General features: G+C 48.0%; 1 pseudogene; it reads left to right on the top strand.

Moving 5' to 3' along the window:
* The first annotated feature begins 63,913 nt into the window (after positions 1 to 63,913).
* Positions 63,914 to 71,482, top strand: LOC109765580 (uncharacterized; annotated as a pseudogene).
* Positions 71,483 to 72,089: the final 607 nt, after the last annotated feature.

The following is a 72,089-nucleotide window of genomic DNA, read 5'->3' as shown; positions in this document are numbered from 1 at the left end:
CCTCATCCACTGTACCGGATGAGGATCCGTCGTCGATCTCATCGTCCCGCCGGTTCAGCCACCCCGTCCTACACCTCCAAGGAGCTGCCCCGACGTTCCCCTCATCTTTCGCGCCACCTCCATTCCCACACCGCCGTCTTCACCTGCACCACCGGAAGAGCATCATCATCACCGTTTCCTCGGATGAAGCTGCGGCCTAATCGGCGCCACCAAAGAGGTTGTACACTAATCGCCACATTTTCTTCTTGATTCGATCTCACAGTGCTGCCGGCGCTCGGTCCCGAGCCGACACGGCGTGGCTCCATCCACGGCGGCGTCGCCGGCCACTTCCTCCACGGCATCGCTCCCTCGGCGGCGACGTCCACATCAGTAGGAGCTGCTGCTACTTTAGCTCTCGCTCGCGCTGCTGCTCTACTCTTGCTCTCGGTCCCCTGCCTGGTCTGCTCTTGCTATTGCTCTTGCTCGCGCTGCTGCTCTCGCTCTTGCTCTTGCTTGCGATGCTGCTCCGATTTAGCTACACTTCAGTCGACTGAATCGACTTCTGGGTCAGTCGATTTTTAGGGGGTGGGGGGGGGGGCTCGCCGGGGTGAAGGAAGAACCAGCCGCAGCGGGGAGGGGGGCTCGCCGGAGAGGTACCCCACTATCTATCTTAGGGTTCAGGATGGGGCGGTGGTCGCCGGCGGTGGCGGGGCGGTGGCGTGGGGATTGCCGGAGAAAAAGCTCGGCACGGGGGGCCTAGAGGGATGGCCGGGGCGGCGGCGGACTGGCGGTGGGGAGTGTTTTTGGGGAGGGCGGGGCGGCGCACCACCGGCCGCGGGCGGCGGGGGGCTGCGGTTTGGCCGGTGGTGGCTGGCGGCTCAGGGGGGTGGAGGTTGAAGATGAACCGCAGGCCCTTGATTTCGTATCCAACGGCTGCAAAATCAACTGACCAGAGATGAAAAAGTCAGTCGACCGACGTGTAGCCTCACCTTGCTAGTGCGTTCAGTTTCGACAGCAAAATTCAGTTTCGACGGCAAAATTCAGTTTTGACAGTTAAGTTCAGTTTCGACAATTAAGTTCAGTTTCGACAGTTAAGTTTAGTTTCGATAGTTAAGTTCAGAGATGAGCGTCTGATGTATTTTACATCTAGCACTTTGTGGTTATGTATTTTACGTCATGTATTGGAGATGCTATTAGAATTCCACTCAGGTTAATGTTGTTCGTTGTCTCTCTTGTCCTGCTTCAGCCTCGGCGTCGTACAACTCACCGGAGCTGCTCCAACGACGAAACCCTCCATCACAGCGGAGCAGTACCTCGGGCTCCATCTCTAGATGCCTAAGATCTTCTTCCCCTCCTCCGACAGCAAAGTCAGCCGGAGCATCCTCACCGGCCAACCCAATCACGCTGAGATCAACATGGCTTCGCCAAAGAGGTTGTACACTTGTTGCATCTCTTTTTTACTCTACATGTTATATATATTGTCCACTAAGCACACGGATTTGTTCCTTTAGTGTCTCCTTGAAAGAAAAAACGTAGGAATTTTAATTTTCACTTGTCCTCCTTTCAAATTCCTATTCATGAAGCACAAGACTAAGAGATAGTAGCATAATAGCATTATAACCGTACAATTTCTTGTGGTTTGACTTAATCTCACCATGCTTCTTTGCATCCTGTGATCTTCCAATTGTTGTGAATCAAACACCCAGATTGGCAGAAATCCTGTGTTTTTAAATTCTCTGTTTTGCACATGCATTCCTATCCTATTCCTGTCTATTTCCTATCCCTGCATTGTTGGAATCCTCCAATTCAAACGAGCCCTTACAGAATTACTTCTTTTACAGATTGTTGTCAAAGAAAACCTTGCGTGGTTTGCCCCGCTCCTGCTGCGCCGTCGTCCACCCCAGCTCAGCTGCTCCAACGACAGAAGGGTCCAGCACAGCAGGGATCCGGCCTCCAGACTATCTTTCGCCGCCTCAGATCTTCTTCCCCGTCGCTGGCAGCCATGAAAACTGCATTACCATCATCAACCGAGCAGATGACCTCGAGGACTACACGGGTCCGCAAGAGAGGTCGCACTCTTTCATGTCTGCTTACGTTATGCATCGCTTAATATTACATGCTACTTTATCGTCCTGTTCACCGATTAGACTCTGAGTCAGCTCCAAACTAATGGTCAAACTTGAGTTTTTAAATGGTTGTGGGGTACATATCGGGGCCGCTATCAATAGTATCTATCTACTATCTGGTTAATCTCCGGTGTCTACTATGAGTTTCATGTTGGGTGGGAAACAAACAGCAAAGAAGCCATTATCTGTATTTTTTAACTGAAGCCATTATCTACCTGCTATTATTGGTTTTGGGTCTATCCACAGGTTGCTACCATCACTCTGGATTTCTGATTGCACTCCTTACATAATCTCACTATGTTTTATTCCTATGCATGACAGTTATTGTAAACAATGGAACTGAACATGTAGAGCAAAAGAGACGAGCCTTGCGTGGCAATAAAATTTCATGCAGACGTCGCTCCATGGTAGGCGCAAAGGCAGACCCCCCTCCACGCATTTCGGATTGTAATCGAGAGGAAGATATCTGTTCTGAGGGGGATTCAGAAGGAGAAGACAACTCCTATTTACCCCCTGAGGTCTTCGCTCTAACTTGGCATGCTGATGTTGGTTATATCATGCATATGGTGTCTTGCATTGCTTACTTTATACATCAAATATGTCATCTGCTTAGTTTAGACATCCTTTGTGCGAATGCCATCTGTTTAGTTTATTCATCGTTTATGTGAATTATGCAACGCCATCTTGTTTAGCCAGGCATCATATATGTGAATTTTGTAATGCCATCCTGCTTAGCCAGTCATCTTATATGTAAATTATATCAGGCCATCCTTTTTTTTCATTACATATTACATTTGTCAACAATGTTAGTACATTCAACTGCTCTTCGTGTGCATCAGCCATTTGACACGGTGATGGCAAATTCTGGAGTGAAAACAAGGTCTTCAGAGCAGACTATGCTATCTAACAAAGCACATATCTTGCTGGTTACGGATAGCTCCTCAGAGGAGGATTCAGAGACAGATGACCAGTCCTATCCCCCCCCCCCGAGGTGTATGCTCTAACTTGGCAGGGTTATGTTGCTCATATCGTGTGTATGGTGTCTCGCATTGCTATGTCCTTTGATTAGTTTAGACATGTTTTGTGTGAATGCCACCTGTTCAGTGTCTAATTACCATATATGTGAATTATGCATTGCCATGTTGTTGCAAGACATTATATATGTGAATTATACAATGCTATCTTAATGCAAAGGCATTATATATGTGAATTATGCAATGCCATGCTGTTTAGCCAATCATCATGTATCTGAATTATATCATGCTATCACTTTTTTGTATTACGTGTTCCATTTGTCGACAACGTTTGTATATTCAACTACTCTTCCTGTGCATCAGCCATTTGAAGCGGTGATGGAAGTATCTGGAGTGAAAACAAGGTATTCAGAGCAGACAATGCTACCTGCTGACGCAGACATCTTGATGGTTACAGAGAGCTCCTCAGAGGAGGATTCAGAGACTGATGACCAGTCCTATTTCCCCCCTGAGGTCTATGCTCAAACTTGGCAGGGTTATATTACCCATGCCATGCATGTTGTCTTGCATTGCTTAGTTTTTACATCATATATGGATTGCCATCTGCTTACTTGCTTACTATATAAATCATATATTTGAATTATATCATGCCATCATGTTTACATAGTACATACACATCATCTATCTGAATTATGGCATGGCAACCCATTTAATAAAGACATCATATAGTTATATCATCTCATCCTGTTTAGTGTTTACAGTCATCATATTTTGAATTATGGCATTCTATCCGTGAATGTATGTGAATTATGGCATGCCAACCTATTTAATAAATGCATTATATAGTTATGTCATGTCATCCTGTTTACATAGTCTCATATTTTGAACTATGTCTTTCCATCTTTTTTAGTTAGCCATCATAATGTGAAATTGTGTCATGCTATCCTGTTTAGTTAGCCATCATATATGTGAAATTGTGTCATGCTATCCTGTTTGGTTAGACAACATAAATATGAATTATTTCATGCCCTCTTTTATTCCCCACTATCCATTGCACCTGTCTATCATACAATGTCTATACTTTCAATTACTTTTCATGGTTATCAGCCATTTGAATTGGAGAGTGTGATGGCAGTATCTAAGGGAGTAACAACACGGTCTTCAGAAAAGATAGTGCTACCAGTTGATGCAGATAGAACCACGGTTGTACTTGCCCAAGGACCAGATCCACCACACATAACCCAGACTCTCGCAGATTGTACCCCTACCCAGTTGGACAGAGAACCAGCTACACCCTTCTAACCCCAACCCCAGCAGATAGTAACCCAGTTCCAGTTGACACAGCACCGTCTCCACCACAGAGCACCCAAACACGAGCAGTTAGTAAGGGAACTGCAGTGCCCAAAGCACGAGGACCACCACTCCGAATCCCAGCTCAACGCTTACAGGAGAAGAAGATTTGTTCTCAGGTCAGGTTCTGTAGCTATGGTTCATACTCCTTTGCTCTTGCATTACTGTATTTACTCATACCAACTATTTTCAAATTTGAAGGATGGAATTGAAATTCCAATGGTGCAACAGGTATGTTTTAAACCTATTTCTTTAACTGGTTTGCTGTTGTAACCTGCTCTATGTTGATTTCAGTTTCAATTGAATAAACAGTTATGTTCTCATGTCATGCACATTACAAGTGTTGTTATTGCTCTATAGTTACCCACACTTATGTTCTGTCTATTCTGCTTTGTCTTGAACAAATATTATTCGAACTGTGTCTCTATCTTGATTTGGCAACAAAAACTAGAATGATATAGACCATAAAGTGACCATGGTACATAGATATATGTTTGTTTCATGCTGTTATCCTGTCCACTTTACTACTGAACTCATTTACCAAAATGAGTTTCATATACAACATGGTAAACATGTGATGTGTGTGCTTGTTTCTCTTTTAGAATGTGGACAAAATATTGGAGAATAGTACCGCGTTATCCAATGGTAAAGAAGTAATGCAGATAAGGTTCAAGATAGTGAGACATCCCTGTTGGTCTCCAAGAAAGCTGATAAAAACTATCTTGACGACAGTGAGGGAACCCAAAAGTCCTGTCTTGATGTAGTGTTCGAGTTACTGGCCACTACTGCTGGCACAAGCTCTTCGAACTCGCTGCCTAAAGCAGTTCGTCTTCTTGAGTCTCAACTTCAAGTTGAAAGACATCGATCAGATGTGCTGCGACAGGAAGCTGAAGGACTGAGGAAGTCCCTGCAGAATTCAGATGCATATTTTCTGGTGCAACAACAAGAGCTGGAGGATTTAAGCGCCAAACAAGAGAAAGTTAATAAGCTTGCTAAGCATCTTGCCAGCATTATGGGTACCCAGGATATTGTTTCTTGAGATCTTCTGAAGTGGTTTCAGTTCTGGATTTGTTTTGCTGCGGCGTTTATTTGCGCTGGTCGCCAACTTTGACGACCAGCGTATATGATATGCTGCTTTGTTCCCTATATTTGCACTGGCGGCGAACTTTGATGCCCAGTGGATGTAATATGTGTAATAGCCGTGATAGCCTAGCGTTAGTTGCTTGCTTATTTATTTCCTTGTTGTCTTGTTTATTTGTTTGCTTGTAGTCATTGCAGTTCTTTTTCCGCGGTTAGCTAGTGGCTGCAATAACCTATTTTTTAAAACTAGGCCACAATAACCATGGGCTAATATTTACTGTAGTGACACTGGGCCTCCTACTGGCCGTAGAAACAGTGGGCCTTCTACGGGCCGTAGAAACAATGGGCCTTCTGCGGGCCATATCATCAATGGGCCTTGTACGGGCCGTATGATCGATTGGCCAAACAGACCGCATTATGGCCGTAAACGGGCTAGAGTTGGAATCGTCCGTTCATGGGTCGGCCATAACGGGCCATCGTTAATAGGCCGTATTTGATGATGCTATGAAAATGGCCCAACAGACTAACGGTCCACAAACGGGCTGACTGTAACGACGGGCTGAATTTGGCCCACAAGCAGAAAATGACAGTAACGGGTCGTAAGTAACCGAATGCTGCAAATGAGCCCAAGAATAAATGGGCCCTCAGAAGGCCGAAAGTTAACTTGAGCTGGAAACGGCCCAACGGAATAATGGGCCGTTAATGGGTATAAAGTGATACACTGTTCATTACGGGCCAGTTTCACCACGGGCCATTAATGGGTGTAAAGTAATACACCGTTCATTACGGGCCAGCTTTAGCACGGGCCGCTAATGGGCCAAGAGTTACGAAGGGCCTCATATGGGCCGAAAGACGTCGTGGGCTATACATGGGCCAGAAGTGAAAAAACGGGCTGGAATCATATTGGATGGCCCAGATGACGCTACTGGGCCTAATTCGGATAGGGCCTAACGAGCCTTGGGTTAGCGGGCTATAAATGGGCTATATGCGAACAGGCCGTTAACATGCTTTCCATGGGCCGGTCCGCCAGCTTTTGACCAAGTCAAACGGGTCGGCCTTTTCACAGGAATGGGCCACTGTTGGGCCGTGCCACGTGTCTATGTATCATACACGCCTTCTGTCCAGTGAGTGGATGACATCTGTCCCAACGATGAGCCGACACGTGTTTCCTCTAGGCAATGATGATTTTACATGTGGAAAATCCCCATTGGTCGGGGCTGCTAACGGGTTATCGGATCCAAAACCCGACCCGATATCTTAACGGCATTCCGTTACGGTGGATGCCACGTGTCGGTCACCCTTGACGAAAGCACTTCTGTGACGCGCGATTTATCGTCATGGAAGTGGACACTTCCGTGATGATAATTTTGGTAATGTCATGGAACACTTCTACGACAGCATAGGTATGACTATCTTGATTCTGTCATAAATTTGTCATGGATGTACATGCATGACAAAAAACGCGACCTACTGTGACAAACACGTATCATCACGGAAGTGTATTTTTTTGTAGTGTTGTCCAACAGTTCGTTCCCTGAAAACACAACCAGCACAACTATCTAGGAAGTCCCTAGAAGCATCGGTTAGTCCATTATAGAAGATATCAAGTATTTCATTTTTCTTAAGAGCATGATCAGGCAAAGCATTAAGTAACTGGCAAAGCCTCCCCCAAGCTTGTGGGAGACTCTCTTCTTTAGTTTGCACAAAGTTAAATATTTCCTGTAAGGCAGCTTGTTTCTTATGAGCAGGAAAATATTTTTTAGAGAAGTAATAAATCATATCCTGGGGACTACGCACACAACCAGGAGCAAGAGTATTGTACCAAGCTTTAGCATCACCCTTTAATGAGAAAGGAAATAATTTGAGAATAAAGTAGTAGCGAGTTTTCTCATCATGAGTAAAGAGGGTGGCTATGTCATTCAACTTAGTAAGATGTGCCACAACAATTTCAGTTTCATAACCATGGAAAGGATCAGATTCAACCAAAGTAATTAACTCTGGGTCGACAGAGAATTCATAATCCTTATCATCAATAAAGACAGGTGAAGTAGCAAACTTAGGATCATATTTCATTCTAGCATTCAGATATTTTTCTTTGTACTTGCATATTAATTTCTCTAGATCATCTCTATCCTTACAAGCAAGAATATCTCTAGTTGTCTCCTCATTCAAAACATAACCTTCCGGTACCTTAGGCAATTCATTTCTAGGAAGGCTAGTTCTAGCTGGTGTTTCAAGAGTTTTAATGTCAAGCTCATCATCAGACTCAACAACATCATGTTGTATTACTCTAGCAATTTGTTCATCAAGAAATTCACCAAGTGGCACATCATTATCACGAAGCAAGGTACTAGCATCATCATAATCATTATCCATAGTAGAAGTAGCATCATCAATAACTTGCGACATATTAGAATTGATAGCATGTGGTGGTGTTGCAAATTTACTCATAACAGAAGGTGAATCTAAAGCAGAACTGGATGGCAGTTCCTTACCTCCCCTAGTCTTTGAGGGAAAATCTTAGTCTTTGGATCCTTCAGACTCTTCATAGTGATAATTTGATAATAATCCCAAGTGACTCAACAAATATAGCTATGCTCCCCGGCAACGGCGCCAGAAAAAGGTCTTGATAACCCACAAGTATAGGGGATCACAACAGTTTTCGAGGGTAGAGTATTCAACCCAAATTTATAGATTCGACACAAGGGGAGCCAAAGAATATTTGAAGGTATTAGCAGCTGAGTTGTCAATTCAACCACACCTGGAGATTAATTATCTGCAGCAAGTAATCAGTAGCAAAGTAATATGATAGTTTTGATAGTAGTGACAGCAGTAACGGTAACAGTGATAGCAATAATTTTGTAGCAAGTGCAATAGTAACGATAGCAGTAGTAACTTAGCAAGAACAATATATGATAAATTCGTAGGCATTGGATCGGTGACTTGTTGGATGATATTCATCATGTGACAGTTATAACCTAGGGCGATACGGCACTGGCTCCAGTTCATCGATATAATGTAGGCATGTATTCCGTAAATAGTCATACGTGCTTTATTAAAAGAACTTGCATGACATCTTTTGTCCTACCCTCCCGTGGCAGCGGGGTCCATATTGGAAACTAAGGGATATTAAGGCCTCCTTTTAATAGAGAACCGGAACAAAGCATTAACACATAGTGAATACATGAACTCCTGAAACTACGGTCATCACCGGGAGTGGGCCCGGTTGTTGTCACTCCGGGGTTGCCGGATCATAACACGTAGTAGGTTACTATAACTTGCAAGATCGGATCTAGAACATGGATATAATGATGATAACATAAACGGTTCAGATCTGAGTTCATGGCACCCGGGCCCAAAGTGAAAAGCATTAAGCATAGCAAAGTCATAGCAACATCAATCTAAGAACATAGTGGATACTAGGGATCAAGCCCTAACAAAACTAACTCGATTACATGATGAATCTCATCCAACTCCTCACCGACCAGCGAGCCTACGAAGGAATTACTCACTCCCGGTGGGGAGCATCATGGAATTGATGATGGAGAAGGGTTGGTGATGACGAAGAACAAAGATCCCCCTCTCCGGAGCCCCAAACGGACTCCAGATCTGGCCTCCCGATGAAGAACAGGAGGTGACGGCGGCTCCGTCTCGTGGATCGCGATAATTCTTCCTCCCTGATTTTTTCTGGAAAAATAGGATTTTATAGCATCGGTTTCAGGGTCTGCGGGGCCACTAGGTGGGGACAACCCACCTGGGCGCACCAGGAGAGGGGGGTACGCCCTGATGGGTTGTGCCCACCTAGGGGCCCCTCTCCGGTAGGTCTTGGCTCCATAAATTCTTATATATTATATAAAAATTCCTCGCAAAGTTTTGTTCCATTCCGAGAACTTTTATTTCTGCACAAAAACAACACCATGGTAGTTCTGCTGAAAACAGCGTCAGTCCGGGGTTAGTTTCATTCAAATCGTGCAAATTAGAGTCCAAAACAAGAGGAAAAGTGTCGGGTGGTACGTGCGACATATGCCAACGGGTGGCTTATCATTGTGGGTGCCAATAAGACGTCGCTGGTGCCTGGAAACGGGATGAGGCGAAGACATGCACGCCGGCGGATCTTACCCAGGTTCGGGGCTCTCCGAGGAGATAACACCCCTAGTCCTGCTCTGCGGGGTCTCCGCATGATCACTAGATCAAGAAGGGTAGCTACAATCGCTCCTAGAGCTGTTGGGTTCAAGGGAGAAGAAGAACAAGGCTAGCTCTTGCTTCTCTCTCTCTATCGTGTGTGTGTAATGCTAAGAAGCCAACCCTTTGCATGGGTGCCCCGGGGGGTTTATATAGGCCTACCCCCCGGGGGTACAATTGTAATCCGGCTGGGCACTGGTCCCAGCCGTCGGTGTCTATGCTCGCCGGCTTCTCTGCCGGCTGTTGGGGCCCGCCGACTGGTGGGTCCCGCCGGCTGCCGGCCTCTTGGTCGACAGGCCGGCCCCACCGCCTAGGGTCTTGTCAGCAGCTGCTTACTGTAGCCTCGCCCCTGATGACGAGGGCTTCGTTGAGGTAAGCGTGGCTACAGTGGGCCGCCTCGAGGGCTCTCACTGTAGCCTTACCTCGTCTTGTCTCCTTAATGTGGCACATGCTTCGAGGGAGGGGGTGGCCGGCTTCTGGGGGCCGGCTGCGCCCTTGGCCGACTGGGGGAGGCCGGGCCGCCTTCGCGCCTCTCTCTGGCTGAGGGGGCCCGCCGCCCGTGGGCCGTACTGGCGTCTGCCGTGGGTGACGTCGAGGCTAGCATGGCTACAGTGCCGAGCCGGACGGGAGATGGCCGTCCTGTACGGCGTCCTGTGGCCATGCCTGCCTCGGGCTTCGGGGGTAGTGGGCCGCACTGTGGCCACACCCCGTCTTCTCACCGTTATGTGGCGTAGCTTTGGTGGTTGCGGTCTTGGCCGGCTTCTTGGAGTCGGCGTTCTTCGAGGCCGGCTTCTGGGAAGTCGGCATCCTTTACGGCCGGCTTCCTGGAGTCGGCCACCCCGTGGTTATCCTGGGGGGGGGGTTGCTGAGGCTGGGTCGCCTTCCGTGAGTCGGCTTCAGAGGTAGCCGGCCAGGGAAGGTGGTCCAATGCTTGGAGTGCTTGAAGGCCCAAAGGCCTGATAATTTTTTGGAAGAGCCAGGGGCAGTCGGTTAGGCTACCCGTGGCCATTTAATCCGACAGTAGTCCCCGAAGCTGATTGGGCTTCGAGGTTGGGTAGGAGTTGAGAAGCTCGATCAGCTTCCTATCTTGACAAGTCGGCAGCTGGGAGCCGGCTTTGGTTAGGCGCGCCGCCTTGGTCAAAAACTCTGGAGTCGGAGGGCGGGAGCTCGCCAGTGCGTGCACCGAGCCGCGGGCCGGCCACTTGCCGTCTGCGAACCACGTGGCCTCTCTCGGCCAAAAAGCCTGCCAGCCCACGCGCGCGACGGGACGTCGCCGCAGGGCGGGGGCCCGCCACGTCCACGCCCGGGCCCAGGCGCGGATTCTCTGCAGCCCGAAACCGCCCGCACGTCTCCTTGCGGCAGTTTCGGCGCGCCTTTAGGGCGTAATACTCGCGAGGCGTGGGGGGAGTGGGTGCAGTTAATCCCACGTCCCACCCCACGGCCGGCCTCCCCGGCTTCACCTCGCGAGGCTATAAGTAGGGGGAGAGGGAGAGCGGCAGGCTCTCGCACGCTCCTCCCCTTCCACCATCTTCTTTCTCTTGCCGTTTCTTGCAACAGCGTCTCGCCGCCGCGCTCTTCCACTACTCGTTCCTCCTCCGCCGCGCTCGTTTTCACCATGCCTCCCGCCACGGGCAATATGGCGGGGATTGGGACGGCTCCAACGTCCACGAAGATCACGTCGAATTCCTCCGTAAGACGCGGCGGCTGCCCAGCGCGGACAAGGTGGAGGTCCGTCTCGCGCCGGAGCCGCGGGAGGGCGAGCGGGTGGTATTCCGCTCGCATTTCTTGCGTGGAATCGGCCTGCTCGTGAGCGCCTTCTTCCGCTCTTGGCTCGAGTTCTACCAGCTCCAGCCGCACCACCTCACCCCGAATGCGGTGGTGTGGCTGTCTGCCTTCGTCACCCTATGTGAAGGCTACCTCGGCGTCCTCCCCACCCTTGAGCTCTGGGGGGAGTTCTTCCAGTCCAAGCTGGGCACGCGCTCACGGGGCGTGCCGGCTCAGACTGGCGCCTTCATCGCGGGGCGGAGGGTGGCTGCCGACAACCCCTTCCCCATCATCACGCTGATCCAGTCGGTGAAGCTATGGCAAAAGTCGTATTTCTACGTCAGGAGCATCGCCCCGCAGGGCGACTACGTCAACCTGCCGGCTTACGTAGCCGGCCCACCGGAGGGCAGGCGGCCCCAGTGGTCCTACCGGGCCGTGACTCTGACGCTGGCTGGATCCGCAGCCGTCGCCCGAGTGCGAGCGATGACCCAGTCGGAGGGCTTGACGGGGCCCGACCTGCAGGCCGCCTTCGTCACGTGCCAGGTACTTCCGCTCCAGAGCCGCCCTCATCTGATCTGTCAGATGAGCGGCCAGCTCGATCCGAGCCGGATGTGCAGCAAGGACATGCCGCACGCGGAGGTTGCCTATATGGTGAACTACCTCGCGAACTGCAAACTCTCCGAAGAGTGGCAGTTCGGCAAGGAGCCATATAGCCGAGCCAATCCGCCGCCCATGGTATGTTCTCCTTGTCTCTTCTTTTTTCTCTTAGCTTTGTCGCCGAGTTCCTTTGGCCGACTCTGACTAGTCGGCTTGTCTTCGACAGAGTCCTCTCCTTCTGCCTGCCAGCGGGTCAGATGCGGAGTGCCGATTCGTCCCCGACCGGATGCAGCACGACCTGGAGGACCCCGACATGCGGGCGGCCGCTATGGACGACAACACCGAGCCGGGTGGTGGCCAAGCCGGCGGCGAAGCAGGCGGCTCCGGGCATGGAGTCACCTTCGACGACTGGCCGGACGACGATGAGGCCGAAGTCGTCCCGCGCCGCCGGCCGGCATCTGGACGCGGCGCAGGTTCCTCCGCTGCACCGCCTGCTCGGGGCGGCGGGCAAAAGCGTCGCGCCGCCCAGGGTTTGTTTGGCAGTCGGACGAAGAAGCCCAGGGGCGGGGCAGCGGCGACCAGGCGAGAGGAGGCGGCCGCAAAGGCGGCTCGCTTCCGCAAGACGGTGAAGCAACCACAGACGGTGTCGGCGTAAGTTCGAACTCTTTTGTATACTCTTTTTTCTTTCTTTTCTCTGGTGGTTCCTGAATCCTTGTCTTTTTCTCCAAACAACCAGAGCTCCATTGTCGTTTGAGCGGGCGGCTGCCGCCTCCGTCGTCGAGTCGCCGAGGGGGTCTGGGAGCACCACTCGCCGCGTGGACCCCCCGTGCCGACCTTCAGGAGGCGACAGAACGGAACGCGCGGGAGGCGCGGGAGGAGCGGGAGGCGCGGGAGGCGGAGGCACAGAAGGCGGCCGCCGCCCAGGCGGCGCAGGAGGAGGAGGCGGCGAAGGCGCGCGCCGACGCCGCGGCCAAGGCCCAAGCGGAGGCTGCAGCTGCGGCGACGGTGGAGGGGACCTTGTTGGTCACCCCACTGCGCGTCGCAGCGCCTGGGGCCCCGGAGCCCTCGCCAGAACGAGCCGGCGGCGACCAGCCAGGGCTGGAGAGGGACGACGACGTCGTCATCCTGGAGAGGGCTCCGGTGCCGACCCCGCCGACTGGGGCGGCTCAAGGCGGCCGGCCTAATCTGCCGCCTGTGCAGTCGGCGGGGGGCGAGCCGGCCGCGAGGACTGAGCTGGCGGTCCGGATGCCGCCGAGCCGGCGCGCGGGGAAGGCTGCGTCAGAGCCACAGAAGGCCGCGTCGGAGCCGCAGCCGGCCGCGGGCTCCAGCTCGTCGGCCCAGGATGTGGAGGTGGCCAGTGTTGGAAATATGCCCTAGAGGCAATAATAAATGGTTATTATTATATTTCTTTGTTCATGGTAATTATCTATTGTTCATGCTATAATTGTATTGTCCGGAAATCATAATACATGTGTGAATGCATAGACCACAATGTGTCCCTAGTAAGCCTCTAGTTGACTAGCTCGTTGATCAACAGATAGTCATGGTTTCCTGACTATGGACATTGGATGTCATTGATAACGGGATCACATCATTAGGAGAATGATGTGATGGACAAGACCCAATCCTAAGCATAGCATAAAAGATCGTGTAGTTTCGTTTGCTAGAGCTTTTTCCAATGTCAAGTATCTTTTCCTTAGACCATGAGATCGTGCAACTCCCGGATACCGTAGGAGTGCTTTGGGTGTGCCAAACGTCACAACGTAACTGGGTGACTATAAAGGTGCACTACGGGTATCTCCGAAAGTGTCTGTTGGGTTGGCACGGATCGAGACTGGGATTTGTCACTCCGTGTGACGGAGAGGTATCTCTGGGCCCACTCGGTAATGCATCATCATAATGAGCTCAATGTGACTAAGGCGTTAGTCACGGGATCATGCATTGCGGTACGAGTAAAGAGACTTGCCGGTAACGAGATTGAATAAGGTATTGGGATACCGACGATCGAATCTCGGGCAAGTAACATACCGATTGACAAAGGGAATTGCATACGGGATTGATTGAATCCTCGACACCGTGGTTCATCCGATGAGATCATCGTGGAACATGTGGGAGCCAACATGGGTATCCAGATCCCGCTGTTGGTTATTGACCGGAGAGGCGTCTCAGTCATGTCTACATGTCTCCCGAACCCGTAGGGTCTACACACTTAAGGTTCGGTGACGCTAGGGTTGTAGAGATATATGTATGCGGAAACCCGAAAGTTGTTCGGAGTCCCGGATGAGATCCCGGACGTCACGAGAGGTTCCGGAATGGTCCGGAGGTGAAGAATTATATATAGGAAGTCAAGTTTCGGCCACCGGGAAAGTTTCGGGGGTTACCGGTATTGTACCGGGACCACCGGAAGGGTCCCGGGGGTCCACCGGGTGGGGCCACCTATCCCGGAGGGCCCCATGGGCTGAAGTGGGAAGGGAACCAGCCCCTAGTGGGCTGGGCGCCCCCCCCATGGGCCTCCCCCCATGCGCCTAGGGTTGGGAACCCTAGGGTGGGGGGGCTTCCCACTTGCCTTGGGGGGCAAGGCACCCCCTTCCCCCCTTTGGCCGCGGCCCCCCCTTGAGATCCCATCTCCAGGGCCGGCGCCCCCCCAGGGGGCCTATATAAAGGGGGGAGGGCAGCAACAACACAGCCTTGGGCGCCTCCCTCCTCCCCTGCTACACCTCTCCGTCTCGCAGAAGCTCGGCGAAGCCCTACCGAGACCCGCTACATCCACCACCACGCCGTCGTGCTGCTGGATCTCCATCAACCTCTCCTTCCCCCTTGCTGGATCAAGAAGGAGGAGACGTCGCTGCACCGTACGTGTGTTGAACGCGGAGGTGCCATCCGTTCGGCACTCGGTCATCGGTGATTTGGATCACGGCGAGTACGACTCCGTCATCCACGTTCATTGGAACGCTTCCGCTCGCGATCTACAAGGGTATGTAGATGCACTCCTTTCCCCTCGTTGCTAGTAGACTCCATAGATGCATCTTGGTGAGCGTAGGAAAATTTTAAAATTATGCTACGATTCCCAACAGTGGCATCATGAGCCAGGTCTATGCGTAGTTACTATGCACGAGTAGAACACAAAGCAGTTGTGGGCGTTGAGTTTGCCAATTCTTCTTGCCGCTACTAGTCTTTTCTTGTTTCGGCGGCATTGTAGGATGAAGCGGCCCGGACCGACCTTACACGTACGCTTACGTGAGACAGGTTCCACCGACTGACATGCGCTAGTTGCATAAGGTGGCTAGCGGGTGTCTGTCTCTCCTACTTTAGTCGGAACGGATTCGATGGAAAGGGTCCTTATGAAGGGTAAATAGAAATTGGCAAATCACGTTGTGGTCATACGTAGGTAAGAAAACGTTCTTGCTAGAAACCTACAAACCACGTAAAAACTTGCAACAACAATTAGAGGACGTCTAACTTGTTTTTGCAGCAAGTGCTATGTGATGTGATATGGCCAGAAGATGTGATGAATGATATATGTGATGTATGAGATTGATCATATTCTTGTAATAGGAATCACGACTTGCATGTCGATGAGTATGACAACCGGCAGGAGCCATAGGAGTTGTCTTTATTACTTTGCATGACCTGCGTGCCATTGAATAACGCCATGTAAATTACTTTACTTTGTTGCTAAACGCGTTAGCCATAGAAGTAGAAGTAATCGTTGGCGTGACGACTTCATGAAGACACAATGATGGAGATCATGATGATGGAGATCATGGTGTCATGCCGGTGACGAAGATGATCATGGTGCCCCGAAGATGGAGATCAAAGGAGCATGATGATATTGGCCATATCATGTCACTATTTGATTGCATGTGATGTTTATCATGTTTTTTCATCTTATTTGCTTAGAACGACGGTAGTAAGTAAGATGATCCCTTATAATAATTTCAAGAAAAGTGTTCACCCTAACTGTGCACCGTTGCGAAGGTTCGTTGTTTCGAAGCACCACGTGATGATCGGGTGTGATAGATTCTAACGTTCGAATACAACGGGTGTTGACGAGCCTAGCATGTACAGACATGGCCTCAGAACACACGCAATACACTTAGGTTGACTTGACGAGCCTAACATGTACAGACATGGCCTCGGAACATGGAGGACCGAAAGGTCGAGCATGAGTCGTATAGAAGATACGATCAACATGGAGATGTTCACCGATCTTGACTAGTCCGTCTCACGTGATGATCGGACACGGCCTAGTTGACTCGGATCATGTTTCACTTAGATGACTAGAGGGATGTCTATCTGAGTGGGAGTTCATTAAATAATTTGATTAGATGAACTTAATTATCATGAACTTAGTCTAAAATCTTTACACTATGTCGTGTAGATCAAATGGCCAACGTTGTCCTCAATTTCAACGCGTTCCTAGAGAAAACCAAGCTGAGAGATGATGGCAGCAACTATACGGACTGAGTCCGGAACCTGAGGATCATCCTCATAGTAGCCAAGAAAGATTATGTCTTAGAAGCACCGCTAGGTGATGCACCAATCCCAGAGAACCAAGACGTTATGAACGCTTGGCAGCAGCGTGCTGATGATTACTCCCTCGTTCAGTGCGGCATGCTTTACAGCTTAGAACCGGGTCTCCAAAAGCGTTTTGAGAAACATGGAGCATATGAGATGTTCGAGGAGCTGAAATTGGTTTTCCAAGCTCATGCCCGGGTCGAGAGATATGAAGTCTCCGACAAGTTCTTCAGCTGTAAAATGGAGGAGAATAGTTCTGTTAGTGAGCACATACTCAGAATGTCAGGGTTGCACAACCGCTTGACTCAGCTGGGAGTCAATCTCCCGGATGACGCGGTCATTGACAGAATCCTTCAGTCGCTTCCACCAAGCTTCAAGAGCTTTGTGATGAACTACAATATGCAGGGAGTGGAAAAGACCATTCCTGAGGTATATTCAATGCTGAAATCAGCGGAGGGGAGATCAGAAAAGAACATCAAGTGTTGATGGTGAATAAAACCACTAAGTTCAAGAAGGGCAAGGGTAAGAAGAACTTCAAGAAGGACGGCAAGGGAGTTGCCGCGCCCGGTAAGCCAGTTACTGGGAAGAAGCCAAGGAATGGACCCAAGCCCGAGACTGAGTGCTTTTATTGCAAGGGAAGTGGTCACTGGAAGCGGAACTGCCCCAAATACTTAGCGGACAAGAAGAAGGCCGGCAACACCAAAGGTATATGTGATATACATGTAATTGATGTGTACCTTACCAGTACTCGTAGTAGCTCCTGGGTATTTGATACCGGTGCGGTTGCTCATATTTGTAACTCAAAATAGGAACTACGGAATAAACGGAGACTGGCGAAGGACGAGGTGACGATGCGCGTCGGGAATGGTTCCAAGGTCGATGTGATCGCCGTCGGCACGCTACCTCTGCATCTACCCACGGGATTAGTTTTAAACCTCAATAATTGTTATTTAGTGCCAGCTTTGAGCATGAACATTGTATCTGGATCTCGTTTAATTCGAGATGACTACTCATTTAAATCCGAGAATAATGGTTGTTCTATTTATTTGAGAGATATGTTTTATGGTCATGCCCCGCTGGTCAATGGTTTATTTTTGATGAATCTTGAACGTGATGTTACACATGTTCATAGTATGAATACCAAAAGATGTAAAGTTGATAACGATAGTCCCACATACTTGTGGCACTGCCGCCTTGGTCACATTGGTGTCAAGCGCATGAAGAAGCTCCATGCAGATGGACTTTTGGAGTCTCTTGATTACGAATCATTTCACACATGCGAACCATGCCTCATGGGTAAGATGACCAAGACTCCGTTCTCCGGAACAATGGAGCGAGCAACCAACTTATTGGAAATCATACATACCGATGTGTGCGGTCCAATGAGTGTTGAGGCTCGCGGAGCATATCGTTATGTTCTCACTCTCACTGATGATTTAAGTAGATATGGGTATGTCTACCTAATGAAACACAAGTCTGAAACCTTTGAAAAGTTCAAGGAATTTCAGAGTGAGGTTGAGAATCAACGTGACAGGAGAATAAAATTCTTACGATCAGATCGTGGTGGAGAATATTTAAGTCACGAGTTTGGTGCACACTTAAGGAAATGTGGAATAGTTTCACAACTCACGCCGCCTGGAACACCTCAGAGAAATGGTGTGTCCGAACGTCGTAATCACACTCTATGGGATATGGTGCGATCTATGATGTCTCTTACCGATTTACCGCTCTCATTTTGGGGTTATGCTTTAGAGACTGCCGCATTCACTTTAAATAGGGCTCCGTCGAAACCCGTTGAGACGACACCGTATGAATTATGGTTTGGGAAGAAACCTAAGCTATCGTTTCTAAAAGTTTGGGGATGCGATGCTTATGTCAAGAAACTTCAACCTGAAAAGCTCGAACCCAAGTCGGAAAAATGCGTCTTCATAGGAAACCCTAAGGAAACTATTGGGTATACCTTCTACCTCAGATCCGAAGGCAAGATCTTCGTTGCCAAGAACGGGTCCTTTCTGGAGAAGGAGTTTCTCTCGAAAGAATTGAGTGGGAGGAAAGTGGAACTTGATGAGGTGATAGTCACCCCTTCCGAACCGGAAAGTAGCGCAGCGCGGGAAAATGTTCCTGTGGTGCCTACACCGACTGGGGAGGAAGTTAATGATGATGATCATGAAGCTTCGGATCAAGTTACTGAACTTCATAGGTCCACAAGGACACGTTCCGCACCAGAGTGGTACGGCAACCCTGTCCTGGAAATCATGTTGTTAGACAACGGTGAACCTTCGAACTATGAAGAAGCGATGGCGGGCCCGGATTCCGACAAATGGCTAGAAGCCATGAAATCCGAGATAGGATCCATGTATGAAAACGAAGTATGGACTTTGACTGACTTGCCCGATGATCGGCGAGCCATAGAAAACAAATGGATCTTTAAGAAGAAGACGGACGCGGATGGTAATGTGACCATCTACAAAGCTCGACTTGTCGCTAAGGGTTATCGACAAGTTCATGGGGTTGACTACGATGAGACTTTCTCACCCGTAGCGAAGCTGAAGTCCGTCCGAATCATGTTAGCAATTGCCGCATACTATGATTATGAGATATGGCAGATGGACGTCAAAACGGCATTCCTTAATGGCTTCCTTAAGGAAGAGTTGTATATGATGCAGCCAGAAGGTTTTGTCGATCCTAAGAATGCTAACAAAGTATGCAAGCTCCAGCGCTCAATCTATGGGCTGGTGCAAGCATCTCGGAGTTGGAATATTCGCTTTGATGAGATGATCAAAGCGTTTGGGTTTACACAGACTTATGGAGAAGCCTGTGTTTACAAGAAAGTGAGTGGGAGCTCTGTAGCATTTCTCATATTATATGTGGATGACATACTATTGATGGGAAATGATATAGAATTCTTGGAAAGTATAAAGGCCTATTTGAATAAGTGTTTTTCAATGAAGGACCTTGGAGAAGCTGCTTATATATTAGGCATCAAGATCTATAGAGATAGATCAAGACGCCTCATTGGTCTTTCACAGAGTACATACCTTGACAAGATATTGAAGAAGTTCAGTATGGATCAGTCCAAGAAGGGGTTCTTGCCTGTATTGCAAGGTGTGCAATTGAGCACGGCTCAATGCCCGACCACGGCAGAAGATATAGAAAAGATGAGTGTCATCCCCTATGCCTCGGCCATAGGGTCTATTATGTATGCCATGCTGTGTACCAGACTTGATGTAAACCTTGCCGTAAGTTTGGTAGGAAGGTACCAAAGTAATCCCGGCATGGAACACTGGACAGCGGTCAAGAATATCCTAAAGTACCTGAAAAGGACTAAGGATATGTTTCTCGTTTATGGAGGTGACGAAGAGCTCGTCGTAAAGGGTTACGTCGACGCTAGCTTCGACACAGATCTGGATGACTCGAAGTCACAGACCGGATACGTGTATATTTTGAATGGAGGAGCAGTAAGCTGGTGCAGTTGCAAGCAAAGCGTCGTGGCGGGATCTACATGTGAAGCGGAGTACATGGCAGCCTCTGAGGCAGCACAGGAAGCAGTCTGGATGAAGGAGTTCATTACCGACCTAGGGGTGATTCCCAATGCGTCGGGCCCGATGACTCTCTTCTGTGACAACACTGGAGCTATTGCACTTGCGAAGGAGCCCAGGTTTCACAGGAAGACCAGGCATATCAAGCGTCGCTTCAACTCCATTCGTGAAAGTGTTCAAAATGGAGACATAGATATTTGTAAAGTACATACGGACCTGAATGTAGCAGATCTGTTGACTAAACCTCTCCCTAGGGCAAAACATGATCAACACCAGGACGCAATGGGTGTTCGATTCATCACAATGTAACTAGATTATTGACTCTAGTGCAAGTGGGAGACTGTTGGAAATATGCCCTAGAGGCAATAATAAATGGTTATTATTATATTTCTTTGTTCATGGTAATTGTCTATTGTTCATGCTATAATTGTATTGTCCGGAAATCATAATACATGTGTGAATGCATAGACCACAATGTGTCCCTAGTAAGCCTCTAGTTGACTAGCTCGTTGATCAACAGATAGTCATGGTTTCCTGACTATGGACATTGGATGTCATTGATAACGGGATCACATCATTAGGAGAATGATGTGATGGACAAGACCCAATCCTAAGAATAGCATAAAAGATCGTGTAGTTTCGTTTGCTAGAGCTTTTTCCAAAGTCAAGTATCTTTTCCTTAGACCATGAGATCGTGCAACTCCCGGATACCGTAGGAGTGCTTTGGGTGTTCCAAACGTCACAACGTAACTGGGTGACTATAAAGGTGCACTACGGGTATCTCCGAAAGTGTCTGTTGGGTTGGCACGGATCGAGACTGGGATTTGTCACTCCGTGTGACGGAGAGGTATCTCTGGGCCCACTCGGTAATGCATCATCATAATGAGCTCAATGTGACTAAGGCATTAGTCACGGGATCATGCATTGCGATACGAGTAAAGAGACTTGCCGGTAACGAGATTGAACAAGGTATTGGGATACCGACGATCGAATCTCGGGCAAGTAACATACCGATTGACAAAGGGAATTACATACTGTATTGATTGAATCCTCGACACCGCGGTTCATCCGATGAGATCATCGTGGAACATGTGGGAGCCAACATGGGTATCCAGATCCCGCTGTTGGTTATTGACCGGAGAGGCGTCTCAGTCATGTCTACATGTCTCCCGAACCCGTAGGGTCTACACACTTAAGGTTCGGTGACGCTAGGGTTGTAGAGATATATGTATGCGGAAACCCGAAAGTTGTTCGGAGTCCCGGATGAGACCCAGACGTCACGAGAGGTTCCGGAATGGTCCGGAGGTGAAGAATTATATATAGGAAGTCAAGTTTCTACCACCGGGAAAGTTTCGGGGGTTACCGGTATTGTACCGGGACCACCGGAAGGGTCCCGGGGGTCCACCGGGTGGGGCCACCTATCCCGGAGGGCCCCATGGTCTGAAGTGGGAAGGGAACCAGCCCCTAGTGGGCTGGGCGCCCCCCCATGGGCCTCCCACCATGCGCCTAGGGTTGGGAACCCTAGGGTGGGGGGGGGGCTTCCCACTTGCCTTGGGGGGCAAGGCACCCCCTTCCCCCCTTTGGCCGCGGCCCCCCCTTGAGATCCCATCTCCAGGGCCGGCGCCCCCCCCAGGGGGCCTATATAAAGGGGGGGAGGGAGGGCAGCAACAACACAGCCTTGGGCGCCTCCCTCCTCCCCTGCTACACCTCTCCGTCTCGCAGAAGCTCGGCGAAGCCCTGCCGAGACCCGCTACATCCACCACCACGCCGTCGTGCTGCTGGATCTCCATCAACCTCTCCTTCCCCCTTGCTGGATCAAGAAGGAGGAGACATCGCTGCACCGTATGTGTGTTGAACGCGGAGGTGCCGTCCGTTCGGCACTCGGTCATCGGTGATTTGGATCACGGCGAGTACGACTCCGTCATCCACGTTCATTGGAACGCTTCCGCTCGCGATCTACAAGGGTATGTAGATGCACTCCTTTCCCCTCGTTGCTAGTAGACTCCATAGATGCATCTTGGTGAGCGTAGGAAAATTTTAAAATTATGCTACGATTCCCAACAGCCAGCGCTACCTCGGGGTGGACGCCGGGCGGAGGGACGGCCGTGATGAACGTGGCCGCGCAGGACGTCCGGACCCGGCTCCAGACCCAGGCTACGGCGCTGAGGCAATACACCGACGAGTTCCTTGCGACGCGGGCGGCCATCCGGGTTAGTCTTCTTATCTTGCTTCTTCTTGGTCTTGATTTCTTCCGTGGGGGCGCGTCAGCGCACCCACTGGGTGTAGTCCCCGAGTTCCGAGTCGGCTGCTGAGCAGGCGGCTTGGAACTTCTTAGTGGATTTGGCTTTGCTATTCTTGTTCTTACTTCGATCTTCTGTCTATCTTGCATGACTACCACAATCTTCGTGCGGCCGCCTTCAACTCCCAGGCTTGGGAGCTGACCCAGAAGACCGCCGACCTTACTGAGAGCCGGGGTACGTGCTTTGTTCTTTATCTCACGTGGGGGCGCGTCAGCGCACCCACTGGGTGTAGTCCCCGAGATTCGGGCCGACTGCTGAGCAGTCGGGTCGGATCTTCCTTGACGACTTCCTCTTACTGTTCTTTCTTTTTCTGCCATCTCTGCAGCGGCCAACGCCGGTCTGAGAGCACAGCTGGGAGAGTCTCAGACTGCCCTTCGTGCCAAGGATGCCGAGCTCGCCGCCTTGGTGCAGGAACGCGATCGCCTGGTCAAGAAGTTGGCTGAACAGGAGGATGGCCACAAGGCGGCTCTGAAGGCGGTGCAGGACCGCGAAGCCGCCCTCCAGGCCGAGTACGAGACGGAAGCGGCTGGCTGGGCTGAAGCAAGGCAAACTCTGATCACTGGCTATGGTCAGATCAAAGATCTGGTTGACGGTAAGCCGCCTACTTCTTCGTCCTTTCTTGCCGTCAGCCGTTTTTGGCTCGTTTTCTGACTTGGTGTTCTTCTCTTCTTTCTTTTTGTTTCTTGCACAGAGTACTTCCCTGGCTATTCTACCGCCGCCAACCAGATCATCGAGGCCCGCCGCCAAGCGCGAAGGCAGGCTGGCTTCGAGATTTCGCCAACCGCCGGCCGTTCGCTGGAGGAGCAGCTCTTGGCGATCCAGGCCCGTCTCCAGCCGGCTCACCGACTGCTCCGCCGGCTGCAGCGCGCCGGGGCACAAGTATTGGCCGCCCTCTGGCCCGGCCAAGTGGTTCCTCGCACCCCCAGTCGAACTGCCGACTGGCTGGAGGTGGCAGTCGGCCGCTTCGAAGCCTGGAAGGCCTCGGCGGCTCGGTCCGGCGCCAGGCGGGCGCTGGAGTTCGTCAAGGCCTGGTATCCCGGCCTGAGCCTGGATCAGCTGGCTACCTGGCGGCAGCAAGCCGACACGGAGCTGGAGCCGGCGCGGCCGGCTATCATCCGGCGGGCTTCGGCGATCGCCGACTACACCGACACCAGCGTCTTCGCCCCTGAGGTAGATGACAACGGTGTCGCCCAGCCAGAGGAGTGGTTCGGGCTGAACCCGGCGGACGGTGAAGACTCGGCGGAGGAGATCGACTCCAGCGACGAGGGCGAAGAGGAGGAGGAGGGTGAAGACGCTGAGCCGGCTGGTGGAACAGCCGACCAGCCTTAGCCTGACCGCGCCTCCAGCACCACGTCGCGCGCGAGTGCGTCTCCTGCCACTGGTGGTGACCAAGCCGAGACCCACTAGGCGGCCACTCCTTCAGCCGGCGACGCCGTCTCCACCGACCAGCTCGGCTCCCGCACCGCGCCCTAGTCTAGTCTGCCATCTTTTGTTTTCCTGTCTTGTCACTTTTGGAACAATATTCTGTTAAGTCTGCACAATTCTACCCACTGGGGGTGTATTCGAACTTATGTCCGTAGCCGGCCTGTTGGGGGCTTTATATGTATATATAACTTATGCATGCATTTGGCTTTTCCTCGTACTTTGCTTCTCATCCTTCTGCTGTTTCCTTTGCCGCCCTTCCTTGGTTGCCGCCTCCTGAGTCAAACAGTTGCTCTGCAGTCTGTAGCTGGAGGAGTGCTTGGCCAATTGGGGGGCAAGTACTCTAGCTTTGCTAGACTAGAGCTAAGTGTTTAGGAAGCCGGCCAGCCGGCTGTTCTGACAGCCGGCAAGCGTGGTTGGAGGCCGTCTTTTTGCTATATAAGTTCGTTGGTCCTTAGCCGTTTTTCGTGTGGGCATCCTTTCTGCCTTGCCTCTTGCTAGTCGGACAGTCGGTTCTTCGAGCTGCGACTTTCAACAAGAGAGGACTCGGGAGCCGGCACACTACTTGTCTGACTTCAGGTAGAACTTTTAATATAGCTCAAGGCGGCCAGTCCCCGGGCCGACTAGTCGAACCTGGTGCCCAACAAGAAATCAAATGAAATAATACATTCATGGATATGACACTCGTCATTCATAGATAAATAAAGGCAGTCCCCGAGTACTGTTCGGGGGGCCTGTTGGTTCGTACTTAATACAAAAGGGTGGCATGATACATACTGCTTTCAACTGTAAAATCTTCTCAGGAGGTTTGCGTTCCATGGTCGCTCCGACTCCTTGCCGGAGTCGTCTCTCTTGCGTGCTCTTGGTTTTTGCGCGTCGATCAGGTAGTAGGAGTCGTTGCCTAGTGCCTTGCTGATGACGAAGGGGCCTTCCCAAGGGGCCGCGAGCTTGTGCTGGCCGGCTGTTCGCTGGATCAGCCGGAGCACAAGGTCGCCCTCTTGGAAGGACCTTGGCTTGACCTTACGGTTGTGGTAGCGGCGCAACCCTTGCTGGTAGATGGCGGACCGGCTGAGTGCTAACAGCCGGCCTTCTTCCAGTAGGTCGACGCCGTCTTCTCTTGCTTCCTTGGCCTCCGCCTCCGTGTACATGGTGACCCGAGGCGAGTCGAACTCGATGTCTGTTGGGATGACAGCCTCGGCACCATATACAAGGAAGAATGGAGTAAAGCCGGTTGACTTGTTGGGTGTAGTGCGCAGGCTCCAGAGGACAGCCGGCAGCTCATCGAGCCAGCAGCCGGCCGATCGCTCCAGTGGTACAACCAGTCGGGGCTTGATGCCGGAGAGGATGAGTCCATTTGCTCGCTCGACTTGGCCGTTTGACTGCGGGTGGGCAATGGACGCTAAGTCCAGTCGGATGCCCTGCGTCGCGCAGAAACGTGCCAGTGCTCCTTTGGCGAAGTTCGTGCCGTTGTCGGTGATGATGCTGTGCGGCACGCCGTATCGAGTAGTGATGTCAGTGATGAATGTCACGGCAGTCGGCCCGTTCAGCTTCTTGATCGGCTTTGCTTCGATCCACTTTGTGAACTTGTCCACAGCGACAAGTAGATGCGTCAAGCCGCCGCGGGCTGTCTTGAAAGGGCCCACCATGTCCAGTCCCCAGACGGCAAAAGGCCAGGTGAGGGGAATGGTCTTGAGTGCAGAAGCTGGCAGGTGTTGCTTGGAACTAAAAACTTGGCATCCTCTGCAGTTCTTGACTATCTCTTTAGCATCTTCCAAGGCAGTCGGCCAAAAGAAACCATGGCGGAAAGCCTTGGCCACAAGTGATCTTGAGGCTGCGTGGTGGCCGCATTCGCCTTGGTGGATATCCTTGAGGATTGCCACTCCTTTTTCTGACTCGACACAAAGCTGGAAGACTCCAGTGACGCTGTGCTTCACAAGCTCTCTGTTGATTATTGCATATGCTGCGGCTCGTCGCTGCACTAGTCTTGCTGAGATCTCATCAGCCGGCAGCTCTCTGCTGACTAGGAACTTGAGGATGGGCTGGGCCCATGATGGAGCTGTGACTTCTTCTTCTGTTAGTGTGGCCATCATGACTCGGGTGGGTGGGTTGGGTGGCGTGGAATTGGAGTCGGGCACTGCTTCTTGTGTCGTTGCAGTCCCCGGGCCGACTGCTGCAGTCCCCGGGCCGGGTTCTAAAGTCCCCGGGCCGGGTGCGACTACGGCAGTTCCCGGGCCAGTTGTCGAAGTCCCCGCGCCGCCTGCGGGGTTCCTCCAGTTGGATTCGGCTGCATCTGGCGCAGGCGGTACGAAGATAGAGTCCGACTCTGGAGACGGCTTGATGGACGGCTTGAGGAGGCACTGGAGGGAGACGCCAGTCGGTATGGCTTGTCGGGTGGAGCCGATCCGTGCTAGGGAATCTGCTTGGTCGTTGTCGGCCCTTGGCACGTGAAGGAACTCGCACCCTTTGAAGTATCCGCTGATCTGCTGGACGAGGAATTGATAGCTCGCCATGTTCGCGTCCTTGGCGTCCCAGTCGCCAGACGATTGCTGGACCACCAAGTCTGAGTTGCCGTAACACAGGATCCAGCGTATGCCGAGCTCTTTGGCTAGCCGGAGCCCATGTACGAGCGCCTCGTACTCGGCCACGTTGTTGGAGGCGGCGAAGTGGATCTGCAGTGTGTACTTGAGCTTGTCGCCTTTGGGAGAGGTGAGGACGATGCCGGCTCCCAAGCCGATGCGCATCTTGGAACCGTCAAAGTGCATCCGCCAATGGGTAGAGTCGGGAGCCGGCGGTAGGTACTGGGTCTCGGCCCAGTCGACGAGGAAGTCGGCCAACGCTTGGGACTTGATGGCGGTGCGGGGTTGGTAGAAGATCGTGTAGGGCGCCAGTGCAATAGCCCATTTAGCCACCCGGCCGGATGCATCCCGGCTGCCTATGATCTCGGTGAGCGGGGCGGTGCACACGACCGTGATGGGGTGTTCTTGGAAGTAGGGCTTCAGTTTCTTGGCGGCGAAGTATACCCCATAGCACATCTTCTGGTAGTGCGGGTAGTTCTGCTTTGAGCTGGATAGCACTTCGCTTAGGTAGTACACCGGCCTCTGGACTAGCTGGGCTCGGCCTTCTTCCGGGCGCTGGACCACAACAACAGTACTGACTACTCGGCTAGTCGCGGCGATGTAGAGGAGCATGGTCTCCTTTTCAGTCGGCGCTGCCAGGACAGGCGGAGTGGTCAGCATTTTCTTCAACTCATGGAAGGCTTGGTCGGCTTGGTCATTCCACTCGAAGTGAGTGGACTTCTTCATGAGTCGGTACAGGGGGAGAGCCTTCTCTCCTAGTCGGCTGATAAAACGATTCAGGGAGGCCAAGCAGCCGGTGAACTTCTGCACATCTCGCATTTTGGTAGGAATCTCCATCCTCTCGATGGCCTTGATCTTGACGGGGTTGCACTCGATGCCGCGTTCGGAGACCAGGAAGCCTAGCAGCTGGCCGGCTGGTACTCCGAACACGCACTTCTCGGGGTTGAGCTTGATTTGGAATCGGCGCAAGTTGGCGAATGTTTCTTTGAGATCTTCCAGCTGGGTACCGCGCTTCTCTGTCTTCACCACAATGTCGTCTACATAGACGTGGGCATTTCTGCCGAGTTGTTTCAAGAGGCATTTCTGCATGCAACACTGAAAAGTGGCGCCGACATTTCTCAAGCCGAACGTCATAGTCAGGTAGCAGAAAGCTCCAAATGGTGTGATGAAGGCAGTCTTCAGGCGGTCTGCTAGGTCCAACTTGATCTGATGGTACCCTGAATAGGTGTCCAAAAAAATCAACAGCTCGCATCCGGCTGTGGAGTCTATCACTTGGTCAATCCGTGGCAGAGCAAACGGATCCTTTGGGCAGGCCTTGTTCAGGCTGGTGTAGTCTATACACATACGCCACTTGTTATTCTTCTTCAGAACCAGAACTGGGTTGGCAAGCCATTCTGGAAAGAACACTTCCATGATAAAGCCAGCGGCAAGGAGCCGGGCTATCTCTTCTCCCACGATTCTTCGCTTCTCTTCTGACAGTCGGCGGAGGGGTTGCTTGACCGGCTTCGCGTCGGCGCGGACATGTAATTTGTGCTCGGCGAAATCCTTCGGGACACCCGGCATGTCCTTTGGGGACCATGCAAAAATGTCTCGATTCTCACGGAGGAAGTCGACGAGCTCGCCTTCCTATTTACTGTCAAAGTTCGCACCAATGACAACGAACCTCTCCGGGTTCTCCGGGTCCAGAGGTATCTTCTTTGTCTCTTTGGCAGGCTGGAAGGAGCCCTGCACATCATAATCTTTGGGGTTGGGGGACAGGGCCAGCTGCTTGCCGGCCATGGCCACAACCCGCTCCAACATCTTCTTCTCTTCTGCCACCACGAGGGACTCGGCCAGCCGGCTACTGGCCATGGCACACTCGATGGACTTCTTGTAATCGCCGGCTACCGTGATGATCCCCTTCGAGCTCGGCATCTTCATCTTCAGGTAGGCGTAGTGGGGCACAGCCATGAACTTGGCCAGAGCAGGTCGGCCAAGCAGAGCATGACAGGGGCTCTCCAAATCCAATACCTCGAACCAGATCGCTTCTCGGCGAAAATGATCTTTGTCTCCGAAGAGAACATCCATTTTAATCTTGCCGATTGGGGAGCAAGACAAGCCGGGGACGATACCATGGAACACGGTCCGGCTCGGCATAAGCTGCTTCGCCTTGATGTTCAGCTTCTCCATGGTATCGCGGTACAGTATGTTGATACTGCTTCCGCCGTCTATCAGGACGCGGGAGAATCGGGCAACTTGCCTCTCCGTCGCGAGGGTGACATCCAAGACCATTGCATAGGAGCCAGGGGATGGCATCACCTCTGGGTGGTCGGCCTAGCTCCAGCAAATTGGCTTCTCTGACCAGTGCATGAACTCGGGAGCGCTGGAGGCAACTGCATTGACTTCTTGATGCTGACGGCGCCGACTATGCTTGTCGTCGGCTTGACTGGTGAAGACGACGTAAGCGGCGTGCTCTTCAGGGAATTCGTCTTAGATGGCTCCGACTGCCGGCCGAGCCGCCGGCTGCTGAGGGGCTGGAGGCGGCAGCCCGGGAGGCGGAGGCGGCAATAACCCTTCGCCCTTGGAGATGCGTGTAAGCCAGTGGCATTTTCGGGTCGTGTGGTTGGACGGCTTCGCGCCGCTGTGGAACTTGCAGGGGGCATCGAGAGTCTGCTCGTAGGAGAAAGCCGGCCTGCCACCCTTCTTCTTTGGAGCGGGCCGTTCTTCGGGCTGCTCATCTTCAACGGTGGCCACCTGCCGACTAGTGGAAGTCGGCATGGGGGCCTTGCGCTTGTGATCATTCTGGTAGGGGCGCCGATTGGGGTCACCAGCCGGCGTCTTGGGAGCCGGAGCAATCACCTTCCCCGAGGCGTCTACTCGAAGCTCGGTCTTCATCGAGGAGTCGGCCGTGGCGTACTTGTCCGCGATGACCAGCAACTCGTCGAGGGTAGCTGGCTCGTCGCAGAGGAGTCGGTGCTTGAGGAGGGTGCCCTCTCGGCACCCGGCGGTGAAGTACTCGATGGCCTGAACCTCGTGCACCCCCTCGCAGGAGTTGCGGAGCTCGGCCCACCGCATGAGGTAGTCGCGGGTCGACTCGTTGGGCCCTTGGACGCAGAGGGAAAGCTGGCGAGGCTTGGGAGGCCGCTTGTAGGTGCTGGTGAAGTTGCGGACGAAGACTTCCGTGAAGTCCAGCCAACTGTTGATGCTGTAGGGCTTGAGGCTGTTGAGCCATGTGCGTGCCGTGCCTTGCAGCATGAGGGGGACGTACTTCACGGCGACGCGCCGATTGCCGTTGGCTATGCTGACAGCCGTGGAGTAGTCGATGAGCCAATCTTCCGGCTTCACTGAGCCGTTGTACTTGGGCGTGTCTCTGGGGAGCGAGAACCCTTTGGGGAAGGGCTCGTCGCGGATGCGGGGGCCAAAGCATGGCGGGCCGACATCGTCTTCTTCTTCTAACGCCAAGGATCAAGCAAGGCGGTCGATCTGGTGGCGGGCGCCGTTCTCGCCGACTCCTTCTCGGCGGCCGAGTCGGTCGCCAAGAGACGGGTGTGTGATAGGCGGCGGGGTGAGACGTCTTTCTCTTCGAGGCGGGGGAGGAGGCAGATTTCCTTGGTGCTCCACCGCTCACGGGCGGCCTTCCGCGTCGCGCTCGATGGTGATGCGAGTCTGGCTGCGGCTGGTAGCCGGCTCCTTGTCTTTCTTCTGGCGTGCGCCGCTCGCAGTCGGCGAGCGGGACGTCGCGGCGTGCTCCCGGCGCGGGGGATGACTATCAGCACGGGCGCCGGCTTCGTGCCGTTCCGCAGCCGCGTCGATTAGCTGCTGGATCCGTCTTGTCATGTAAGGCAGCTCATCGGCTCCCAGCCCATTGAGCTCTTCTGCAGCCACCTGAGCGGCTCGCAAATTCTCGAGCGGGGTGGCGTAGACGGGGCGATCTGCCACCAGCATGCTAGCGACGGCCGCGCCGCGTTTCTGGATGAAGCCGGCTCGACTCGGGCCGCTAGGCGGCGGCGTACCGAAGGCGGCGCGGTCGACTTCGCGCTGGTGGGCCTCGGTGAGGCGTCTCATGGAGGCTATCTTCTGGCCTTCCGCGATGAGGGCGAGGCGGCGTGCCTCCAGGGTCTCGGTGTCGGCATCGGCCGGGATGGGGACGGAGAGGTCGTGCATCGCCGCTTGTAGGGCGTCGTGGGCATTCTCGCCCGAGTTGGCGACGTGGCTGATGACCAACACTTCGGTGACAGTGTTGCTGCCGCTGTCAGCTCGAGGGAGAGGATCGTCAAAGACCACCACGTCGGAGGGGTAAGCGTTGAGCGATGCCGTGTCGGAGTCGACGAGCATCGGGTCGGTGGAGCCGACCGACTCCACATCTGTAGCAGGCTCGCTGGAGACGTGAAGCTGGTCGAGGAGGCTGACGAGGCGGCTCTCGGGGTAGTCCGTGCCTGCGTCGGACGCAGGCTCGTCGGAGATGCGAGTCTCGCCGAGAAGATCGGCGAGGCAGCTCGCTGCGCAGGCGTCGTCGACGCCTTGAAGCGCGTCGAGGCAAACGCCATCGGGCGCAGCAGGCTGGCTGCGCTCGCGGGGGAGGAAGAGGTTCCCGTCCAGAACAGGTCTCCGGACGACGGTGCACCTGGCCCCACGGTGGGCGCCAAATGTCGGGTGGTAGGTGCGACATATGCCAACGGGTGGCTTATCATTGTGGGTGCCAATAAGACGTCGCCGGTGCCTGGAAACGGGATGAGGCGAAGACATGCACGCCGGCAGATCTTACCCAGGTTCGGGGCTCTCCGAGGAGATAACACCCCTAGTCCTGCTCTGCGGGGTCTCCGCATGATCACTAGATCAAGAAGGGTAGCTACAATCGCTCCTATTGCTGTTGGGTTCAAGGGAGAAGAAGAACAAGGCTAGCTCTTGCTTCTCTCTCTCTATCGTGTGTGTAATGCTAAGAAGCCAACCCTTTGCATGGGTGCCCCGGGGGGTTTATATAGGCCTACCCCCCGGGGGTACAATTGTAATCCGGCTGGGCACTGGTCCCAGCCGTCGGTGTCTATGCTCGCCAGCTTCTCCGCCGGCTGTTGGGGCCCGCCGACTGGTGGGTCCCGCCGGCTGCCGGCCTCTTGGTCGACAGGCCGGCCCCACCGCCTAGGGTCTTGTCGGCGGCTGCTTACTGTAGCCTCGCCCCTGATGATGAGGGCTTCGTTGAGGTAAGCGTGGCTACAGTGGGCCGCCTCGAGGGCTCTCACTGTAGCCTTACCTCGTCTTGTCTCCTTAATGTGGCACATGCTTCGAGGGAGGGGGTGGCCGGCTTCTGGGGGCCGGCTGCGCCCTTGGCCGACTGGGGGAGGCCGGGCCGCCTTCGCGCCTCTCTCTGGCTGAGGGGGCCCGCCGCCCGTGGGCCGTACTAGCGTCTGCCGTGGGTGACGTCGAGGCTAGCATGGCTACAGTGCCGAGCCGGACGGGAGATGGTCGTCCCGTACGGCGTCCTGTGGCCATGCCTGCCTCGGGCTTCGGGGGTAGTGGGCCGCACTGTGGCCACACCCCGTCTTGTCACCGTTATGTGGCGTAGCTTTGGTGGTTGCGGTCTTGGCGGGCTTCTTGGAGTCGGCGTTCTTCGAGGCCGGCTTCTGGGAAGTCGGCATCCTTTACGGCCAGCTTCCTGGAGTCGGCCACCCCGTGGTTATCCTGGGGGGGGGGAGGTTGCTGAGGCTGGGTCGCCTTCCGTGAGTCGGCTTCAGAGGTAGCCGGCCAGGGAAGGTGGTCCAATGCTTGGAGTGCTTGAAGGCCCAAAGGCCTGATAATTTTTTGGAAGAGCCAGGGGCAGTCGGTTAGGCTACCCGTGGCCATTTACTCCGACAAAAAGCGTGAGAAAAAGTAGATACGTTGGAGACGTATCAATCAACTTTCGTTGGGAGAACATTTTTTTGGGGGGGAGGCCATCATGGCTAGCTTTATTAAATCACAACATAATTACATCGTTTACTAATTCGCTGATAAGAAAACCCAGAGGTTCATCAGTCCAATTATCATCACTCTTATTTCAAAAATTGAATTTAGCTAGCTCATGATCTGCCGAATTAGCATCACGATAACAATGTAAAAAGATGACCTTCCCTATTGAAGTTGTTGTATCAATGCATTATGCAAATATTGCAGTTGCTGCATCCCACCATTGATTTTGCCCCTGGCAATAATTCACCACACTCAAAGAATCAGATTCCGCTTCAATTCTGTTAAATCCCAAATTGTTTGCCAAGTTTAAACCATCTCGCATTGCCATGGCCTCAACTGTCAATACATCAGCTGCCACCGGAATGAATCTACATTGAGCAGCAATAAAATGGCCTTTATCGCCCCGTAGGACAGCACCTGTCGCCCCGGATCCCTCCTCTGCATGGTAAGAAGCATCTACGTTTAATTTGATAAATTTCGGTTTCGGGGTCTTCCATTTATGCTCAGTCATATCCTTGTTCCGACTGACAGACTTCAAAAATTTTGCAATAATCGCCAGAATTGAACTAGTCAATCGAAAAGGAGGAGGACAAGAATCATGATGTGTATGTTGCCATCGCAACCACCACAGATACCAACATCCGGCGGCCAGTACCTCCTTGTAGTTCAAACTTGGCATAATATGCAAAGGTGAATCTGGTTCTAGAAATAAGAACTCCAAGATTGCCAGTCCTGACCGATCCACTTGTATTGCTTGATTCATGCGCTCGAGGAGTCCTAACCCCGCCCATAGCTTTTTTGCCATCTCACACTGAAACAACATATGTCTCATATCCTCTGGAGCATTGTCACAAATCGGACATATGTCATTGATAGGTATATGTCTATTTGCCAGTATAGAGTTTAGCGGGACAATACCACGGAGAGCGCGCCAACAAAAAATCTGAATCCTCGGCACCTGCATCTCCCATAGTTGCTTCCAAATCACTGCTTGCATGGCACTAGTAGACGTCAAATTTCCATTAGAATGACTCCTATATTTGTGTAGCCATTGTTCATGATATGCACTTCTAACTGAAAAAATACTGCTCTTCATGAGATTCCACGCAATAAAGTCATCAAATGCCTGAAAGTTAAGTGGTATCTGAAGGATTCTAGTTGCGTCAACTGGATAAAAAATGTCTCTAATTAACTGTTCATCCCAATGGTTTGTGATCGGGTCAATTAGTTCAACAACTTTAGAGATCACTATATGTCCACGAGGAGTGATAATTTTTCTATCCGGACTGGAGGGGGTCCACGGATAAGTCCAAATATTCAGGTTCTCCCCTGATCCAATACGCCATATGTACCCTCTTTTAAAAGTAGTTAATCCAGCAACAATACTCTGCCAGGTGAATGAGGAACCATTCTTTGGGCCTGCATGTAATAAATCAGTATTTGGAAAGTACTTTGCCTTCAATATGCGAGCACAAACAGATTCAGGGTTAGTTATCATTCTCCAACATTGTTTTGCAAGGAGTGCCAGATTAAAAGAACGGAGATCTCTAAAGCCCATGCCACCATCACACTTGGGAATACAGAGCTTCCACCATGAAACCAGTGCATCTTTCTATTTTCCTCATCATCACCCCACCAATACTGAGCAATAACATCTGTGATATCTTTACAAACACTCTTTGGCAAGCAGAAAACTGACATGGCAAAAACTAGAATAGATTGAGCAACCGCTTTCAGCAAGATTTCCTTACCCCCTGTTGACAATTGCTTCTCCATCCACCCTTTCAACAGTTTCTTAATTTTCTCACAGAAATGTTTAAAGCAATCACTTCTATCCACCCCCACCAATGCCGGTAACCCAAGATACTTATCTGAAAGAGCTTGATTGGTGATATTTAAGTGATGACAAATCTCATCCCTAGTTTGCATATTGGTCTGAAATAAATACTGGATTTCCCCAAACTTACCATCTGCCCTGAATTGTCACAATAGATCTCCAACACTTGTTGTAAGGAAGTTGCATTTAACATATCTGCTCTCATGAGAATCAGAGAATCGTCAGCAAATAAAAGGTGTGAAACTGACGGTGCATCCCTGCACACTCTTATCCCATCAATGCCACCAACTTCTTCTTCATACTGCAACATGCTAGAAAGACCCTCTGCACAGATCAAGAAAAGGTAAGGTGATAGTGGGTCACCCTGTCGAATCCCCCTTGAAGGTGTAAACATATCTGTTTCTTGGGAATTAAACCGAACTTTGTATCTTACTTAACTCACACAAGCCATTATAAGATCAAATCACTGTTCATCAAAGCCCAACTTATGCATCATATTTCTTAAAAAAATCCACTCAACTCTATCGTATGATTTATACATGTCCAACTTCACTGCACATAATCCCGACTGGCTGTTCTTTGTGTTCTTGATTTTATGGATGCACTCATAGGCTACAAGAATATTGTCAGTAATCATTCTACCAGGTACAAAGGCACTTTGGGTGGGTGATATTATATCTGGCAGAATACTTCTAAGCCGAACAGAGAGCATCTTTGAAATAATATTATACAGAACATTGCATCAGCTAATAGGGTGGTACTGCGTAATTAATTCAGGAGAGTTGAAAGCACAAGTGCTCCCTGGGTGATTTTGGTAATTAATGTCAACATATCTCTTGTTGGACTAATATTTTCATCTAGAATATGTCAGATAAGTTCAACATTGGAGTGGCAGGACAAGAGGACGTGGAACCCCTTCAAGATGCTAAGGACAAACATTGGCAAGAACTCAAGAGTCTACGTTTTCATTTTAGTGATCCAAGATCACATTGAGTCCATTGGAAAAGCCAATACTATTAAAAGGGGATGAGGTGTTGCTTAATGGCTTGCTTGCTCAAAATGCTTAGTGATATGCTCCAAAGCCCTCAACCGCTTTCTCACTTCCACATATGTCCTAAACCCAAAGTCAAACTCGGCCCCACCAATTTGATCTATCTGGCGCCACCGAGTTCATTTGACATAGCCACTGCCAGAAACCCTAATCAATTCGGTCTCACCGATATGGATCTCGGCTCACCGAGATGGGATGGCAAACTCTCTGTTTCCCTTCGTAACATTTTGGTCCAACCGAGATGAGCAATCAGTCCCGCCGAGTTTGCAATGCAAAATATTTGTTTCCTTTTTGTAACGCTTCGGTCTCACCGAAATGAGCGATTGGTCCCACTGAGTTTGCCTGGCCAACTCTCTATTTGCTTGTTACTAGAATCGGTCTCACCGAGTTGAAGTAATCGGTCAAACCGAGATCAAGTTATGCCCTAACCCTATCGCATCGGTCCCACCGAGTTGATCATGTCGGTCCCACCGAAAAGCCTAACGTTCACATTTTGAACCACATCGGTCTGACCGAGTTTCACTATTTGGTCCCACCGAGTTTAGTAAATCGTTTGTAACGGCTAGATTTTGTCTGGAGGCTATATATATACCCCTCCACCCATTCTCCATTCGAAGAGATAGCCATTAGAACGTGCCTACACTTCCATCATTCATTTTCTGAGAGAGAACCACCTACTCATGTGTTGAGACCAAGACATTCCAATCCAACCACAAGAATCTTGATCTCTAGCCTTCCCCAAGTTGCTTTCCACTCAAATCATCTTTCCACCATATCCAAATCTGTGAGAGAGAGTTGAGTATTGGGGAGGCTATCATTTGAAGCACAAGAGCAAGGAGTTCATCATCAACACACCATCTACTACCTTTTGGAGAGTGGTGTCTCCTAGATTGGCTAGGTGTCACTTGGGAGCCTCCGTCAAGATTGTGGAGTTGAACTAAGGAGTTTTTAAGGGCAAGGAGATCGCCTACTTCGTGAAGATCTACCAAAGTGAGGCAAGTCCTTCGTGGGCGATGGCCATGGTGGGATAGACAAGGTTGCTTCTTTGTGGACCCTTCATGGGTGGAGCCCTCCGTGGACTCACGCAACCGTTACCCTTCGTGGGTTGAAGTCTCCACCAACGTGGATGTACGATAGCACCACCTATCGGAACCACGCCAAAAATCTCCGTGTCTCCATTTGCGTTTGCACACTCCAATCCCATCCCTTTACTTTCTTGCAACTTGCATGCTTTACTTTCCGCTGCTCATGTACCCTTGCCATGCTTACTTGAAATGTATTGTGAATGTTTAAACTTGTGCTAAAACTCCACCTTAACTTAAAGAACTCAAAAACTTCTACTTTTCTTTCTTGAGGGTCTAATCACCCCCCTCTAGACACCTCTTCTCGATCCTTTCAATTGGTATCAGAGTATTGGTCTCCATTGCTTTGGTTTAATCACCATTGGAGGAATATGGATGAGTCTACGTTGGGGAGTCTTAGACATAGAGTGCCTATACTTGATGGAGAGTTCTTTAACGCTTGGAAAAATGAGATGCTTGAGATTTTCAATGAATATCATTTGAACAAGTACATTACTACCCCTTGTGCGCCCCTTGTTGACCCCTTGCATTCTACCCCTGACGAGGCTCTTGACATGATCCGCAACCTTAGAACTGTCAATCTTATTACTAGAGGTTTGCCTAGAAATTTGATTGTTTGCTTGCCTACTCTTGATTGTGCTTGCACCATATGGAGATTTCTTGAGGAAAGATTTCCAAAGTATTCCTTGCAAAACTTAGATGAGATTCTTCACAAGTCTATTGCTTTGAATAAGATGAGTCCTAATGATCCTAAGTTTGGCGATTATCTATTTGAGCTTCGTGACCTTATGCGTGCCAAAGGAGATGTTGGAATCATTAGTAACATCATTTCTAAAGTCATTAGAATTCATAAAGATGAACATTGTCATGATCATATATCTAATGAATCACTCTCTCTAGGAAATGATCAATCACAAGATGATGTTGAACATGGATACTATGATGAGGATGATGATAGTGACTTTGATCTCGATGAGTCTATGAGACACTTTGGTATTATGGCTAATCTTCGCGGCTACATGGCTGGAGGAAAGCAATGGGTTCTTGATAGTGGATGTACCAATCACATGACCGGAGACAAGGATATGTTCCGTGAGCTTGCTGAAAATGACGGCCCTCTAAAGTATGTCACTTTTGGTGATAACTCAAAGGGTAATGTCGTTGGCCTCGGTAAGGTGGCCATCTCACATGATAGCTCCATACAAAATTTCATGCTTGTTGAATCTCTTGGCTATAATTTACTTTATGTATCTAGACTAGCCGATTTCGGTTTCCATGTCCTATTTACTGAAGTAGATTGCCAAGTGTTTCAAAGATATAATCATAAAATGGTCTTTACTCGCATACATAGAGGTGATCTATACATTGTTGATTTCACTAAAAAGGCTCAACCTAGAACTTGCTTAATTGCTAAATCTTCTAAAGGTTGGTTGTGGCATATAAGGTTAGGTCATGTGGGCATGCGAAATCTTGATAAGCTTATTAAAGGTGATCATATCCATGGAGTGAAAGATGTTGTATTTGACAACGATAGATTGTGCAGTGCTTGTCAAGCAGGAAAACAAGTTGGAGGGAGCCACCCCGTGAAGAACATCATGATCACGAGAAGACCGCTCGAGCTACTTCATATGGATCTCTTTGGTCCAAACGCCTATAAAAGTCTCGGTGGAAACTCGTTTTGTTTAGTCATAGTCGATGATTTTTCAAGATTTACGTGGGTGTTCTTTCTTGATGATAAATCGTAGGTCCAAAAGATCTTCAAGAACTTCGCTAGGAAGGCCCAAAATCAATTTGAAGTGAAGATCAAGAAGGTTCACAGTGACAATGGAACGGAGTTCAAGAATGCAAATGTGGACACCTTTCTTGATGAAGAAGGGATTTCACATGAGTTCTCGGCTACGTAGATGCCTCAACAAAATGGAGTTGTTGAGAGGAAGAACCATACTCTTATTGAGATGGCGAGAACGTTGCATGATGAGTACAAGACGCCAAAACACTTTTGGGTGGAAGTGGTTGAGACAGCTTGCCATGCAACAAATCGTCTATATCTTCAAAAGCTACTCGGCAAGACGGCATATGAGCTTCTCACCTGTAACAAACCCCAAGTTGGATACTTTCGAGTATTTGACTCAAAGTGCTATATTCTTGATAAGCATCGTCGTTCAAAATTTGCTCCTAAATCTCATGAAGGTTTCCTACTCGGTTATGGCTCAAACTCTCACAGTTACCGTGTCTACAACAATTTCACCCGAAAGGTTGAAGAGACGGTAGATGTGAAGTTTGATGAATCTAACGGCTCGCAAGTAGAGCAATTGCCAAGTGATGTAGGAGACAAAGATCCTTCGGAAGCAATCCAAGACTTGCCTATTGGCAAGATTCGTCCAACAGAGGTGAAGGAGAGTACCTCGTTCGTCCAAGTGGATGCCTCTACCTCACGACAAGGTGAACCAAGAGTTGACTCTGAGGCATCCACAAGTGGGACACGCCAAGATGAAGAAAACGAGGATGTACACCAAGATGAACCTCATCTACCCCCTTCTCCACCTCCACAAGAGAACAACAACACCAACAACGAAGAAGGCCAAGAGGAAGAACAAGATGATGAAGAAGATGTTCCACCCCGACCAAAACAAAAGCTCTCACGAGTTAGAGCAAGAGTTTCAAGAGACCATCCCATCGAACAAATCTTCAACGATATTCAAACCGAAGAATCACTCGCTCTAAAACTCGTTTGGATAATTTTTCTGAACATTATTCATTCATCTCTAGCATTGAACCTATGAAGGTTGAAGAAGCACTAGAAGATCAGGATTGGATAAATGACATGCACGAAGAACTACACATTTCAAGAGGAACCAAGTGTGGACATTGGTTGAGAAGCCCGACAACAACCACAACATCATTGGTACCAAATGGGTGTTTCGGAATAAGCAAGATGAAGATGGACAAGTTGTATGCAGCAAGGCCCGTCTCGTCGCTCAAGGCTACACTCAAGTCGAAGGTATGGACTATGGTGAGACATACGCCCCCGTTGCTAGACTTGAGTCCATACGCATCTTACTTGCTTATGCCAATCATCATGATATCACATTATATCAAATGGACATTAAAAGTGCTTTTCTAAATGGTGAAATTGAGGAGGAAGTCTATGTTACACAACCTCCCGGCTTTGTTAATCCTAAGAAACCCGACCATGTTTACAAACTTCACAAAGCTCTTTATGGTCTTAAACAAGCTCCTAGAGCATGGTATAAATGCTTGACCAAGTTCCTTATTGAAAAAGGCTTTGAGATTGGAAAAATTGATTCCACTCTTTTTACTAAAAGGGTTAATGGTGAATTATCTGTGTACCAAATTTATGTGTATGATATCATATTTGGTTCGACTAACCCTCATTTTAGTGAAAAGTTTGGAAGGCTAATGTCGGAGAAGGTTGAGATGTCTATGATGAGTGAGCTCAAGTTCTTTATTGGTTTGCAAATCAAGCAAACTAAGGAGGGTACCTTTGTCTCTCAAACAAAGTACACCAAGGACTTATTTAAGAAGTTCAACATGCAAGAAAGCAAAGGTATGAAAACACCCATGCCTACTAGTGGACATCTTGACTTGACCAAGGATAGCAAACCAGTTGACCAAAAGGTTTACCGCTGTATGATTGGTTCATTGTTATATCTATGTGCCTCCCGTCCTGATATTATGCTAAGTGTGTGCATGTGTGCAAGATATCAAGCGGCCCCCAAAGAATGTCATCTTAAGGCTGTGAAAAGGATAGTGAGATACTTAATTCATACACCAAATTTTGGCATTTGGTATCCTAAGAGGTCTTCTTTTGATCTTGTTGGCTACTTCGATTCGGACTATGCCGGAGACAAGGTTGATAGAAAGTCCACTTCGGGTACTTGTCAATTTCTTGGTAGATCTCTTGTGTCTTGGTCCTCCAAGAAACAAAACTCGGTATCCTTATCCACCGCCGAAGCGGAATACATTGCCGCCAGTTCATGTTGTGCTCAATTACTTTGGATGACCCAAACTCTTAAAGATTATGGGATCTATGTGAAACATGTTCCATTGCTTTGTGATAATGAAAGTGATATTAAGATTGCTCATAATCCCGTGCAACATTCTCGAACTAAGCATATTGAAGTTTGTCATCATTTCATTCGAGAGCATGTTGCCAAAGGGGACATTGATCTTAAGCATGTTCGTGCCGATAAGCAATTGGCGGATATATTCACCAAACCGCTTGATGAGAAATTATTTTTCCGTTTGAGAGGTGAATTGAACATCATTGATGCCTCAAACTTGGAATAGAAACTCCATATGGATGCATGCAAGGCATGAGCCTTTGACTAATCCTTGATATTTCTCTTATGATGATGATCATATGTCTTGGATCTATACTAACACCCTTGCATGTTATCTAACCCTTGTAGGTACTTGGATAAGCCCAATTCTATGAGATTGCACCTCACTCACATCTTGAGAAATCTCTACATCACCAAGTCTCTACAGTATGGTGGCTTGATACGTCTCCAACGTATCTATAATTTTTTTATTGTTCCATGCTATATTATATTCTGTTTTGGATGTTTAATGGGCTTTACTATACACTTTTATATTATTTTTGGGACTAACCTATTAACCGGAGGCCCAGCCCGAATTGTTGTTTTTTTGCCTATTTCACTGTTTCGAAGGAAAAGGATATCAAACGGAGTCCAAACGGAATGAAACCTTCGGGAACGTGATTTTCAGAACAAACGTGATCCAGAGGACTTAGAATCTACGTAAAGCAGTCAACGAGGAGAGCACGAGGCAGGGGGCGCGCCTACCCCCCCCCCCCCCCCCCCCCCAGGCGCGCCCTCCACCCTCATGGGGCCCACATTGCTCCACCGACGTACTTCTTCCTCCTATATATACCCATATACCCTGGAGACATCAGATACGGAGCAAAAACCCTATTTCCACCGCCGCAACCTTCTGTACCCGTGAGATCCCATCTTGGGGCCTTTTCCGGTGCTCCGCCGGAGGGGGCACTGATCATGGAGGGCTTCTACATCAACACCATAGCCTCTCTGATGATGTGTGAGTAGTTTACCTCAGACCTTCGGGTACATAGTTATTAGATAGATGGTTTCTTCTCTCTCTTTGGATCTCAATACAAAGTTCTCCTCGATCTTCTTAGAGATCTATTCGATGTAATCTTCTTTTGCGGTATGTTTGTCGAGATCCGATGAATTGTGGGTTTATGATCAAGATTATCTATGAACAATATTTGAATCTCCTCTGAATTCTTTTATGTATGATTGGTTATCTTTGCAAGTCTCTTCGAATTATCAGTTTGGTTTGGCCTACTAGATTGATCTTTCTTGCAATGGGAGAAGCGCTTAGCTTTGGGTTCAATCTTGCGGTGTCCTTTCCCAGTGACAGCAGGGGCAGCAAGGCACGTATTGTATTGTTGCCATCGAGGATAAAAAGATGGGGTTTATATCATATTGCATGAGTTTATCCCTCTACATCATGTCATCTTACTTAAAGCATTACTCTGTTCTTATGAACTTAATACTCTAGATGCATGCTGGATAACGGTCGATGTGTGGAGTAATAGTAGTAGATGCAGAATCGTTTTGATCTACTTGTCGCAGACGTGATGCTTATATACATGATCATACCTAGATATTCTCGTAACTATGCTCAATTCTATCAATTGCTCGACAGTAATTCGTTTACCCACTGTAATACTTATGCTCTTGAGAGAAGCCACTAGTGAAACCTATGGCCCCCTGGGTCTATTTTCCATCATATTAATCTTCCAACACTTAGCTATTTTTATTGTTGTTTATTTTACTTTGCATCTTTATCATAAAAGTACCAAAAATATTATCTTATCATATCTATCAGATCTCACTCTCGTAAGTGACCGTGAAGGGATTGACAACCCCTTTATCGCGTTGGTTGCGAGGTTCTTATTTGTTTGTGTAGGTGCGTGGGACTTGTGCGTGATATCCTACTGGATTGATACCTTGGTTCTCAAAAACTGAGGGAAATACTTACGCTACTTTACTGCATCACCCTTTCCTCTTCAAGGGAAAACCAACGTAGTGCTCAAGAGGTAGCATGGCTGGAGACAAGGAAGCATGAAACCTTTCAACATATCCTTTGACAATTTTTATATATCAAATTTCATTTGGTATCAAACTTCATGATTGTCATTTTGGATACACAAGTGCTCTTCCTTGCAAGACTAACCCATGTAGGTAGATGAACTCAAACTACAAGTGGTGCTCCCAACTCTTGATGAGCTACATCAACCTTGAGCATCCCACACAAGTTCAACTACATGATCAAGATCAACACCACCATCCAAGGTATGTTATTCCATCTTAGAGAATCTTTTACCCCAAGTCATGGCTCAAAGCAGCTCAACAAGATATGAATACATCAAAATGCTTAAACAAAAAATGGCAACCCCATTTTGAGCTTAAACGATGAGTATGACATACGATCAAGTGTTCTCACTTGACTCCTCAGTCAATATACTCTAACACAGGTGACTTTGTTGCCGACCAATTCTAGATGAAGTTCTCTAGTGTCTTTCTGTATTCTTGCATTTGTCTCTTTCATGTTTGTTTCCCTTTTTCAAAAAAAAACTTCATCTAGACTTCTTTTATTTTTATGTTCTGCATTCCCTGCATCCAATTCATTGCAAATCTTTCAGTTAATTCCTTGCAAATGTTTGTGAGATCTTATTTGCCTAGTGAGCTGAGATGACAATTGTTTTCTCTCTGTGTTGAATTCGGCCTCACCAGTTTGTTTCTTTCGGCTAAACCGAAACAACTCGGTGCCACCGAAGAAAAAGACTCGGTGTTACCGATTTCAATGCAGAGAAAACACTTTGCCATTTGCATCCTGCATATTTGTTCCAGCTCCACTCAATGATTCTTGTCCTCTACCAGCATCTTATATTACATGTTGCTTTGTAATGTGACTCAAGGACCAAACCTACTTGACTCATGCTCCAGAAGGTCCCTTCTTGGAAATTGATGTCAAAGGGGGAGAGAGAGCACATCAAAGCTTATCACATGAGAGAGAATGCACACCTTAAGCTTCTCCAGATGCTTATTACCCATAGAGGATAGAAGTCACATGTCTTTAAGAGGGGAAAGACATGTATATGTTATGATTGTTTTGCTCTGATTTTCTTTTTCCCTATCTTCTCCCATTATCCAATATAAGATTCAGGGGGAGAGAGACATTTAAGGGAAGGCAATCTTCAAATTCATTGCATATCTTTACTCTTTGGGGACATGTCTATATCCAATAGAGTACTAAGTACTCACTCTCTACATGTCATCCCAATCTTGGTACTCTTGTGGTTTTCTCAACTTGCTTTGTCTAGTAGGTGTTCGTGTGTTATCTAACCTTGTTTACTCAGGTTCATCTCTTCCAAAGCCATCTCAAGACCACAAGGTAAGTATATGCATCACATTGATACGTCTCTAACGTATCTATAATTTATGAAGTATCCATGCTAATATATTATCATTCTTGGATGTTTTACAGTCATTTTATAGCAACTTTATATCATTTTTGGGACTAACCTATTAACCCAATGCCCAGTGCCAGTTGCTGTTTTTTGCTTGTTTTTTACATCGCAGGAAATCAATATCAAACGGAGTCCAAACACCGCGAAACTTGCTGGAGCTTTTTTATGGACCAGAACACCCAAGATGGGCCAGAGCAGCACCGGGGGTGCCCCGAGGGGGGCACAACCCACCAGGGCGCGCCTGGGGGCCCAGGCGAGCCCATGTGGGTTGTGCCCACCTCGGTGGCCTCCCGCACCCCCTCTTTACCCTATAAATTCACAAATATTCCAAAACCCATTGGGGTTAACCTAGATCAGAAGTTCCGCCGCCGCAAGGCTCTGTAGCCAACGAAAACCAATCTAGACCCGTTCCGGCACCCTGCCGTAGGGGGGAATCATCTCCGGTGGCCATCTTCATCATCCCGGCAGCCACCACGATGAGGAGGGAGTAGTCCACCCTCGGGGCTGAGGGTTTGTACCAGTAGCTATGTGTTTAATCTCTCTCTCTCTCGTGATCTATATCATGGGCTTTGTTACTATAGATGGATCATATGATGTTTCTCCCCTCTATACTCATGTTGTGATGAATTGAATCTTTACCCTTTGAAGTTTTGTCTTGTCGGATTGAATATTCAGATATGAGAACACATGATGTATGTTATGGCACTCAACTTGCGGATTCCCGAGGTGACATTGGGGTAACCTATGCATAGGGGTTGATGCACGTTTTTATTATCTTTTCTCCGATAGAAACTTTGGGGTCTCTTTGTAGTTCTTTGTGTGGATTGAATATTATGATCATAAAGTTGTTTGATGCATATCGTAGAATTAACTCACGGATACTCGTGGTGACATTGGAGTATCTAGGTGACATTAGAGTTGGTTGATGTGTGTCATATGGTGTTAATTTAGTACGAACTCTAGGATAGATTGATCGGAAAGAATAGCTTTGAGGTGGTTTCGTACCCTACAAACAATTTCTATCTTTTGTTCTCCGCTAATAGGAACTCGAGAGTGATTCTTATTGCACTTTGAGGGATAATATATGATCCAGCTATGTTAGCATTGTTCAGAGGTTGCACTAGTGAAAGTACGGACCCTAGGCCTTGTTTTCAAGCATTGCAATACCATTTTTTGCCCGTTTATTATTTGCTACATTGCTGTTTTTATTTATTCAGATTATAAAAATATATTTCTACCATCAATATTACACTTTTATCACCATCTCTTCGCCGAACTAGTGCACCTATACAATTTTCCATTGTATTGGGTGTGTTGGGGACACAAGAGATTTCTTGTATTTGGTTGCAGGGTCGTTTGAGAGAGACCATCTTCATCCTACACCTTAATAATCCCCAAGTGCAGGGAATCATCGTAGCAATTCCCAAAGGTGGAAGTGATAAGTATGGAGTGTCGAACACACAAGGAGCTAAAGGTAAGATCAATATTCTCTCAAGTCCTATCTGCCACTGATACAACTCTACGTACACCGAACGTTTGCTTCCAACTAGAAACGAGAAATAAAACTACGTTGTGGGTATAAAGAGGATAACTTTGCATGGTGTCGGAGAGCTAAAATATAAAAGTAGGTGCTATTATCATAAAGTTAGAATATATTACTAAATATTATAAATAGCGAGTGTGAATAATGATGGGTCGGTGTGCGGAATTATCCTAGGCAATTGTTAACAAGACCGGTAGTCGTCATTGCAATTTCATATGAGGGAGAGGCATAAGCTAACATACTTTCTCTTCTTGGATCATATGCACTTATGATTGGAACTCTAGCAAGCATCCGCAACTACTAAAGATCATTAAGGTAAAACCCAACCATAGCATTAAAGCATCAAGTCCCCTTTATCCCATACGCAACAACCCCCTTACTCGGGTTTATGCTTCTGTCACTCAAGCAACCCACTATAAACGAATCATAAATGTATTGCAACACCCTACAATGGGAATCCCTCACGCTTGCGCGACACGGAGGGCATAATAGGACAGCACCAAAATAAAACATACAACTCATACCAATCTATATCATCAATCAACCCAAAGACAAAGGATATCTGCTACCTCTTGAGCACTGCGTTGGTTTTCCCTTGAAGAGGAAAGGGTGATGTAGTAAAGTAGCGTAAGTATTTCCCTCAGTTTTTGAGAACCAAGGTATCAATCCAGTAGGAGACCACACACGAGTACCACGCACCTACACAAACAAATAAGAACCTCGCAACCAACGCGATAAAAGGGGTTGTCAATCCCTTCACGGTCACTTACGAGAGTGAGATCTGATAGATATGATAAGATAATATTTTTGGTATTTTTATGATAAAGAGAAATAAAGATGCAAAGTAAAATAAACGGCAATAGAAATAGCTAAGTGTTGGAAGATTAATATGATGGAAGATAGACCCGGGGGCCATAGGTTTCACTAGTGGCTTCTCTCAAGATAGCATAAGTATTACGGTGGGTAAACGAATTACTGTCGAGCAATTGATAGAATTGAGCATAGTTATGAGAATATCTAGGTATGATCATGTATATAGGCATCACGTCTGTGACAAGTAGACCGAAACGATTTTGCATCTACTACTATTACTCCACACATCGACCGCTATCCAGCATGCATCTAGAGAATTAAGTTCATAAGAACATAGTAATGCTTTAAGTAAGATGACATGATGTAGAGGGATAAACTCATGCAATATGATATAAACCCCATCTTTTTATCCTCGATGGCAACAATACAATACGTGTCGTTTCCCCTTCTGTCACTAGGATCGAGCACCGCAAGATTGAACCCAAAGCTAAGCACTTCTCCCATTGCAAGAAAGATCAATCTAGTAGGCCAAACCAAACTGATAATTCGAAGAGACTTGCAAAGATAACCAATCATACATAAAAGAATTCAGAGGAGATTCAAATATTGTTCATAGATAAACTTGATCATAGACCCACAATTCATCGGATCTTGACAAACACACCGCAAAAGAAGATTACATCGAATAGATCTCCAAGAAGATCAAGGAGAACTTTGTATTGAGATCCAAAGACAGAGAAGAAGCCATCTAGCTAATAACTATGGACCCGGAGGTCTGAGGTAAACTACTCACACATCATCGAAGAGGCTATGGTATTGATGTAGAAGCCCTCCGTGATCAATGCCCCCTCCGGCGGAGGCCGGAAAAGGCCCCAAGATGGGATCTCACGGGTACAGAAGGTTACGGCGGTGGAAATAGGGTTTTGGCTCCGTATCTGATGGTTTGGGGGTACGTAGGTATATATAGGAGGAAGAAGTACGTCGGTGGAGCAACGAGGGGCCCACGAGGGTGGAGGGCGCGCCTGGGGGAGGTGGGCGCGCCCCCCTACCTCGTGCCTTCCTCGTTGATTGCTTTATGTAGACTCCAAGTCCTCTGGATCACGTTTGTTGCAAAAATCACGTTCCCGAAGGTTTCATTCCGTTTGGACTCCGTTTGATATTCTTTTTCTGCGAAACACTGAAATAGGCAAAAAACAGCAATTTGGCTGGGCCTTCAGTTAATAGGTTAGTCCCGAAAATAATATAAAAGTGTATAATAAATCCCATTAAACATCCAAAACAGAAAATAATATAGCATGGAATAATCAAAAATTATAGATACGTTGGAGACGTATCAATATCTCAAAACATCGTAGGATGGCAACACATCATTGGATCATAATATGTGGCATAAAACACCATGTTCAAGTAGGGATTACAGCGGGGTGGGGGAGAGTGGACCGCGTAAAATAGATGAGGATGGTGATGATGATGGTGATGTTGATGAAGACGATCACCGCGGCGATGATTCCCCTCCCGATGGCACTCCGGCGCCACCGAGAGAGAGGAGGAGAGGTTCTCCCCTTTGTGCTTCCTCCTCCATGGCCTCCCCCTAGATGGGGAGAGGTTCTCCCTCTGGTCCTTGGCCTTCATGGCGATGATGGCCCCTCCGAGATCCTCCTCCATGGCCTCCGGTGATGATGGCCCTCTCCGGCAGGGTGCCAGAGAGGGCCTAGATTGATTTATCGTGGTTACAGAGGCTTGCGGCGGCAGAACTTCAGATCTAGGTTATTTTCTAGGGGTTTCTGTATTTATAGGAATTTTTGGCGTCGTTTTCACGTCCGGGGGGTCTCCGAGTTGTCCACGAGATAGGGGCCCACGCCGAGGGGGGTAGGGCGCGCCCCCACCCTCGTGGACAGCTCGGGACTCTTCTGGCCCAACTCTTTTACTTCGGGGGCTTCTTTTGGTCCATAAAAAATCGTCAAAAATGGCACGTCAATTGGACTCCGTTTGGTATTCCTTTTCTGTAAAACTCAAAAACAAGGAAAAAACAGAAACTGGCACTGGGCTCTAGGTTAATAGGTTAGTCCCAAAAATCATATAAAATAGCATATAAATGCATATAAAACATCTAAGATGGATAATATAATAGCATGAATACTTCATAAATTATAGATACGTTGGAGACGTATCAGCATCCCCAAGCTTAATTCCTGCTCGTCCTCGAGTAGGTAAATGATAAAAGAAATAATTTATGAAGTGTGAATGCTAGCAGGTGCACAAGTTTGATCAATGATAGTTTCAAACACTTTTTCTAGCATCATTATATATCATAACAGTAGCTCAACTCATAAAACTTCTCATGATCAAGTAACAAGCTATTCACATGTTAAAGTATAGATCATAAACTTTCTTGAAACTAACAAACCATGCTCTTAGTCATCAAACAATTGCAATTCATCTTATTTCGGGAAGGGTCTACATAAGAGCTTTGATTCAGCAAACTCCACATACTCAACTATCATTTAATCTTTCACAATTGCTAACACTCACGTGATATTTATGGGTTCAAAGTTTTAATCGGACACAGAGAAAGATAGGGGCTTATAGTTTCGTCTCCCAACCTTTTACCTCAAGGGTAATGTCAACAATAATAATTTATGAAAACCTACATCCAAGTGGATATATATATATCCGGATCGCTCCAACACAAAGTGCTTACCAAAGGAAAAAGTGTAAAAAGGAAAGGTGATGATCACCATGACTATTGTATAAGGGTAGAAGATAAAAGTAAAAGATAGGCCCTTCGCAGAGGGAAGCAGAGGTTGTCATGCGCTTTTATGGTTGGATGCACAAAATCTTAATGCAAAAGAACGTCACTTTATATTGCCGCTTGTGATAAAGATCTTTATTATGCAGTCCGTCGCTTTTATTTCTTCCCTATCACAAGTTCGTATAATGCTTATTTTCTTCGCACAAATAGATCATACATATTTAGAGAGCCATTTTTATTGCATGCACCGATGACAACTTACTTGAAGGATCTTACTCAATCCTTAGGTAGGTATGGTGGACTCTCATGGCAAAACTGGTTTACGGGATGTTTGTAAGCACAAGTAGTATTTCTACTTGGTGCAAAGAATTTGGCTAGCATGAGAGGGAAAGGCAAGCCCAACATGTTGGATGATCCAAGACAATATATCGTTTCGGATATAGGAAAACATAACCCATTAAGTTGTCTTCCTTGTCCAACATCAACCTTTTAGCATGTCAGATTTTAATGAGTGCTTACAATTACAAAAGATGTCCAAGATAGTATATTTATATGTGAAATCTCTCTTCCTTCAATATTCTTTCATGAATTGTTCAAGTGACCAATTCTCCGTTTGCTAACTTTCAATAAGTTTACTACCTATACTTATTCTGTGTGAAGTCATTACCCCCCATGGTATAAACATATGAAACATATATAAATTCAGATTTATGATATTCAATTCATTCAACCATTTACTCATAGGATATATGTGAAGCACGTGAGTAAATGAAAAACTACTCCAAAAAGATATAAGTGAAGAACACTGAGTAGTCAAATAATTAACTAGCCATGGGAGGATTCTTTTTCATTCAAGATTTCAGATCCAATGATTTTATTCAAACAGCAAGTAAAATTGAAAACACGCTCCAAGCAAAACATATATCATGTGACGAATAAAAATATAGCTCCGAGTAAGGTATACCGATAGTTTTGAAGACGAAAGAGGGGATGCCTTCCGGGGCATCCCCAAGCTTAGGCGCTTGAGTCTTCCTTGAATATTACCTTGTGGTGCCTTGGGCATCCCCAAGCTTAGGGTCTTTCCACTCCTTATTCTCCTCATATCGATATCTCACCCAAAGCTTGAAAACTTCAATCACACAAAACTTAACGGAACTTCGTGAGATAGGTTAGTATGATAAAGAGTAAACCATTCACTTTGGTACTGTCAAAGACAAGGTTCATAATTTTTCTCACACAATGCCTACTGTACCATACCATTTCTACAATTTATATTGAGAAATATAAGCCATAAAACTAGAAAACAAGCAAACTATGCAATGAAAACAGAATCTGTCAGAAACAGAATAGTCTGTAATGATCTGAACAGCAACCATACTTCTGCTACTCCAAAAATTATAAGATAAATTGGTGGACGTGAGGAATTATTCTATTAATCTTCTGCAAAAATAATCAAATCAAAAGCAATCTTCTGTAAAAAAATGGTAGCTAATCCCGTGAGCGCAAAGTTTCTGTTTTTTACAGCAAGATCACATTAACTCTCACCCAAGTCTTCCCAAAGGTCTTACTTTGCACTTTATTGAAACAAAAAGCTATAAAGCGATGATTCCCCTCCCGATGGCACTCCGGCGCCACCGAGAGAGAGGAGGAGAGGTTCTCCCCCTTGTGCTTCCTCCTCCATGGCCTCCCCCTAGATGGGGAGAGGTTCTCCCTCTGGTCCTTGGCCTTCATGGCGATGATGGCCCCTCCGAGATCCTCCTCCATGGCCTCCGGTGATGATGGCCCTCTCCGGCAGGGTCCAAGAGAGGGCCTAGATTGATTTCTCGTGGCTACAAAGGCTTGCGGCGGCGGAACTTCCGATCTAGGTTATTTTCTAGGGGTTTCTGTATTTATTGGAATTTTTGGCGTCGGTTTCATGTTCGGGGGGTCTCCGAGTTGTCCACGAGATAGGGGCCCACACCCAGGGGGTAGGGCGCGCCCCCCACCCTCATGGACAGCTCGAGACTTTTCTGGCCCAACTCTTTTACTTCGGGGGCTTCTTTCGGTCCATATAAAATCGTCAAAAATTGGCACGTCAATTGGAGTCCGTTTGGTATTCCTTTTCTGTAAAACTCAAAAACAAGGAAAAAACAGAAACTGGCACTGGGCTCTAGGTTAATAGGTTAGTCCCAAAAATCATATAAAATAGCATATAAATGCATATAAAACAACATCTAAGATGGATAATATAATAGCATGAATATTTCATAAATTATAGATATGTTGGAGACGTATCAGCATCCCCAAGCTTAATTCCTGCTCGTCCTCGAGTAGGTAAATGATAAAAGAAATAATTTATGAAGTGTGAATTCTAGCAGGTGCACAAGTTTGATCAATGATAGTTTCAATCTGGACCCATTCCGGCACCCTGCCGAGGGGGGGGATCAGCTCCGGTGGCCATCTTCATCATCCCGGCGGCCACCATGATGAGGAAGGAGTAGTCCACCCTCGGGGCTGAGGGTTTGTACCAGTAGCTATGTGTTTAATCTCTCTCTCTCTCTCTCTCTCTCTCTCTCTCTCTCGTGATCTATATCATGGGCTTTGTTAATATAGATGGATCATATGATGTTTCTCCCCTGTATACTCATGTTGTGATGAATTGAATCTTTACCCTTTGAAGTTTTGTCTTGTCGGATTGAATATTCAGATATGAGAGCATATGATGTATGTTATGGCACTCAACTTGCGGATTCCCGAGGTGACGTTGGGGTAATCTATGCATAGGGGTTGATGCACGCTTTTATTATCTTTTCTCCGATAGAAACTTTGGGTCTCTTTGTAGTTCTTTGTGTGGATTGAATATTATGATCATAAAGTTGTTTGATGCATATCGTAGAATTAACTCACGGATACTCGTGGTGACATTGGAGTATCTAGGTGACATTAGAGTTGGTTTATGTGTGTCATATGGTGTCATTTTAGTACTAACTCTAGGATAGATTGATCGGAAAGAATAGCTTTGAGGTGGTTTCGTACCCTACAAATAATTTCTATCTATTGTTCTCCACTAATAGGAACTCGGGAGTGATTCTTTATTGCACTTTGAGGGATAATCATATGATCCAACTATGTTAGCATTGTTGAGAGGTTGCACTAGCGAAAGTGCGGACCCTAGGCCTTGTTTTCAAGCATTGCAATACCGTTCTTGTGCCCGTTTACTATTTGCTACCTTGCTTTTTTTATTTATTAAGATTATAAAAATATATTTCTACCATCAATATTACACTTTTATCACCATCTCTTCGCCGAACTAGTGCACCTATACAATTTTCCATTGTATTGGGTGTGTTGGGGACACAAGAGATTTCTTGTATTTGATTGCAGGGTCGTTTGAGAGAGAGCATCTTCATCCTACACCTCTCACGGATTAATAAACCTTAGGTCATCCACTTGAGGGAAAATTGCTACTGTCCTACAAAACTCTGCGCTTGGAGGCCCAACACGTGTCTACAAGAATAAAGTTGTATAGTAGACATCACCCATTCATGTGCATGATGATTTCTTGCTACTGTACATATTGTTTGCAAGAAGGAATCATGGACATGGAGGTACATTTCCTATAGTTACATCATTTGCTTTGATGCATATAGCCGAGATACATGTAACTCATTGCTTGCTCTGACATGCTTATGCATTCACATGCTCTTATATTCTATATTTACATGATTGCATACATGTAGGGGGAGCATATGCATGTTACATGCCTTTCCAAAGCTTTACTTACTAATCTTCTTATCTTTATCTAAAGCTTTGATGTATGTTGTCATCAATTACCAAAAAGGGGGAGATTGAAAGCACAAGTGCTCCCTGGATGATTTTGGTAATTAATGTCAACATATCTCTTGTTGGACTAATATTTTCATCTAGAATATTTCAGATAAGTTCAACATTGGAGTGGCAGGACAAGAGGACATAGAACCCCTTCAAGATGTTAAGGACAAACATTGGCAAGAACTCAAGACTCTACATTTTCATTTTAGTGATCCAAGATCACATTGAGTCCATAGGAAAAGCCAATACTATTAAAAGGGGATGAGGTGTTGCTTAATGGCTTGCTTGCTCAAAGTGCTTAGTGATATGCTCCAAAGCCCTCAACCACTTTCTCACTTCCACATATGTCCTAAACCCAAAGTCAAACTCGGCCCCACCGATTTTATCTATCCGGCACCACCGAGTTCATTTGACATAGCCACTGCCATAAACCCTAATCAATTCTGTCTCACCGATAGGGATCTCGGTCTCATCGAGATGGGATTGCAAACTCTCTGTTTCCCATCGTAACGTTCGGTCCAACCGAGATGAGCGATCGGTCCCACCGAGTTTGCAATGCAAACTCCCTGTTTCCTTTTCGTAACGTTTCGGTCTCATCGAAATGAGCGATCGGTCCCACCGAGTTTGCCTGGCCAACTCTCTATTTGCTTGCTACTGGAATCGGTCTCACCGAGTTGAAGTAATCGGTCAAACCGAGATCAAGTTATGCCCTAACCCTAACGCATCGGTTCCACCGAGTTGATCATGTCGGTCCCATCGAAAAGCCTAACGTTCACATTTTGAACCATATCGGTCTGACCGGGTTTCACTATTCGGTCCCACCGAGTTTGGTAAATTATGCGTAATGGCTAGATTTTGTGTGGAGGCTATATATACCCCTCCACCCATTCTCCATTCGAAGAGAGAGCCATCAGAACGTGCCTACACTTCCAGTATTCATTTTCTGAGAGAGAACCACCTACTCATGTGTTGAGACCGAGACATTACAATCCAACCACAAGAATCTTGATCTCTAGCCTTTCCCAAGTTGCTTTCCACTCAAATCATCTTTCCACCATATCCAAATCTGTGAGAGAGAGTTGAGTGTTGGGGAGACTATCATTTGAAGCACAAGAACAAGGAGTTCATCATCAACACACCATCTATTACCTTTTGGAGAGTGGTGTCTCCTTGATTAGTTAGGTGTCAGTTGGGAGCCTCCGTCAAGATTGTGGAGTTGAACCAAGGAGTTTGTAAGGGCAAGGAGATCACCTACTTCATGAAGATCTATCAAGTGAGGCAAGTCCTTCGTGGGCGATGGCCATGGTGGGATAGACAAGGTTGCTTCTTCGTGGACCCTTCGTGGGTGGAGCCCTCCGTGGACTCGCGCAACCGTTACCCTTCGTGGGTTGAAGTCTCCACCAACGTGGATGTATGATAGCACCACCTATCGGAACCACGCCAAAAATCTTCGTGTCTCCAATTGCGTTTGCACGCTCCTATCCTATCCCTTTACTTTCTTGCAACTTGCATGCTTTACTTTCCGCTGCTCATATACTCTTGCCATGCTTGCTTGAAATGTATTGTGAATGTTTAAATTTGTGCTAAAACTCCACCTTAACTTAAAGAACTTAAAAACTGCTACTTTTCTTTGTTGAGGGTCTAATCACCCCCCTCTAGACACCTCTTCTCGATCCTTTCAAGAGTCCACCTTAGGAATCAGTACGATTGAAGTGTCTTTAATTCAGCTGGAATTTGTTTTGAATTTATAGCATTCAACACTGCAACAGTAATTTCCTCTCCCAAGATATGCCAATATTTCTTAAAAAAAACTGCATGTAGGCCATCCGAACCAGGGGCCTTAAGATCGCCTATACTGAAAACTGCTTTGCTGACATCATCAACAGAAAAGGGAGCCAACAAAAATTGATTCATTTGATCACTTACCTTCCGGTGTACCTTTTGCATCATTAATGGGTCAGTTTGTTGGACTTCTGAAGTGAATAAATTCTCAAAATAATTCTGGATATGTGGGTTTAACTCCGCCATACCATCCATCAAATCACCATTTTCATCTTTCAATTTTTTCATATAATTTTTCTTCCTGCGTGCTGCTGCAAAAGCCTGGAAAAACGCTGTGTTTCGAACCCCAAATCTGAGCCAATCTACTCGTGATCGTTGCATGCACTGAATATCTTCAAGTTCAAGTAAGTATTCTACCAGCTTCGCTAGTTCTTTCCTTTTCTCTTCGTTCTCATCGGTCATGGGACCTGACATAGCTTTCTCTAACTCTCGCTGAGGTTTCTTTAGCCTTTTCTTTGGTTTTTTCAGGACGCGTTGGTCCTAGTCATGGAACGCCGAGTGCATGCGTGAAAGCTTTTGGAAAACTCCTGGAACAGCAGGATCATCCCGGAATTTGTCCCAAGTTTGCTTAACCAAATCTGAAAACTGCTCTTCTCGCAACCACCTCGCTTCAAATCTCTTTGGTCCAGTCTGGCTCGGTCTAGAACCCGAGTAGAAATCAGTATCGACCAATAGAGGCCTGCGGTCCGAATGGTTGAAGTTAAGGTGCTCAAGACTAGCATTAGGAAACAAGCTGGCCCACTCCTCATTAACGAGACCTCTATCTAGCCTCTCTCTTATTCTTCCTCTTCTCCACGTAAACATATTTCCAACATATCCCATATCATGCATCTCACAGTCCTCAATTGCATGTTGAAAAGCTGTCATATATTGTTGTTGTCTTGGGTTTCCGCCTTCTTTTTCATGCAAGAACTGAATCTCATTCATATCACCTATCAGCAACCATGGCAGTGTATTATTCTGATGTAGTTGTCGCATACGATCCCAAGTCTTATGCTTATGTTCCCATTTGAATTCGCCGTACATACCGGTTAACCTCCACGAATTATTATTCTCATCTTCCACTCTTACATCAATAAACATGGGATTCAAGTCCAATCTATGAATCTTTATTTCCTTCTTCCAGAAAAGCACCAGGCCACCCTTTCTCCCATCACCAACACAAACCAGCTTCTAATCCATCCTCATTCTTTTTCTCAAACACTCTGCCGGATGGCTCTTCAAGTGTGTCTCCGACAAGAACATCACATCGGGGTTACATGCTCGCTGCACATCCAACAAAGCTCGGACCGTCAGGGCGTTCCCGAGTCCATGACAGTTCCATGCTAGTATCTTCATGACAGTAGAACAACGAAAAACTCTCGGTCGGCGGCGCCGCCGGAGGACAGAAAACCCTAGCTTAAAATTGATAGGGGACTACGATTATGGAGACGGGACTCCCTCTGAGGAGGCTAAGAAGCACAGTCTCAGAACATCAAAACTCCCATGCAAACCCGCTGATCCGATCTAGACTGTTCGAGGGGAAAACCTGATGCTACACCGAGCGAACTCCTCAGCCATCCAGCTCGATGTGGGGACACAAAGACCAACGCCGCCGCCCTGGGACAGAAAGACGCCGGCCACCGCGCCGCCGCCGAAGAGGCGGCCGGCGGCGGACCAGCCCAAACCCTAGTCGCCTGGAGAAAGAAACGACGTCGGTCCTAAAAAGATAACGCCTCAAAAAGTTCGTCGGGAGGACCTAATCGTATCGTATGCTTACAAGTGATGTGGTGGTGATGGGACCAATTAGCTTATTCCATCCACCAAACAGAAACAGTGGTCTAGTTCGGAGCTCAACTGATCTGACGGCCATTCGGCGTCCGGTTCCTTGTTTGTTTATCATATGCCAGTATGCCACAGTAGTGAAAGCCCTTTCGATCTCAACTTCTCAAGCCACGTTGCATGCATCATGCACGGACATGTATTGTATCGTGTTGATGCTCCCCCAGTCAGTCAGGCTCCCTTTCTCGCTTTCTTGTACTAGTAATCACTCGTTCGGAGTGGAGGATCCATCGGAGAAACGGCCATTCTACACGTGGGGATACGTAGTGGCGGCGGGCGTACGGAAGGAAGGAAGGAATTAACCTGATGGAGCGGCCGGCCATTGACGCCGACGACTAACCGGTAACCGCGCCCACCGCCGTCCGGGTCGCTCCAACGAGCAGCTTCAAGTCAAGCTTGGAAAGCGCCGGTGGTGATCTCGACGGGAATTGAAGCCATGTGGTTGGACCTCTCTTTCTCCGTTCCCTGGCGCACGTTACCTCACGCCCATGGATCGCTCGCTCGTCCCAGTGGATCAGCCGGACAGCTCGCAACTGTTTTGTAGGCCCCGTGCACCGTGGTACGCACGGGCTGGCTATGAGATTTTCAGCTACCACTGAAAAGACGTCAGTCCACACGGAATCTTCAGATATGTCAAAAAGTTTTCCGAGGCACTGTTCAGGACGCACCACCGTGCGAGCGCGAGACGATGAGCGAAACCTCATCGTCAAGTAGTACCTACCGTGATGGTCGGTAACAAGGTGAGACATCACCGGAGTCGCCGATCTTATATCCCCTTTTTAGTGGCCGGATGCTGTGGTAGCCGGGCGGCGGCACGGCTGGTCTGGCCGTCCAGGTCCGGGGACGGCGATTACGCTGAAAATCACTGGTACCGACGCCCCAAACCGCCCAATTAAGTGGCGCCTTTTCAGCGGCGTTCACCTCGCTCATTCGTGTGGACGACGGCGCACTAGCCTTTCGAATTTGCCGGCTCTGTTGCTGCAGCTACAGTTCAGTTAGTTGACTGCTCTACTGGCTGACCTCGCGTAGCCGGGGGACCCTGCTGTTGTGTCTCGCTGGCCTGGGGGCTGGTCCTCAGACTTCCCACAATGGGAGTAACATAGGTAATAGTAACATCACACATATTTAGGTTAAATAGATGATGTGACATGTAATAAATGAAGAAAGAGATAAAAGTGGTAACATAGCTAGTTACTACTAGTATGAGTAACATCACACATATCAATGCAAGATGTGTCTATTGGCTAATAAATGAAGTGTTGCATGTTACTACACATATGTTACTCACCACTATAGAGGTAATAACATAGACTAGTAACATGGGCATGTTACTAGTCTATGTTACTACCCATTGTGGCTAGTCTGACGCAAGCGTGGCCTCCGCTCGACTCGAGCTTCTTGGGCCACTTCCAAACTAGCATCTGTATATTCCAATGTTTTACTTTCTGGGATAGTAAATTCTAGCTAGTGCTTGTGAATTGTGATTGATTATTCTGAGCTTTTCAGAGAATCTTCAATAGCATCTGTATATTCCAATGTCTAGATGTTCATATAGATGATGGTCTATAAAGCTTCGCTGATATACACGTTCAAATTTGCAGCAGAACGTCTATATATACAGAAGTTCTATATCCTCTCTTCTATATTTTATAATATTATTTTGTAACTACCAATTCAACTGCCATTTTAACAGAATTCAAACATAGTTGCAGTGCTAACGTCCATTTTTCAAACCACTATATTTTCAATGGCTATATTTTCAACAATTCAACCTCTTGACGGCGTCCACGCGATGGGTGGCGTGCCTCTTCCTGGTCTCAGCGGGAAGGAGAAACCTGGCCTTCGGTTGGGCTTTGGACGACACCTTCACATCGTCCACCCCGTGGACGTGGTCGAGGCCGATTTGGACAATGTGTAAATTTGCATGTCTGTTTAGACGAGCTGTTGGACGCCAGTTTCTAGGTCTTATCGTGCAAAATGGCCATACAGTCCGTTTAGACGTGCTATTGTAGATGCTCTCACCGGCAAAAATTTCGCCTCCATTTTGAAAATAAAATGAATATGTGTGACATTTTTTGTAGATGCGTACTTCAGAATATTGTCTGGGTACCAAAATAGCTATACTATTAATTTCATTGGATGAGGCTAAAGGTCGACATTCCTTGGGTGGCAAATTTGTCCCGCTAGGACGGTGCGATTATCAGCTCAGTCAATGCATCCCGAAGGGTGCTAGTCCGACTATGTCATGGCGAAGGCCCCGACGTGTTGGCGCGACGACAACATGAGCAGCCTGCTAACTATATGAGGGTGCATTATGTAATGAGGGGGTTGCTGCCATAAATTCATCGTGGCGATAATATGATCAGCCTGATAACTACAAAAATTAAAATAGTTTGTAGCTAAAAATTGAACTACAGTTACGTACATGCTCAATAATAACTACAAAATTCAAAATAGTTTTTAACCACTATTTTCGCAGGACGAACACCCATTACATACATGCATTAAAATTTTGGCACCATCACTCATTATATACATGCATTAAACGTTCTCCTCAATTAAAAAAATTCAAAATAGTTTGGAGCTCAAATTGTTGATCCAACTAAAATCCCATTTTCATCATTAATTTCGTCACGACAAGATCTTGAAAAGTAGATCCATGCTGCTATGTTCCGGCGACTTGTTTTAGGTTAAAAGTTATCAAGCTGTAGTATGTAAGTTATCGACACGTATACACCGAAGTTACCAGGCATGAAAACAAAAACGTGTTCACAATGTTTCAATGTATTTTTAGCTTAGAAGTTATGACCCGGTACTATAAGAGTTACCCATAATATTCACATATTGGTATCACACAATATTATGTGGGTTGTTATCTATTCTAAAACTAATTCATGCCGCATTCACCCATGTCACTACGTCGCTACTATGATGGCGACTGTGACCTAGCACGCTGGACAATTGTAACATCGACATCTCATAAATATAGTTGTCTCATGTTGGTAACTATAACATGAAGAGTTTGATAACTACTACCCCGTCCCATAATATAAGAGTGTTTTTTTTACACTGCACTAGTATAAAAAACGCTTTTATATTATGGGACAGAGGGAGTACATAGTACTTCCTCCATAAACTAATATAAGAGCGTTTAGAATACTAATGTAGTGATCTAAACGTTTTTATATTAGTTTACAGAGGGAGTAGTTGACATGTTGGTAACGGTAACATGAACACCCTGGTAACTTTAGCTTAGCGTGAATAGTTGGTAATTAGAGCATATACAGCTCGGTAACCATGCATGCTCTTGTCCAAAGTGTGTAGGCGGAGAGCGTGTGCATTGTCCTGGAACACGATCCGGGACCATGTTCTCGTGTGCCAACATTAAGAACCGATCCCGCTGCTAGGCACCTATTGGACCGATCGACCAGAAGCCAGATGGTCCTGATCCTAGACAAAAAGTGAAGATGATAAAGGAATTTCATAGTAGGCAACTAACTGTCCATGTCCGAGACAAAAAGGCTACAAGTGTACTGCTCCGTCACAAGCAAGGCTAGTAGTAGAGTAGACAAAAAGGGTAGTAGTACGTAATCATGTTGAGGAAACCGTAGGGCGCCGTCCTGTTGCAGCCTCGCGCTGTCTGCCGCGTAACACGCAAGAAGACAGAGGCCTCAGAGCGAAACAGCAACGGCGACAGAGCATGGGGCCGAGCGCACGGCACGCTCTCGGCGTGGGCTGGGCATAGACGGAGAACCTGCGCACGTCCAAGAGTTTGGCCCCGGCACGGTGGATCGGCGGGCCGCGGGTCGGGCGCGATCCTGTCGGCGCCGGTGCGCGTCGCCGTCGCGGGACGAGGCCGGTCGATGTTTTGCCCCGGCCGGCCGGGAGGTTTCGTGCGGATCCATCTCGATGGCGTCGCGCGCTGATTCGTTTGCGCGTCGACGCACGCGCGCGCGCGCGTTTGCTGTATCCGGTGGTAGTTGCAACTGCATCGGAGCCATGACCGGACCGACCGTGGCGATTTGGCACGCGGTGATGCAGGAGCGTGGCCGATGGAATGGCACACGGCAACGTACATTACAGGTTGCGTACGCGGTCGGTGGCAACCACGCGTGAGCCGTGCACCCACTAATAAAAGATGTCCGGCGAATATACCTCCGTGTATTTAGCCGGAGTGTAGATAAACTCTATTATTATTCACAGGTCGAAACACACCTGCCACTTTCAACCCGATTCTTTCTTCAAGCTGCTGCTATGTGAACCGACCGAAGCTCATCTGGTCAGTTTCTTTGTGGTGACTTTTACCCAGTAGAGTTAAGTCCTAAACTTCACACTGCTCGCGTTTTTCTAGATTCTTAATTCACACGCATGTTCAATCTCGAATGTGCTTGTAGGGGTCGGATGTGCCTACATGTCCTCATAGAGAGTGAGTGTATGTGTATACATGAACATCTGAGTTTATTATTAAAAAAAGTCAGCTGCTGCCATGTTGGACATGTCCTAGTTTTCTTTTTCGAAAAACATCTGATCTATTCATCTTAAAGCATGAAAATACAACGAACATCAGAAATAATAAAAATTACACCCAGATTTATAGACCACCTAGCGACTACTGTAATCACTGAAGCGAGCCGAAGGCGCGCCGTCGTCATCACACCTCCCTCACGGGAGCCGGATAAAACTTTGTTTTACTTTTTTTTTTCGAAAAAACTTTCAAGCTATCCATCTTCAATCATGGCAGTATAACAAACACTAGAAATAATAAAAATTACATCCAAATCCGTATACCACCTAACGACGACTACAAGCACTGAAGCGAGACGAAGGCGCGCCGCCGTCATCGCCCCTCCCTCGTCGGAGCCGGGCAAAACTTGTTTTAGTTATATTTTGTTGCGAAAAACGTTCGAGCTATTCATCTTCAATCCTGGCAGTATACCGAACACCAAAAATAATAAAAATTACATCTAAATCCGTATACCACCTAACGACTACAAGCACTGAAGCGAGCCGAAGGCGCGCCGCCGTCATTGCCCCTCCCTCCTCGGAGCCGGGCAAAACTTGTTTTAGTTATTTTTTTTGCAAAAAAACTTTCGAGCTATTCATCTTCAATCATGGCAGTATACCGAACACTAGAAATAATAAAAATTACATCCAAATCCGTATACTACCTAGCGACGACTACAAGCACTGAAGCGAGCCGAAGGCGCGCCGTCATCATCGCCCCTCCCTCGCCGGAGCCAGGCAAAACTTGTTTTAGTTTGTTTTTTTTGCGAAAAAACTTTCGAGCTATTCATCTTCAATCATAGCAGTATAACGAACACTAGAAATAATAAAAAATACATCCAAATTCGTATACCACTTAGTGACGACTACAAGCACTAAAGCGAGCCGAAGGCGCGCCGCCGTCATGGCCCCTCCCTCGCCGGAGCCGAGCAAAACTTGTTTTAGTTTTTCTTTTTGCGAAAAAACTTGAGCTATTCATCTTCAATCATGGCAGTATAACGAACACTAAAAATAATAAAAATTACATCCAAATCCGTATACCACCTAGCGACGACTACAAGCACTGAAGCGAGCCAAAAGCGCTCCGCCGTCATCCTTGCCGGAGCCGGGCAAAACTGCTTGTTTTAGTTTTCTTTTGGCAAAAAAGCTTTCGAGCTATTCATCTTCATTCATGGCAGTATAACGAACACTAGAAATAATAAAAATTACATCCAAATCTGTATATCACCTAGCGACGACTACAAACACTGGAGCGAGCCGAAGACGCGCCGCCGTCATCCTTGCCGGAGCCGGGCAAAACTTGTTTTAGTTTTTTTTGGCGAAAAACTTTCGAGCTATCCATCTTCAATCATGGCAGTATAACGAACACTAGAAATAATAAAAAATTACCCAAATCCGTATTCCACCTAGCGACGATTACAAGCACTGAAGCGAGCCGAAGGCGCGCCGCGCGCCGTCATCCTTGCTGGAGCCAGGCAAAACTTGTTTTAGTTTTTTTTGGCGAAAAAACTTTCGAGCTATTCATCTTCAATCATGGCAGTATAACGAACACTAGAAATAATAAAAATTACATCCAAATCCGTATACCACGTAGCGACGACTACAAGCACTGAAGCGAGCCGAAGGCGTGCCGCCGTCATCGCCCCTCCCTTGCCGGAGCTGGGCAAAACTTGTTTTAGTTTTTTTGGCAACAAAACTTTATTCCATCTTCAGGGAGCCACTACCATCTCATCTTCCCGAGCAGGACAGGAACCCTAACGAAACTCAAAAACACATACTTTCTCCGTCCGAAAAAGTTTGTCCCTCAAATGGATGTATCTAGACTAGATACATCCATTTAAGGGATAAGCTTTTCCGGAATGAGGGAGTATAAGGACAGAGCTCTCCCACCGACAAGGGCCGAGATCCACCGCACCCATGACCCTAAGGCCAGCGGAGACGAGGCGGGCCGGCGACGGCGACGACGGGAGGCCAAGGAACCCTAATTTTTTAGGGGAGGAGGCTGCTGTGTCTTTTGATAGGAAGCTAGCGGTTAGGCGGCATGTTACCAAGCTTGACTTCTGATCAAGGAGAGAATGTTACATTGCCCTTACTTGTGGGGTTATCACGTATGAACCACTTCAAGTGCTAACACGTGGTTTTTTTTTTTTTGCGAGAAAGTGCTAACACGTGGTTGAAAGGGTAAAGTAGGTGCTTTTCAAAATCTTGTTCAAAGCCCGTGCAGAAAATAATTCACGTTTCAGCATGTACTGCATCACAGGTGTCGAGCATACCTGGTTCAAATCGATTTTTCTTAAAAAGGAAATCGAAATTTATACTCTAATCTGTGCTTACATGGAGCCTTAGCTTCTAGCCATGCAGGTGTTACGTTAGACGCCGAGAGAAGCTTGACAGCAGAAGCACCCGAGCGAGCACGCCCCGATTGACCCCATGCAATGCATGCGTGGACCGCGGTGGCGCCTCCGGAGTCAGTCACCTCAACCGCGACTAGTAGCAGCACCCAAATCTGCCGACGGATTATTGGCCTGATGGACTGGAGGTCGAGCGTCGTTCGTCCACGTACGAAGCAGCGCGGATCCCGGCGGCACATACGTCTCTCCTTCGAGGGTGGCCCGTGGACATCACGCAGCTGCATTCCAGCGTACCCCGGAGACCGGGCTACAGCGACTCGATCGGGCCAAGTGGGAGACAGGCACGGCTAGCAAGTAGCAACCAACCAACCAACCTCCCCAACTAGACTCATCGGCCGTGCCGCGCGTGGCGGCAGCAACGACGGCCCGCCCCGCCCGCCCCGCATTGAGGGCTGGTTGGACCGTCGTTGGTCTGCACGCTGTAGCTAAACTGATCGACGTACGTCAGTGAAGACGCGCGGTTAATCAAATCGACGGCACCGCGCGACGGCGACGGCCGCCGGCCGCGGCGAGCCGGGCGGGCCGGGCGGGTTGACCGTCGGGAGTGGGTGATGCGTGGTTAAAAATATACTCCGATGTAGCACGCGCGGTGTGTGGGGTGGGGACATAGGCGGCGATTTTATCTCAACTCTGAAGTCAAGGGGAGGGAGTCATATGCTAAACTGCTGCTAATATCTGGTTTGTTGTTGGTTGTTGCGAGTGATTAGGTAAGATCGTTTCGTTTGTACGTATGTTGCGTGAACTACTTCATCACGTACTCGTCTCACGTAAAAAGGCAAAACGAGAAGCCACATTGCCCATTGCCTCCTGCAGATTCTTATAACTCAGTTACTGCCAAAAAAAAGGGATTCTTATAAGTCAGACTGAGAGGGCCGAGCGACAGAGACAAGCGAAGGTGGAGGAAGTTTACTCAGGAAGCCCAACTCAATAATCACGTCCCCCGGGAAAAAGAAGAAAAAAAAACTCAATAATCACGACACTTGCACATTCGTGGGCTAAAACAACAAATCTTGCACATTCGCGGGCTCAAAGCGATGGCTTCCAAGGCCCAGCAACCAGCATTTTGCCCACGCCGCACCCACGCGTGCCGGCGTGCTGCGGAGGCACCCTTCACCTTCACCGGCGTCTCCTTCGTCCCCACCGCGCCCAGAAGCGCAAAACCCCCAAATCCTCGAACCCTACCACGGACCCCACCACCCAGGCCCTCCACCAAGCCTCCGCTCCGCCACCGCCGCCCTCCGGCCTCTGCACCGCCTCGCTCCGACGGCACCGAGGTGAGCTCTCCGAGAAACCCGCATTGCGCACCCACGCGCCGTTTTTCCTCGCCGAGCAGTTCGTTCGCACGGCGTGCTAGAACAACCCTAGCTAACTCTCCCTTCCGCCATGGACTGGTCTCACCTTTCGGCGCGTGCGTGTGCCTGGTGTCTGCAGCAGCGCGATGGAGCTCACGAAGCAGGGGCGGGCGCCACAGCCGCAATTGCCTTCGGCTGCGCACCGGTCCGCGCAGGTCCCGTACCCCGCTGGCAACTGGGGCGCGCGGGCGCCGGCCAGCTCCTACTTGATCGTGCCCATGAGCCAGCACCCTGCGCAGGTTGGCGTGCCCAGGCCCAGCGCGGACCTCACCGGGGCGAGGCCTTTGAGCAGGGTGTCGTTGAGTCCGCCACAACATGTGCTGCGTGTTCAAGCGGGTCATCCGGGGATGGTTGCGCCGCCGCCGCCCTCGGTGGTCAAGAAGATGGCGATGTCGCCGAAGGTCCAGATGCTCAAGTCGCCACCATCGCAGTTGTCTGCTGGCAAGCGTTCTGTTCAGAAGGAACTGCCGCCGAAGGCTCATCCGCAGTTGTCTGAGTCTGTGAGATCGAAATTCAGGGAGGCTCTGGCTGCTGCCTTGAGTACAGATTCTGACCAGCAATCTTCTGGAAATGTGTCACTTGTGGGATCAGCTGGTGACAACAGGCAGGCAGACGGTGGTACAATGCAAGGAATCACAGCCGTATTCCAGGTTGCAGGTAAAGATGATGATGATAATGTCACAAAGGTTGCTGCTATCAGAAGTGAACACGGTGGCATGTTATGTATGCAGCTACAAACAGAACATGTTCCCTTGGGAAACAAAGTATTGGGCAATAGTGCTGTTTCTTTAGATGATCTTTTGCAAGGTGATGGGGTTTGCTGGACTCCCCACATTGTTCTTGGAGCTTCTGAATCCATGTCACAACCAAATCCAAAAAGGGCCAGGATGTCTGATGTTCAAACTGGAGTTAATTTATCTCAAATTGGCCCGGAGTCTAAAAGAGGAACTACCATGGATGAGGTAATAGAAGAAAAGAAGGTCAGGATTCACAAGGCCCAAAGGTTAGCATTCATAAATCATAATTGAAGAGGAGCTGTTCAAATTATTTGAGGGAGTTAATAAGAAATACAAGGAGAAAGGTAGATCACTTGTGTTTAATCTGAAAGATAAAAACAATCCTGGGCTGAGGAAACGAGTCTTGTCTGGAGAAATAACACCTAAATGCCTATGTGCGATGACCATTGAAGAACTTGCTTCAAAGGAGCTTTCAGAGTGGCGGATGGCTAAAGCTGAAGAGCTTGCAAAAATGGTTGTTCTTCCTGGTAGAGAAGTGGACGTTAGACGCTTGGTGAGGAAAACACACAAGGGAGAATTTCAAGTTGAGGTGGAAGAAACTGATGTTTTTCCGGTAGAAGTTGGGCTTGGTGGTGATTCACTTTCTTATGTTCCATCAGAACCTGTTGCAGTTAAGACCAAATCTGACGATAAAGCAAGTGTACCCTGGGTGACCAAGGAATCGGACAACAGTGTGCAAGATGTAGTTGGGACATGGAACAGCAACACATCAAGCAATTTAGAATATCCAGCAAATGAGAAAAATGATCTCATGCTAGAACCAATGGTTGATGACTTGAAGGTTATGGAGAATCTTCCGCTGATCATTTCACTGGATGAATTCATGCAGGTCCTTGATTCAGGACCACATTCTAAAGATCAGTCCATTGGAGCCCTGCAAGATGATCCTAATACTAACAAAGCTGACAAAGCTAAGTCAGCAAATGTTCCCATAACCATAGACAAGGCCGCCGTATCAGAATTCCAATTTCATTCTGATGTGCCGTCTCAAAGAGGTTATTGTGAATCCAAGTTAGAATCACCCATAAACAAATCAGTTCCAGTTTTGGATCCAGTTGAAGAACCAAAGGGAGGTGTGTTAGTCAAATCCCCCCCTGAAGTGGTGGATGCTGAAAAATCAGATACTGTTAACGTCTCGATTCCTGAATCTACTATGCAGTGTAAGATAACTCCTGATGCTGTGCTGACACATGACATCATATGGGAGGGAACAATTGAGCTTAGTTTGTCTTCACTCACAAATATTGTTGCTATCTTCAAAAGGTTTGTTTCATCTACCTTGCTTATGATACTCATGCATGATTAACCTTTCTTTGAGATGCCCAGTTAACTACAAGAAGTACTTTCATTTGTAATTTCAACAATTTTAACGAATTTTAACGAACAACAGACAATTTCATTATGTAGATCATCACATGTCCTAGCGTGCATCTCAATGTTTTGGCGGCATCCTTATTTCACTGTCATGTTGCTTCTCTTTTGCAGTGGTAAAAAGCCATCTACAAATGAGTGGCGCCGCTTTCTTGAAATCAAGGGAAGAGTGAGCCTCAGTGCTTTTGAAGAATTTCTTGAACAGCTTCCTAAATCCAGGAGCCGTACCATAACGGTAACTATTATTTCTGTGTGTGGTTTCATATATGCTATTGTTGGTTTGATGACTAAGTTGTTAATTAAAATTGGCAATTGGATTATACCCTTTCTGTTACTGGCATATACACATTCTTGCACTTGTTGCCTTGCAAACAGGTGTGTTTGTCGCTTTGACAGGATAATAATTGATTGTAAGGACCCAGCGAAAACATGTGCTCTTGAGTGTGTTTCGTTGTGGTTACATCATAGCTGCATAAACTGAATTTTCTGTATCATGTGAACTCACAGTGTACCCGTTCACAGTCTAGGCCCTGGGATGCCATAAAATGGAAGATTAAATGCCACCGTTAGTTAGTGCATTTGAAGCTAACGTGGCAGACCGTGATATGAGCCTGTGGTCTAGTGGTGGGAGCGAGATTGTTCGTTCCAACCCACCTGGGTTCAGACCTTAGAATTGACAGGGTGTGCCATATTTATTCAGGGTGCATCCTCATGTTATATCGGATAGCGCATGCCAGCATGTGTGGGAGACCCACACTTGTGCGTAGGTGTGGTGGTGTGAAACTGTGAATGTTTGTGTGCGTATATCTTGTACCCTCACAAAAAAAATATCATATACTACTAGGAAGCGCTTTCATGATCCATGTAGGGATTTTTTTTCTCAACATATGTTGCAGTTGCAGTATTGTCTGGTACTGCGAATTTCATAATCTTTTCATATGATAAGCCGTGGACTTCATAGTGTACACAACTGAGTTTCCTGCAACAGATCAATAGAAGCAAGCCATGGATAGACCTAGTCACCTAGTCATCGTATAGTTAGTTAATAGTTTGATACTTCTACATTGTGACATTTGGTACATTTACTGTTAGATCAGTGCTATATTGAACCATTTACTTTACCTGTGTACGGTTAACAAAGGTGCAGATAGATTTTTATATAGTAAAACAAATAGATTTCTTTGAGCTTTGACATACTGAACTTAAGCATCTTCTTACGATACTGTTAGGGTGCTCTTACCAACAGTATGATATTGCAAAGCGACCGGGAGAATAAACATTGGACAAGAAAAGAAAGGAAAGGGAAGGCCCTGATAAGAATATTTATGCATGTTTAGCATTACTCTTGAAGTGTATCGTGGTGCATGCAATGTGATCTTGCGCTCTTCCAATATGATAGTTTATCATGGCAACTGCAACTGCACGCAGGACCGCGTATTTGAATTATAATTCTATTGCGTGAGGCAAACTCGTGCTTTCACAGGCTTTTCTGTGATCGCTCCCAAATCCCGTCAGATTTGATATTTGTGTTAGTTTACACCACATGCAACATAATTATTCATCATAATATCATGATTTTCTCTTAGTGAACAACTGAACATACTTAAGCACTAAATTGAAAATCTCACTGAACCTTGTTGAGGCTGTTACCACCCTCCTGGAATCTGTATGCTCATATTATCATCCATATTTTGTGTGAATTTGAATAACAAATAAACTACTGGTACTATTTAGACTTTTGGCAGACTGCCCTGTTCACATTGTACTGAATTCAAATATCGAATATTTCGGGTAACCTGTACCTATTTCACACCTTTCTGGCTACTCTTGAGTTTTGCTCCTGACAATATTGTTTTTTCTTACATTGAGTATCTGTCACTTGTTTTACAGATAACTGAGTTACGTTGGAAGGCTGGGCATCTCGAACCTCGAGTACCACGGCGCGGTGCTGCGCACTCGCTGGCTCTGGCAGCAGGCCAAGTTTCCAGACAAGCCATGGACAGGGCTGCCTTTCCCATCGGATAAGCTATCCTACAGCATCTTCATTGCGAGCACGGTGATCACCATTGGATCGGGAGCCACCATCTCATTCTGGCATAGTCATTGGTGGCAGGGTACACCGCTGAGAGAACTTTTCCCCCAGCTGTACTCACATAGCAGAGGGCACAATCTATCGCTGATGACGGCGCTTGCTGACCGGAAGTGGATCACATGCATCAAGGAAAATCCGACCGCTCAAGTCTTGGCTGACTATGTGCGCGTCTGGAATATCACGGCACAAGTAAACCTCTCCCCAACTCAACCTGACGACATCCGGTGGAAGTGGACGGCTGATGGGCAATACTCGGCCCGGACGGCCTATCAAATGCTGTTTCAAGGGAGAATCAGAACCAACCACAATATGCTAATCTGGTCGTCGCGGACGCCTCCCAAGTGCCAAATGCACGCTTGGCTTGCAATCCAAGGGCGTTGCAATACAGCAGATCAGCTCGCGAAGAAGAACTGGCCTCACACCCCAACCTGCACTTTGTGCCAGCTGCAACCAGAGACTGCCCTACACCTTTTTGCTCAATGCCAGTACACCCGCTTGCTATGGCAGATGATCTTACAGCGGTTCCATGCACAAATCACCCCGCCAAGAGCCGACGAGCCCTCCCTTGAAGATTGGTGGTACAGCTCAGTTCGAAGCCTCTCGAAGCAGGAAAGAATGAAGGTCAACTGCCTCGTCATTTGCGCCTGGTGGCACGTTTGGAAGGAGAGAAACGCCAGGATTTTTGAGCACCGAGCCTCGGCGATCACTGAGGTCTGCTCCCTGATCAACGAGGAGCTCCGACTATGGTGCACGGCCGGCCTCGTCAGAGCGATGTGGATGCCGCCGGACTAGCTATGGCGCTACCGTAGCTTAGCCGGCCCTAGGCCAGCTAACTCCTCTAACCTTTCAGTTGTATATATCTAATTCCTAACGCTTCTGGACCTTGTAACACGGCCGTCTTGGCCTTTCTCTTATTGGAATGAAATCAGCACTAAGGCTGTTTTTCGTCAAAAAAAAAGTTACGTTGGAAGGAGGGCTCTCTTGAGAGTGGTCGACATCATCTCTTAAAGGTTCCCCTACTATCTCTCAAGTATTTGCTCTTGAGTCAAAGCTTAGCATTGTCACACAGCTCCTGATTTGCTAACAATCTACCGTTCTTCTGCAGACTATTGACTCATATATAGCAGATGAGAGAGTAGGGCTAGTGAAGCCTTCTGAAGGGGTGGAGTTGTACTTCTGTCCTTCTCAAGGGAAGGCAGCTCAGATGCTTGCTGACCACCTGCCAAAGGAGCACTCGGGTAGTTTTACTGTGCCTGGAACATCTATCATCGGAGTCGTCGTGTGGCGAAGACCCCATGCCTCATCTAGGGTGCCCAACAGGCAAGATGACTCCAAGAGGCAGGCTGCCACTTCTGGTTCAGCTATGCCCATGATCTCCCAGCCATCATCTCGCTCTTCCAATGCTTCTCATCAGGAAGTTGTAACCGCCGATGTTCCTCCTGGCTTTGGTTCTGGTGTTGTTAGGGATGATGATGACCTACCTGAATACAATTTCGTTAGCGTCTCAAACTCGGCTGCCAATGTGACAGTGCCACAGAGTTACAGGAGCCATCAGCATCTACCGCACACTTCTCCCCGAACAGACCGAGTGAGAGAATTGATTCGCAAGTATGGTAACAGATCTGCTGCAGCCCAGCCCTTGAACACCGATGGCGACGACGACGACTTACCAGAATGGGATCCGTGTTCTCAAGGTAACCTCCAGCAGGCGCGGATTCCACAGCCACATTACCCTTATCAACATCATGAGCAGCTGCAGTACCATTCCTTGCTTCCGCAATCGCAAAGCTCACTGTCCCAGGCATACCCCCAGCAGCACCAGCATGTTGCCATGCCCGTGCATGCTCAGTCGCTGACCTACAGCCACCCAATGCAGCCTGCTCAGCAATCCTACTTCGGTGTACCAGACGATGGCAGTGGGTCCTACGTCAGAGGTAAAACCCATGGCACCGGGAAGGCTGGAGCCAATGGATGATGGCATGTAGTCCACCGTAGTTTTGTGCGATCTCTGCAAAGCATTCGTTCTAATGGTTTGCAAGGATCCTGCGTAGTTACCGTGTCTGTGTTTCGTCCACCTATCGTAAGTGTCTGCTCAATGCTCATTATGATGGTGTGAGAATCATCTTGATGGTACGGTCTCGTATCTTATTTGCTACTAGTGATTCCTGTGCTATCATTCTGATGTTAATATGAATGCCTTTTAAAATGAGTATAGTAATCAGTACAAGAGCTCCCCTGCTTTCCTTTTTCACTAGAATTGATCAACAGATAGACAGAGTGTGTATGGATGAAGCTCAGAAAGATCTTGCTTCGTTTCCTCCTGAGCAACTCCTTGCGGAGTCCGACCCTCCATGATTGTCAGTTTGTCAATTATTGTGTGGTATCTATTTTGGCTTCATGCCATAGCCCGTCGTGGCTTGTATCGAACCTTTTTATCTTTATTTGCTGTATTTGCGACTTCGGTTTGTAAACGCTATAAGGCCTTCAGTTCGCTGGGCAAGTGCATCTTAAAAAAAAAACTCCTGAAAACCAATTCAATCTTGGAAAAAAACAAGCAGCGAGCGTCTACACCAGGGCTGCATTTGAAAATATTCCAAATGGACTTGCCGCATCACTATGCTGTTAAGGTCCAGGACAGCCCTCATGAAGCCAAGTACTATGTCGAAAGAGGTGGTGATCCTCCTACCAGGCACACTGTTGCCTACAATGTTGCCGAGAAGAAGGCTGTTTGCTTTCTCGGCTATATTATGCCCGGCTCATCAGTGTCCGCGTATTAGTCCTCCCTATCTGTAGACGGGTGCGGTGTCCGATTTACACGTCAGCTTGGACATGCCCTTAGGCCAGCGCAAAGAACAAATCGGCTAAAATTTGTGTGAGTCGACTGACCCAAAAATTAAAATCAATCAACTTGCACATTGTTGATCCCATATTAGTTTTTGTTTAAACAAGGCAAAAGACTTGCCATTTTCATTGATTAAGAATAAGAGAATTGTCCGGTTAATTAACGGAAACCCGGGCGAAAACCGTTACAACATGCCTACAGAGAAGGCACCCGGCCGACCTAGTACCCACAAGACCGACACACACCGCCGAGGAAAGGACACTGTCGAGGTTGCCTGCAATATCATCGTCGTCACCTC

Source organism: Aegilops tauschii, chromosome 7, assembly GCF_002575655.3.
Source record: "Aegilops tauschii subsp. strangulata cultivar AL8/78 chromosome 7, Aet v6.0, whole genome shotgun sequence".
NCBI lineage: Eukaryota > Viridiplantae > Streptophyta > Magnoliopsida > Poales > Poaceae > Aegilops > Aegilops tauschii.
This window is presented reverse-complemented; position numbering and strand designations above follow the sequence as displayed.